Here is a 72,089-nt window from a genome sequence, read left to right on the forward strand (position 1 = left end):
CTTTGGGTTGTCTCTTGAGTTTAGTTTGAGTTTTTTGACCTTTTGTTGATCAGCTCCAAAAGTTAATCATCTGGGGATATCCACCCAAATAATATCCCCATGCATGTGTGGTGAAAATCCATGCATGCATTGTTGGGTTAATGCCTATACACACACACAGAGTAACCAATACTCTGCCTCCTGCCAAGCTGATGTGCAAGCTGTCAAAGAGATCGCAGGATAAAGTGTAGGATACAATGTCAATTCTGCTTCTCTCTATAATTCAATGCACCTTCATCTGGCAACAAACTGCATTGACTAATTGAACACCTGCATACACCTCACACACACTGTTAAATTCCTTGTACATTAGTCCATAGTAATTGGACCATGAGCGTTAAATTGGGTTATAAACCAATGTGCAGTGACATCTCTACCATTAACTAGCCTTGCTGGTTTGAATGTGCTCATCTCCAGGAGCACCTGACACCTGATGCAGCATTTTGTGCATTTACCGCAGCGTTGTTGTCAATGTGATGCAACCTGAAAATAGTCCAAAATGCCAATCAAACACCGCGCCCAGTGTCTACCAGTGTTCTTGGCTCTCAACTTGCTCTGGGCGTTGTTTTTGATTGACATCATGTGAGGAAGTAACAAAAATTGCTTTTCAGTAAATGGTAAATGTCAGTTGGTTGTTTTGATTGATTGAATCTGGCTTCAAATCAAATCGCAGTCTCTGACAATGGGAGCTAGACGCACCTGAAATAACAGTCATGAGATAATCATGATAAGCAAAACATTCACTAAAGCAGCCCCGATCTGTGTTTATTGTTATTAGTCAGTTCATTTTTACCATCAAATTATTACTTACCTGCCAAAATACCATATTCTAAACCAAAACAACATGAAAGCGGGGGCCGCATCCTGTGGAGGACACGGCCTTCGTAGACCACAGGGGCCAAACCTAAATGAGACGGTCTGGTCTACAGAGGATTTCCGAATTGCGTTATCAGCTTTTCCCACTCTTACTGTTGCATCATTACTTTTACTTCAACATTGTATAATGTTGATATGAAACCTGCAGCTCGGCTAATTTATGAACTTTTGTCTCACAGGAAACAGTGATGTTGTGGTTTCGACTGAAGTGTCTTTGTCTTAGAAGTCACCCTTTCTCTTCTCTCCCTCTGTGTTTGTCTTCCTATCTGTATTTCATCTCGCACACTCTCTTCTCTGCCATTTGTCTTGTCCCGTGTGTCTTCTCCGACCACATCACACGAGCCGACCACAGCGTTTGATACCCACATCATCACGGCTGCTCTCGTCCATCTTTAAGTCTTCCGCGGAAAGTTTTTTGAAGGTCCGGCTCCTCAGCGGGGTGTATGGAAACCTATATGGGTTTTCTCACCCACCTCTGCCCTTCGATGACGCACTCCATTTGTGGTTTGACCTTCTTAGGTGTGCTGACACCAGAACCACCTGGTGTGTGGGAGGCCAATTGCCACCGAGCAAAGGTCCTCAAACAAAGTGTTTTTGCAATCTTATATACCATAAAATGTAAGTAATGATGATAAATGACTAAACTAGTAAATAATTGAATCCCCAGGGAGTTCATTATAAGAATAAGAACTCAAACTGTTGGCGCTGTGGTTAAAATTATCTTTACAAAATCATTATGAATTTTATACAGAAAATATTTTTGGGGTTACAATTTTTGTCGTCATTTCTTGTCCCCTCTGGGCCCCCGTACATCGCTTCTAGGCTACTGTAGGTGGTTCTGTGGCCAATAGATTCTTCTCAGGGTTTGTTGACCCAGAAAAAAATTGGGCAGATTTTGATTAGAAAACCACTAACCGTGCAACCAACCAAGTAGAAAATGTTGGCACTGCAGTACCGTCAGTGGAACAAAATGTCGACCCACACCCACAGAAACCACTGCATCATAAAGAGCAAAACAAATAAAAGCCCATACTTGCCAGAACTACTTAAATAAATGCAGCGTGTATTTGCCAGTACACAAGCAAACATATAATTTCATAGCAATATTTTTTTTCTTTTCATCCCAAAACTCCTTGATTAAGCTGAGGCCCGTGTTGTTTGATATGTAAAGTTATATTATATTCATCTGTACAAAGGACTGTGTGTATTTATAGTTGCTGTAGACAGATGAACTTGACCTTAGACTGTGTGAAAGCACAAAAGGGAACACCCACTGTCAATTCCAAAAAGGGGATCTTTTCTACAGGGGTTGATGAACGGTGTTATCACCACTTCACACTGCTGTGGTGTAATTCATTTGTAGTTTTTAGCGTGGTTGTTTTTCTTGTTTTGCACCCACTCCACACAGGACAGACTTGAGGAGGGTGTCAGAGGAGGCGATGGGGGCATGTGGTCTGGACGTGGGGGTTACAGTTGAAGAGTAATGCGAGTGGATGACAATGGTCCTGCTGTGTGAGTGGAGGAGAAAGGTGTGGGTGGGATGGGAGGGTGGTTGGTGGTTGGCGGAGACGTTTGGGAGGATGAGGAAGGTGGGGTGGGGCGAGGAGGAGTGTGTGCGGGGGTGGCAGGCAGGGTCAGGAGGAGGCTATGGAAATGCAGATTGCCCCTTTGAATTCTATTGCCAGGCTCCGCTTTGATGTAAAGTGAAGAAAAAAAAGAGAGGGATTTTCATACGGACTAACTTTCACCATGCCTCCCCCCTCCCCTCCTGCGTCCTCCCGCCTTTAGTCCCCCACTGCTTCTCTCTTCTCTGACCCTCGCTCTGTCTCTCTTCAACTGACAAAACAGACCCTCGGGCTGCCTCCTCCAAACGCATCCAGCTCTTTTTGCTCTTCGCTCTTTCTGCACTCGTCCTGTTTTCTCTATCATCCCCTCTATATCTCAGGGATGATTAATTGGTTTTTGGGAGCCATGCATCCTTTTGGCGCCAAAATGAACTAATATTCACATTTATTAGATATACTGAAGGTTTTCCGTTGGCTTTACTTAGCAATAAAAAAATCACATTTCGGCATTTGGTCAAAAATACTTAGAAGTGCCCTCCTGAGCTCTCACATGTATGTATACGTTCAAGGCTTCAACAAAAACGCTTCATTTTGAATGGGATGACGTATTTCGATTGGGGTTTGGGTTTCTTTGCTTTGCTCGAGCCGTGTGCAGTAAAATTTTGGAAAAGCTCAACTTTTCAAGCACCCTCGCAGACACCAGCCAATCCTGTTAAATCAATATTATGCTGAGTTTGAAGGTTTAGCTGATACCAAAACACTGAATCCTGGTTTATAAATTTTATGAGAAATACTGTGTCAATGTTAGGGTTAGGGTTAGCATGTAGCACGTAACCTTGTGTGGCAATTCCTCAAGCTTTCTCCTCTGAGCGCTCTCATTGAAATAAATGAAGGGACTGTGTATTTTGAATGGTGCTTCAGTTGGTCTGAAGGTGGCCTTAAGGTGAAGTGAAATCAGTTAACTCTATTCACATCACATTTCCTATTAATGTTCAATGTTTATTTTAACCTTGACCACAGTCTCTCCCTGACCTTAAACCAACAGTATAAACTTAAAGGTTCCCTGTGGAGTTTTAAAGCTCGTGAAGTGCTCTGGAGTGAGTCCTACCGTGGTGTCACAGTGTTCCTCTAATCAACAGGTGGCAGTAAAGTGCTAAAATATGCTAAAGGACACAGAAGAAGACTGAAAGTTAGTGAACTATAATTCAAGTTTAGAGTTTGCAAATGTTTTATGAGGAAGGATATGCGCCAGATTACGAAGAGCAGAAAAATATTAAAAAGTTGGTTAGCCCTTGTGCTAACGTTGAAGTCGCGCCAGGTAAACATCAATAATTAGCTACTTCAGTTATGTATTTGTAGCATTTTTGTTACCGTGTGAAATCAGATATTAAGAAACTCCTTTTAAGGGAGGTGTAGACAGATGAACATGACCTTAGACTTACCCTAGAGTGTGAAAGCACATAAGGGAACACATACTGGGGAAGGGGAACTTTTCTACAGGGGTTGATGAACGGTGTTATCACCATCACCATCACTTCACACTGCTGTGGTTTCATTTATAGTTCAATTCATTTATAGTTTGGTGTGGTTGTTTTCTTGCTTTGCAGCCACTCTACACAGGACAGACTTGAGGAGGGTGTCAGAGGAGGCGATGGGGGCATGTGGTGCATTTGGTGCAATAAATAGTTTTTACTTATTTATGAGAAAACACCATATTGCGGTTTGGAGGGTATTGAGAAATGTTTTCCTGCTAATAGGAGCAATCACATCAGAAAACACTCACCCAGGTTGTTTTGTATGTTAAGTTGGGGAACTTACTTAGGTTTCATGCACTTCAGCACAAAGATGCAACCAGAAACCTTGAAAAATGTAAGTGAACACCTAAAAACTCTAGTTCTGGACACATACGAGTCACTGGAACCAGATGTTTTTATAGAAAATCAGATGCATCAGCAGTCTGGTGATCAGACAGTAGCTCAGTGGGGGTGGCTTTGCAAAAACTGATGCATTTTCAAACGTGTGGGTGCACATTTGTGTGTGTCAAAGTACACAAGCTGCAGTGCCTCACTACACACACAAGCATGTGCTTCTTCATGCACTGAAGACCTGTTGATTGAGCACTTAATCTCTGCTGAGTACAAAACCTTGTGTTGTTTTGGATGGACAATATACTGTAACACCCCTCTCCCTCACTGCCAATTCCAAACACTTTCCCCTCCTCACTCGTCTCACCCTTAAGCCTTTCCTTTTCACCACAAACCTGCATTTCTGATTAGGGAAGAGAAAAGGACACACACACGCTCACACACACAAGAAAAACCCCGAAGGAGTTTTGAGGTGGTCTGGAAAATGCAGAGTGGGCATATTGAAATACAGATAAAAGAAGAAAAAGAGAGTGAATAGTGGCCCATGAAGAAACGGTTCGCTAATTAAATCTTTATTCCGTCTTTCTGAGGAGAAGCTAATCTGGTGGGAGGGAGCTGTCCTGAGTTTTGGAAAAAACTTTTCTTTTATTGTTTCATGCACATTACTTCTCAGCCCACCCCTGGTTCTCTTTACTCTAAGTGAAATATATTTTTTTCCCGTCTCTGCGTTTGATGGAAGATTGAGAGCGAGCTGGACAATGCTGAGCCTCATTACTGGAACTAGGTCTGAGCAGAGATGTCGCGAGAGAAAGGGAAAGGAAAAAAATAAATCGCACAGCAAGGAGGAGGATTTAGGGCGGAGAGAGAAATGCGAGGAGTTTTATCTTACATTTGAATGTATGAATGCAGTGGGTGGTAGGTGTGGGGGAGTGGGGTGATGGGTGGAATAACAAAAAAAAAAAAAAAAGGAGAGGAAGTGTGCTGTAAAAGAAGCTGTTAGTGGCCAGTCTCATGTAAGGAGGACACACTGAGACCTAAACTTTTGTCTTCATCCCAAGGAGACAGAGGTGGAGGAGGAGGAGGAGGGGAGCTGATGATCTGCAATCAGATGTTTCCTCCTGATAACAAGCAGCTGTGACAATCACTTCCAGACATTCGCTGTTTTCTTTTGCAGCAGCCGCGAGGCCAGAGGTTGACGTCCACATGCCCTGACCTCCAGATTTCTCCTCCTCTTCTTCCCCCACTCGGGTTCAACCTCTCCAGTAGGCCCTTCTGAATCGGCAAAAGCCAAGTCAGTAGACTGTGAGGCCCAAATGCTACTTGCTAAATTAGATAATGGAGGCTGTCCACAATATGTAATGGTGCTCTGGTTGACAAACAATGTTGTGGCGTCGACATAGAACGGCGTGTTTCACATCACACCTCTAATTCCAGAATGCTGCCATGATGTCTATCACACACAGGGGCAGCAATATACCGGCTTGTCTGGTTTAGTGTAAACAATCGAAGGCAGCATGACAAAGGGTCTGTATGAATGGGTTTAAGCCTCTAGCAGGTGAATGTGTGGAATGATGGTGGAGACCAAAACAGAGGTAAAAAAAGAGTGATTATTGGACTTAGGTTGCATCCATACTATACTACATACTACATTTTTGTTTTTGAGCAATTTAAAATGTAAACAATCTCTGTCCGGATGAGAGAAAATTCATATCACATGACTGTTCACATACAGTGGACATTAGGTGTGCTGGTGTAAACAGGAAGCAGATTGTTTCCTCCGCCGTGGGAGAAAATACAACAAACGGGAAACAGAAAATGGTGAAAAGTAAAAGCAGGGATTTCTTTTCTTGAATCGGTGATGAGGTGGAACTGTTACTGACAGTAAGTGTTAGTAGCTGTTTGCATACAGTGCTGGGGAACAAGAACCAATCAGTGAGCGAATGCGGGTGACTGCCTCCTCCTTTCCAGATGTCTCAATTTCTGCCCATCCAAACGAAAATTCATTGCTAGCGACGTTTCCAAAGTTGGAAACTGCTGCTCAAAAACTCTGGACTAGTGAGAGTGGCAGGAGTAATTGTAGCAACGGTGATGCATTTTCAAACTAAATCATAGCAGTGCGGATGTAGCCTTGGAATAATGAAGTGAATGGACTTGCATTCGTCATCAATCTCCGCTAAAATGTAAAGTGAAGTTACGTGAGTTTCAACAATGTTTGGCCTTTACTACGTGACTCTGTAATGGTTGGCCCCCAGGCAGGTCAGTGAGCACAAAATGAACTTAACTCACAGAAGGTGCACAGGCTGCACAATTCAAGATGACTCGGTACAACAGAGCTCATTAAAACAGTAAAAGAAACCCGGCGAGAGGGAAACCAGAGACAGGTAGAGAGTATAAGGGAATGCAAGGAGAGGAAAGAGTTAAGTCCATTTCCTGAGTATAAATTAAAAGCGTCTTGTAATCACATTGCAGGAATGCAGTCGGTGTACACTGTTAAACACTCCCTAAGCCCTGGCTCCACTTCACTCTCTCAGCGCTGCACACAAAGGAGCCTTTGTTCTCGCTGCTCTTGAAAAGTAATGCTCAGTCACTCCCTCCTTCCTACCCCCCCCCTCCCTGCTCTCTTTCTCTCTCTCTCTCCACTCTCGTGCTGTTTCTGTCATTCTCCTTTCCCTCAGTCCTCTCCTCTCGCTATCCGTCTCTTTCATTCACAGACTCGTTTTTTTTTTTGGACTTCCATCTCTCCACCCTCCCACTCTGTCTATCTCTATCCCTCTTTCTCCTCGGCCTCGCACACAGAGAGAGGTTGACTTCTGGCTGCTGAGCTTGTGTACAGCCAGACGTAACAAGAGAGGCAACATGCGTGTTTTGCCCCCCCCAAAAAACACAAATGCACAAACTCAATCATAATAATCATCACATCCGCGGTCAAGTCATGGGCTCGGCTTAAACAAATCCACAATGCCCTCAACATTACCAAAAAATGGGATTTCTCAAAGTGCCCTTCCCTCAAGATTTGCTCTACCCCCACCAACAGATTTTTCTGGTTAACCACACATTTACGGTAAGGAACTGAAATGGGATGGGGGCGGGGGGTGGGGGGTTGTCCTGGAGTCCTCTCAAAGCCCCTCCATCCTGACTGAGAATAATTAGACCTCAGATAGATACACAACACACACACACACCTCATGTAAAGGGATTTCTTTGGTATGAAAACCGTTATTTTCGTTAAAAAATCAGTTAATGTGTCAAGCTTATAACGTCTCCGAGCTGGAACACGTTTTCTTGGAGTAAACATTGCAGACTCCTCCTTCTCTTTATACCTGGCGGCCTTCACCTGTTGATAGATTTTTCTATTATGTAAAAAAAAAAAAGGAAGCAGACAAAGACATGCATCTGTACTGAAGCAACTTTGTAGTGGATTGAATGATCCTTCCCAAAAGAACAACCCCTTCTCAGAAGTAAAGCAAAGCTCACCCACTTAACTGTCTTGGGGCTACAGCTAATATATTATAACAAAGAGGAGTGAGTCATATACAGTTACTTTATGAGTCAGTCTCAATGAAGATGGGAGATTTTTGTTTTTGCTGTGCAATTTGTCCTTCAATCAAAGTTTATCAGATTGAGGCAATATTTACCTTTGAAACAGTAGAATCTTGGAGGCTATCGTATTACAAATGGTCAAATTCGCTAAACGCCTCCATTCAACAGGGGTTTTCCAATCAAATCTTGGTAAACATAACAAGTCACTGCACGTCTGTCAGGTTCAGGTTTCTCTGTGACGTCCTTACGATTCTAGTAACAGACATGTCAACAAACTGTTGGCAGAACATCTGCAAATTTACCACATGTGACAGTTCCATCAAAACATAATCCAAATTAAACACTTAAACAATCCATTACCAGGGTCGGGTATCACTTGATAACAAACTGCTATAAATATGTTACACAGTGACAGCAGCTAATTTAAGGTATTTACAGTATCTGGTGTGACTACATGGTTGGTGCTAAGATTAAACCCCCTTGAATACTGCACGAACACGTTGGAACAAGGGCTGTTCTTCCTGATCTTACCATTCTGCATTGAATGTAGCATTGTACTCCAACAACATTAGCCAAACCATAGACTGTAAATATAGATGGATGACAAGTCTCTACTTCCTCCTATTGTACAAAACTGAAGCCTGGGGAGGTGTGCCGCCGTCTTGCGCATTTGACTTCATTTGTAGCCGGTAAGTGTCGTAGTGATTGTGATGTGGAGCCGCGATGCACGCACTTGACCAATCTCGAGTCCATCTTCCTGACGTTTCATCCCTGTTTCTGTAGCATCAAATAACTAATTCAAATCAAACTTAGCGGAAAAAACACTTGAACAAAGGAGCAAAACGTTGGAACTGTCACTGCCACTGAGCTGAAAATACAACACATTTTAATGTGTTGTATTTTCTTCTTACATTGAGGAGGCACAGTCTATGGCCTATAGTGCAGCCAGCCACCAAGATTCAATCCAGATGATTACCCCCTGGTGGCTAGAGGATCAGGAGAAGCAATATGTTCATCATTAAGAATTAAATTGGAAGTGTATGACAATAATTACTTAGTTAGCAATAGACAAAAGTTTTGGACTCTGAAATTGGGAGTCATCTTCATTAAGGGTGAGCCCAATGAAAATAGGATACCGGGCTCGATCTCCAGAGTTTAGGTGGTGGTGGTGGAGTAGAGCCACCAGGTGGATGGTGGGAACTTTCCATTGAGATTCTCAAGGTGGAGATAGGGAGAATGTGAGCTGTGCAAAAGGAGGTCTAAAAGACGGACAACCAGAAATGCATATTTACAGAACAAGGGATTTGAGATCATTGGTCAAGTGTGCTGACATTGAAATTGTCAAAGTGGGAAAACAAAGGTTTAAGAGAAAACTAGTAAGCAAGAAATAGCAATTGTTCACATGTAGAGGAATAAACACAGCGCATGAGGCAACCGAACCTACTTATTGACCTTTTACGAAAGCTCCATTGATAAGGACAGGATTTAGCAAATAGTGGTTTATTTTATCTTTATGGTTCGAGTTTGCTCTGTTATTCCTAAAGCTTGGTGCCACCTCTGTGATTCATGTCTCATTTTAGAGATATACACACAGAAGAGTGTCACAAACCTGGCATCAGAAGCAGATTCCTGTAATTTGACCTTTTCTCTGATTGTTGTTAGATAACTTTCATAATAGTAATCCCTTTATTTGTAGAGCACTTTTCAACACAAGTAACAACGTGCTTTACAACAAACAATATGAAATTCGCAAACAGAGTAAAAAATAATAATAATGATGCAGATATTAAAAGTGCAATAAAAGCTTTTTTATAGAGATGTGTCTTAAGGAGAGAGATAACACAGGTAACCGATTCTGCTCGTCTTATCTCTTCTGGCAGATTGTCCTTCAGTGTAGGGACCCTCACAGCAAAGGCTCTATCTCCTTTGGTTTTCAGCCTAGATTTTGGAACAGGTACAAAGACAATCATATCGGATTTCGAGAGGTTCAGTTGCAGAAAGTTGTTTTGCAATCCCGTGTTTTATTTCAACGGGGCACTTGTGGAGAGTTGCAATGTGTGATTAGTCATTAGGACTGATTGGAATGTAGAGCTGTGTGTCATCAGCGTAGCTGGGAAAGTGCACATAATGTTTGCAGATTATGTTGCCAAGAGGGAGCATATAGAAATACAATGGGACCCAGGATTGAACCCTGTGGGACACCATACTGCACATTTAAGGGAACAAAACTGAGCCAGTCATTGTCACTGAGAAACGTCAGTTGGACAAGGTATGACCTGAACCAGTTTAAGGGCATGTGGGTGATTCCTGCCCACTTCTCCAGAACAGACACTGACACACCCAACTGCACGTTGCTTTAATTTTAAATAGTACAAGTAACAGTGTTGAACTTGAGGCACAGTCACTCTTATTAATAATGTATTGTATGGCAGTATAGTGTTAGAACACCTGAGGGGTAGTACTGCAATCACTGATGATTCACATGAACTTGGCATCCAAACTACTCCAAGCAGCTGCAGTGTGACTTGACACAGTTTTTAACTCTTCCTCTCTATAAGTTTATATATATATATACATAATGTGTGCGTATGTGTATAATGGGTCAATAAAGTAATCACAGTGGGGTTTTTTTTTGTGAGTCTCAGCATGTCTTGTCGTGCCTAATTGAGGCCCCGCCACCTTGATGGGACCTGAGGCATGAAATGCAATCACTTCCATCAACTCTTATCAAACATGTCACAGGGTGTCTGCTGTCTGATGCAATGCTACCTTGTGCAATCAGCTCTTGACTGTCGAGTACAGGCTGTGGTAGGAAGCTTTAACTCTGACGGTGTTATTACTATATCCACCGAGATTTGTATCAGTAGCTTCTGAAGATTTTTATATATTGTTGAACTCAAAAGTCGTCATTGCCTCACACTCACGTGAGATCACACACAAGATCATCTGTTCAATCGTGGCTGACCTTCCAATGTTGACATTTACTAACCTTGGGTTCTCGGCCCACAGATCAAACTAAAGACTAAATCAACACCAGGATACCGAGGTTTTATGAACCAGTTTGTCTCTGGGGTTAAATAATGTTCAAATAATTACATTGAAAAAGGAGAAATGCTTTAATAGAATCATGGATGTGTAAATGCCCATGTTTCTCATCTATCTCGATCATGTGATATGATAGAAACTCCAGAGCGGCTTCTACAGTAAACAGACTTTGTGATGAGTGAAATCAAAGTGTTTACTCGCTCTTGTAAGCAGAGGTTACTCTGTGTTGGAACGCTGAGTCATCCTGTGAAAGCTGTGAGGTGTGTGATATCCATTCAATCTTTCGAACCCAGTTGTCCCTGATGTAAATCATCTTGACAGCTGCAATTAAATTGTTTGCACCAAGTTGTCGTGAGCAGATTTGAATAATAATACAAATATTTTATAGGAAAAACATCAAACATTATTTTTCACTTGTCATTACACTGTTGACCCATGTTTTTTAGGAGAGATTTAAAAAATGTTACTGATCACATTCAAAGCAAGCCTGGGCCTGATCATACAGTATTTCCCTTTATGAGCTGAGGTCTTAAAGGCGGTTGTGGCTCAGCAGGTAAAGAGGGCTGTCCACTAACCGGAAGGTTGGTGGTTTGATACCTGGCTCCTCTAGTATGCATTGCATGTCTTTAGGCAAGATTCTGAGCTCCCTGGCGTCTGTGCTAAATGTATGACTAGTGTGTTATTTAAAAAAAGCACAGCAGATAGAAGCATTATAAATTCACCACTTTAGGGCCTGTATGTGTCATTTTCATTTATACTGATGCATTTGTGATGCATTCCACATTGTAGTACTTTTATGCTTTAATAGATGTTATATAAAGATTATTTTACAGTATTACTCACGGTGCAGAGCACTGCAGCATGCAGCAACCCGCCTGCCCTTTTCTCGCAAATCTGTTTTACGCTCTGCAAACATACAATGACACACACACATGCGCACACACACCCTCAGGAAAGCACACACAGGCAGGCAGGAGTCTCTCCATCCTGATCCCAGATGCAGGCCTGTAGCAGCCTGTCGGAAACCAAACCACCTGTACAGGGCAGAAGAAATAGCTCAGGGTGTATATGCACTGCAGGCAGGGCTGGGCCCATCTCGGCCTCAGCCAAACAGCTCTGGTGTCTTTGATGGCAGCTCCAAAGATCAGAAGAGTGAAAGGAGACACTGATCAGAGGCGAGGAGAAAAGCCCACGGGCAAGTTCAACCCATAGGTTCAATCCCACAGTCACTTCCTCCGTTTCAGACGAGAGATCATTGAAATGGTAGAAAACAAGATGTAAGGGAGATGGTCTGAAGAGTGCTAGTGTACGGCAGCATCACTAGTGTCAAGGTTTGAAACACAAGAACCGCCCCCCTCCAACACACACATGTAGCAGCCTTGAATCACTGCCTGTGTGCAAGTTGTGGACATGGTGTTCTTCTGAACTTTCACACAATATACAGACACACACTCCTGCATCTTACAGGGAGGGCGTCAACACCTCGTTCTCGCTCTCTCTGCGAGTCGATCCATCTTGACTCAGGGCTGTTTGCGTCCACTTGTTTACTCCTCCCACTGCATGAGAACAGATGTCAAGTTGAATTGCATTTGTTTATCTTTCCCGGCGTCTTCTTTCGACTCTAGTCTCTACTCTCGCTTTGCTTACGTTCTTCTCTGAGCAGACAAGGGGGGGGGAAGTTAATGGTGAAGAAACGGATGAGAAAAACATCTGGGGCATTAACTGGGGGAGCTGTATTTACTCAGTTATGATTAATTTATGAGTTTCCCAGTCATACTGAGGAGTTTCTTTCAAAGGAGACGTTTAATATGTGGGAGTTGAACTGGGTTATGTGCACTGTGAAAGTTAAAATGAACTCTCAGTTACCAGTTTATTAGGTACGCCTAGCTAAAACTAATGCAGTCTGCCCTCATTAAAATAAACAGAATACAAATCAAGAGCAGAGTGCAGCCTGAAATGAAGGAAACATGACACCCGGGTGAATGCGCTAATTTCTTCTTCTTCTTCTTCTTCTTCATGACGCGTAACACTAGCAATACAGCAAGGTTTCCATAGTGTTGGTGTCTGTCATGTTTGTGATGTTGTGAACTCATCTTCTGGCGATGGGAAAGGAGCCACTCGCCTTTTTCAAGCGGGTTTACCCATGTTTAGAAAAACACCTTATACTTGATAATTTAGGTGTAAAAGAGATATAAACAGTTTCTACAACTGAACCTGAATGTTATACTCTTATATAAACTTCCAACTTGCAATTAAAAGTTTGAGTCATTCACTTGAACCTGGTTGAGATGGGTCACTTGAAATGAGAACTGTCACAACAGATACTCGTGTGGCTCAGCAGGTAGAGCAGGTTGTTCACTAATTACAGGTTTGGTGGTTCAATATCCACCTCCTCACGGCCATGTGTCAAAGTGCCCTTGAGAAAGACACTGAACCCTACATTTCTGCTGAGGCTCAAGTCAGTACTTGCAAAGTTGAGTTAGTGCAGCTGCTGGTTATTGAATCTTTATTGCGGAAATAAAAATTATGTTGATATTTACTAATTTATGACTATATTTATTTATGGCTTGTGATCACAGTATCTATCTGTGCTTCCTTGTTGCTGTTTATGACCGCAGTAACCACATTAGGAACAGTTCAACCTAAGAGGGACTTTTTTTGAGTTCTGACCTCCAAGCTGGAAACCATTAACCATTAACCATTAACCAAACGATTACAACATGAATATATTTCAGATGCAAAAACCCCCCTGATTAACCATTTCAGATACTATTATAAAGAGATATGCATGTGGCAGGTTAGCCAGTACCTGGCCTTGAAACTTCCCACAGATTTCCTTCACTACTTTCAGTAGAAAAACGTGGTCATGCTGTCTCATGACGCCACATGTTTCCATAAACCGCTCCAGGCGAATGATGTGACATATGGTGTGTCTAATCCTAAATCATCTTCCATCATCCAGTTACTCGTCTGATTCCCTTACAGAGTCAGTTATCTTTGTTCTAGTTATTCCATGCCTGTTCAGTCCTGCCCCACCCCAACCCTCTCCACACCCTGCCTTCCTGAGCCGTCCGGTCCGGCCATTACTTCTCACTGGTGCATCAACGTAATCAAAAACATCCTCTGAGCTGAGCTTTCAGTCCTTTTAAGCTATTGTAGTCGTTCCTCAGAGCAGGGACTTGTTTTGTAAAGGGATGCAGTGAAACGAAGGGTGACAAATCTTCAGCAGAGCTCTGCCCCGCTTATTACGTTCCCTTTATTGGCCAATCACTGCACGGCCTCTGACCCCGAGTTCACACTATGAGCCTCTTGGTTGATGGGTTGCTCCTGTTGTGACCACATGTGGATGATGGGTGAGAGGCCCCAGTATTGCTCCTATGAACTCCCCCACACTGAGTGGAACAATGTGGTTATTTTTGCATTTCATAATACTGCGTGATAATGAGGCTCGCACAGATTATGAGAAGCAGATGAAAAACAGAGAGTTGTCTCTTTGTGGTCGTTCTGTGTTGTTTTCTTGAACTGAGCTCTAGGACTTTTAAACTAGAAACTTCATATAGAGGCTCTGGCCAAGGGGCCTCCTGATCACTCCCTCGTGTGATTGGTGCACATCATTTTGGGAGGTTTTTTATTCAGCAATTAATGAATATTTATCATGTGTAGAGAATGAACAAACAAACAAAGATGATGACAATGATAAAACTTAAAGAAAACAATTTCATCTGACTCAACACGGTTAGCTTAGCCTAACATTATGACTGGAAACAGGGACCTAGCAGCACCTTGTAATCAAAATGCCGTTTCTCATTTGTTATATTTGCTATACCTAACTCGCCCAACCCTCAGTGTTCCTGCTTAATTAAGCTAATCATCTCCCAATGCTAGCTCTTAACACACAGCCATGAAAACACATGAAACACGCCCACTCGACATTTTACTAGAGGGCTGAAGGAACAGATCTGGAAATTTTCCCAAACAACTGACTCGGATATTTGCATTCTCACAACCAGCCCCTCTGGAAAGTTGCAGGAACATGTCAGGACTCCAGTGCATGTCTGAAATCTGCTAAAGTTTGTTTGCTCTCTAGGTCTCCAGGTTCCAGTGATGTATTGATGAGGTTACTCCCACTGCAACTGTAAAGTTTCACCAAATGTGAGGATTATGGCGACGCCTGTGTACCTACATACCCGCTGCATGTCTTTGACCAAGTGTCAATATCTACTTACTATGCATACGTTGAATTGGGCACACATGCGGAATAGGATAAACTCAAGATGTGTTCCAGGAAGTCGGGGTGATGGGACACAGACCATATAAAAGCTAATACTCCTGTGTACCCCTCTGGACATCATTGACTCTCAGCACGTCTACAGAACCCCCAGGGCAACGGGTTAAAGGTCATGGGTTGCAGAGGTTATGACTGATCCTCCCCATCTTCCCCTGGAGGGACAGGCTCAACCTGACACTTCTCTATTTATAACTCTCTTTGCAGGGGTATTGTGCATTAATGCACCTCTCTGGAACTGGCTGGCTCGTATAAGCTGACTGTGTTTTCTTATGGGGAATGTGGGGCTGCACAATGTGTTTCTGACACCATGTGTGTGTGTGTGTTTCCCTAATGACAGATAATAGCAGTTTTGAGTTTGGCAGCGCGTTTGTGAGTGATTACACCTTTGTGTGTTTGTTTAATTGTGTTTGTGTGTGTGTGAGTGTGTGTGCATGCGTACGTCTGAGAGAGAAAGAGATGGAAAGAGAGAGGTTTGTAGTGTGATAAAGTGACTGTCTAATTGCAGAGAGCCTCGCTGTGTGGCGTGTCAGATTGTTCTTCCCCTGTGGCCTGAGGTCTCCTGCAGCGAGTGTGCGTGGGTGTGTGTCTTTGTGTGTGTGTGTGTGTGTGTGTGATGAATTTCAACTCCCTCCTTCAAGTCTTGGCAGGCTGCCTGAACACCAGGGACCCAGTCAACCATATTTCATGCTCACTCAAAAAAAAAACACACCATACATTTTTACCTTTATGTGGTTCACCTAACACTGTAGTCTATTACAGCACTTTTGAGTGAGTGTGTTTATTATGTGTGTGTGCGCGTGTGTGTTGAATGAGAACATTTGAGAGAGATGATGGAGAAAACTGTTGAGTCTCTACGCTCACTGCGCCACAATGGCTCGCATTGTTCTGGTGCTATAATCAGAGCGGACATGGAACTTGGCCTAGAGACCAAGAGGTCTCTGCAGCCCTGGTCACAGCTGCTGGAACTCAGATTCACACCGAATCCTGCACTGGAGAGCCAGCACTGGGGGTGTAGGTGCACAGACACAGGCTGGAGCTGTTATTCAAGATTTTGGGATTTTTCTTTTTTGGGTTTCAGATGTTTGGTCTACAACCTCGGGCTGAGTTAACCCAAATAACAAAAAAAACAATTCCCTCGCTTACAAGTGAGCTTTGTTTTATTCTCACCACTTTTCAAAATGTTCTGTCTCCTCCATCCTGATACAGTTGAGGTTAATAACTTAATGTTTTGGTGCCAATAGCAGTGAACATTAGCATTTAACAAACTGATAGCAACATGTGTTTTCACTAACAGTATAGTGTCAGGTCTTGCTTTCTCCTGAACAAACTGTCCCTGTTTTTAAAAAGATTAAAGTCAGTGTGACTCTGTGTGTTAATTAGTTAGCTTTAGAGGACCTGGTTGGCTGTTGGCCCCTGCTACCATTGTTTTTTTTGCTAAGCTAATTTAACTAATTGAGCCAGGCTTTATACCTATATTTTCTGCAAAGATGGTATCAAGCTTTTAAACTAATGAAAACAGTGTATTTCACAAAACATTTAAATCTGCATCTATGTGATTCTGCAAAACCTTTTTTCGAGTGCAAGCTGCAACTGCTAAACTTCCCTTTATCACCGAAATGTAAACATTGACTGAGTGGAAATGCTTAAAGTTCATGGCGGAAGTGATACTTGAGACAAAAGGTAGTCAACAGGCAAACAAACAGTTGAACTCAGATTTTCAGAGCTGCCTCTTTCACCACAGATAGTGCTGCTTCTGCTGTTGTTGTTACTCTGCGACTTCCTTTATCACTGCTGTTTCCTGTTTACCCCCTTTAAGTCAAGAATTATTGCACCAAGAACGTCAGTGCTTGAGTGATTCATTCCTCTTTTGTGGTTTAAGGTAAAACTACCTGGTTAAAATAAAAACCAGCTGGCTGTTGGCCTCCAGCGTTGAGCTGAACAGGACACCTCTGACCTGAAACATAAATACACAAATGATATTAAACCAAAGACTTTACGCACACATTTGTACACCGTGATGTGTTCTGCTTCGGGCAAGTATGATTTCCCTCTAAGTGCTTTTGCGTGTATAGGCTGGGGCCTGTGATTTTGACCTTGCTTGTACCAGGTTTGAGCAAAGCTAGGCTGATGAAAGATTTAGCTTTCAGCAACAGCACAAAACAGAAAAAAAAAAACGGTGTCACTCTAACGACACCTCAACACCTCTTCGTCCTGTGTTTTTCTGCCATAATTCAGATTGGGCATTTTTTTGAACACGTAGCCTGAAGTATAACAAGTCCATTTACCACGCTGAAGCACTAAAAAACAGAGCTGCGACTAATAAGCCGGTGGGAGAGCATGCAGGGAGCGGGTGGGGAGAGTTTTAAAAGATTAGACCACAGGTTCTCTGAGGAGAGTCGTCTAATAAGAGGCTTATGATGGGCCAGCAGTCTCCCAGGGGTCCAACCACATTAATGATACAGCTTTCTGTCTGTCTGTTTTTCTCTCGCTCCTGTTTCTTTTTCTGAGGCTTTCTTGTGTGCAAGTTGTGAAATTTATTCCTCTGGACTGCGGTGAAGCTTTCTTGGTGAAGTTTGTTTTAGCTGTGTTTTGTTTTGTGTGGTAACAATAAAGGTGTTTTAGAAATAAAAATCCACCCTCTCTCACCCCCCCTTCTCCCCTCCATCAGCCAGCTGTGAGGAGGAGGCAGAGCTGAGTTAAGGCCCCTGGCTGGTGAGTCAGTGTTTCCACAGAGCTGTTGCTGGCCCTTCTGGTTCTGAGTAGACCTGGCCACGAGCCGCTCATATACACTAGCCAGGCTGAGCCAGCAGAAGAGCCGCTGCACACTGTGTGTTTGTGCGTGCACTGATTAAAGACAGAGTCGGAAATTTTGCGAATTTGCTTATTGCGTATTTCGTAAAGAGCTTGATGAAAAGATCGATACCACTCCACTCCGTGTATCAGGCTACAGCCAGCAGACGTTCTGCTGAGTGTAGCGTAAAAACAGAGCTAGCCTGGCTCTGTCAAGTCACAAAGTTTTCCTAAAACAACTCACCCGCTATCATGCTACATATTGTTTGTTTAATAACAAGTGTAAAATTGCCAAATTGTGATTGAATGGGAATTTAATCCAGGATTACTGCTAATGTGAGATTTTGCCACACTAAAAATCACCAGGTCATAATCAAGGTGATGGCAGTCTGATACAGAGCCAGACTCGCTGTTTCCCCCTGTTTCCAGTCTTTATGCAAACTGGTTCAGAAAGTGTTTTTCCTAAACTATTATTTTGACCTTTTTTTCACGCCCCACTTGTTGCAATAATGAGCTCCATTACCAGAAGGAAATGTTTGGAAAATTCTCTCTTTAAGCATCGGAAAACACAAGGAAAGACCCTGTAATGACTCGGTATAAAAGATCTGTGTCACGGCATGCTTGATTCCACTGAGCAACTTCCAAGGAATAATCATCAGGATTACTAAGGCATGTTATATAAAGGATGCATGAGGAAGGACTTTGTCATTTCCAAGCAATGTTATGTCTCTTGTGTGTCTGATCATTTGCAGTATAGATGCAACGCCCCTTATTCTTCACTCGCTCATGAGGGTGGACTATGTCATGCAGCTTGTCAGTAGCATGTTAAAGCTGTCGTAGTTGCACCATAACTTCTGGAAATTGATTTGATTCTGGGCTGTGTTTGTCTTGGCTGGAGCCTTGACTTTGCGGTTGTGTTCTCAGGGTGGAAAGCAGAGGGCAAGAGGGGAGGAGTGGAGGCGGGAAAGACTGTGGGGATAGAAGAAGAAGAAGAAGAGGGTGATATTCAGAGCATTATGATGTAAGACTTCAAACAGGTCCAGTCTGGCAAGGAGTGTTGATGTGAGAGTTGTGGGCCCCTTGGGTCAGGTAGCCTCTCACATAGCCTCCCATATGGCCTGCATTTCCCTTCATTGCCTCCACCCTTCCTCTAATTGGCAGGTAATGCATCGTTGCCCTGGCCCATCTTCCCCTCCGTCGCTGTTATTTCTCTCCTTTATTAATGGAAGGCACAGAAGTGCGGTGGTTGTGGAGGTGATAGTGGCTCCAGGGCTGGCACTGTGCCACAGAGAGGCCCAGCACTGATACTTTATACAGCGGCAGGTTTTACCAAGGTGTTCATTTCAGGAGCATCTCCTCTGCTTCGCCTGCTTCTCTTTCTTCTGCCTTCGGCTGTGGAAGGTAAATCAAAGCTGGGGCTGATACCGGAGACCCCATGGCAATCTGATTGTGGTCACAACCTACCCATGCCACAGTTGTTCCATACATATGGACACACACACAGGCATACATACACATACTGTATATGAGGGGTTTCAACCACTCCTCCTCCCACCATGTAATCCTGCAGTGCAGGTCTCTCTTTCCCTCTTCCACTCATAACCAGCCAGGCAGCTTATTTTACAGTGTTTCTGCTCAAGTCACTGTGAAACATAACAATACACCAGCAGACATATGTTTGTCATAAAGTGGAAGGCTCAAAATTACATTGCAATCGTTTACACTTCAAAGTTCAAAAAGAATCATTGTACACCACATTTAATCATGTGCTGTACTTAACGTTCGTAATTCTCTTGTGATTTTCCACTGCTGCCGGACACTGGAAGCCTGACTGCAGCAAAACAACACAGGCCAATCAATCTGTGCAGGCCTTTGAGTTGCAGTAAATGTCAAACCCTGTTTGTTATGCCTCACAGGCCAAGTCTCTCACTGAAGTGATTTCATGTATGAGGCTGGAGCTCGAGTTTACCCAAATCCTGTGTTAGCAAAAGCTGTTACAGACATGACAGTAGCAACATGAGCGCCACTGAGTTTGCAGGCCTACGTGACGGACATAAATGTCCATAGGATTTTTCTAACATCCTGTGCTGCAGATCAAGCCAACAGAACCGTCTGGTGCACATGGAAGAGCTCAATTACATAACTTAAGACTTTCATTAGCCTCTCGGCTCTATTGAGTTCTTTGGTAAAGGTCCAGATGTGACTTCATGAAGGGCCCTCTCTATGCAGAGCCTGTTCGCTCTGTTCCGCTATCCCCCCCTTCACCATCCCTGCAGCTGTAAGCACTCAGAAGAAAAGCAAGGAGAGAGCGGAGCGAGGCTGAGTGCTTTATTAAAAAAAAAAAAATCAGACACCCCCTAGACCCCAAAATCTCCCTTCAAAACAGTCCCAGCCCCACCCAGAGCCTCCAGTCCCCTTCCCTCCCATAGGTCTTCTAAAGTAGGCCAATAAGTCTTATAGCATGTGGTCTCCCTGTCAGCCCTAGGTGGCTGACTAGACAGGCTGCTGCTCCAGGCGCAGGGGCAGGAAGTGGGAGCCGGCCAGGAAACACTCTCTGAGAGGCTGCCCGAGTAAACAACCCTCCCCCTTCAGCACACATGCTCATACACATATGTGTTTGTATGCTCATACACTTTTGGATGTGTTTACATACGCCGCAGACTTGTACATACTGTACACACACACACACACACACTAACACACACACAAAAACGTAATGCATCACCTCCAAAAACACTGACGACCTTTTGCTGGGAAATACTATAAATCTGGATGGCACTGTCTTACTGTTGATGGTTTATGGATGACGTTAATTTACTTCAGGCTTTTGGTTTGGCGGAGACCACAATGCCCTTTAAAGATTGAAAACTGGAAATTGTTCAGAGCCTTCTAATCAAATTAATGGCTGAGTTGTTTGATCGCCCGTGTGCAAAGCCTGGATTCGTGCAGCTGTGTGCGCGCCACTGTGGGACATTATACGAAAAATCCTACGCCAAAGAAACAATATCTCCCTTAAAGGCGTAGTTTGTTCTGTACAAATTGAGATCCAACTGTCCTGACTGTGTGACTGTGTGTCTGAGCATCATGGACGTGATGGTTTTGCAGAGCAGCTGTTTGTGTGACTGTGTGTTTCTGGGAAGACAACGGACACAGGTGGGGAATCGGTTAGCGCTGTGATTTATAGAGATCTCCTCTGTCTTGCATTGTGCTGTGGCCTTCCTCTGGGCCTCCGCCTGCCCTCATACACCACGTCCCCCTTCTCGCCTGTTAGTTCTCGTGCCCTTATAACAATGATGCCTGATTTTCAGAGTGGAAAAGCCAGATGAGTTCCCGTTTGAGAACAAGGTTATTGTTCCCCCGCATAGAGCCATTGTAAAGGTGGTTTAAGATTTCTCGTTAAGAAGATTCAGAAACAAGAAGAGTCTTTTGAGGTCGTTCCAAGTCTTGTCAAAGCATGTCTTGAGTTTCAAATCCTTAACGGGAAGTCCAAATCACTTCTTAGTAAACAAAGCGTTTAAGATCGAAATAATGCCAAATAAGATATCCATTAAAGTTGCATTTGCACTTTGAAAGATGTGTGAAATGTGTGTTAGATGTTTTTCTTTTCGATCCAAAAACCTTTGCCAGGTCGCCACGACCTGGCAAATAGTCTACAGACAATATGTTCCAGGAATTTACCAGGTTTCAAATTTAGACTCAAACATGACTTGTAACAGCGGCTGAACATGAATTTTCCAACAATAAGTTGAGTCAGCGTTAAAGTCACATTTAAACAGCAGCTAGAAAATCGTAAATTGTCATAATCAGACTTATTTCCAAGAGAAACAGAAAATATGAACGGTGTCAGGATTTGTTTGATCAAATGACAGAGGGTGACGGAGAAATCAATACATCAATCAAACAGGTATTTGCCAATTGACATCCAAACACATAACTCCAGGACATCCCATCCAACATTAGTTGCTCTAAATCACATTTAATTAGATAAAGGTATGTATACACACCCTTGTTGGAGATGAATAATCAAAAACGTTTTATCTCTAGACCAAAGACAGTGATATGTGTAGTCGAGTGAGAGAACTAACACATGGACACAGAATTCCAACTTGGAAAATGTGTTTTTAATTCGAACTGCGATGCAACAACAGTACAAGTGCAGTCAGTAACTATGTCAGTTATGCAGTATAATCTATCTGCGTCGTTAGTCATTAGCTGCCATAAGTTAGTTAGCAATTACTGCAGAACAGGCCATACCGAGAAAACTCATATTCAATTACGTTAACCTGAAGCGTATTCATTTAAACAAGTCTTTTATTTAGCTTTGCAACTGTAACTGTATTGTGCTTTAAAGACGACATTAGGCAACATGACAAGCTGCTACAAGAATACGTGACAAGCTGCCGGTACAGTGAGTTTACTTCATGTGTTACTGATATGATAATAGAAGACAATTAGCTTTATTTTGCATCTGTAAAATGCCAAAAACTGTCACACAAATGTCTTTGTCTATTCAGGTATCTAGAAGTCAAACCAGATCAACTAAGGCTGTACCAAGAAATATCATTAGCATTTTGTATCTGATTGAACTAAAGCATATTCAATTAAACTAGAGCTTATACTAAATCAGATTTTCTCTCTGTAACTGTGTTTTGCTAGTTATTGCTTAAAAGACGTCATTAAGCAACATGACTAATGAAAGAGAATATGGGACAACAAGCTGGAGGTATAGTGAGTTTACTTGTTGTTTTACTTATATGATCAACAAAACACAGAGTTTAATTTTTTTATCAGCAAAACGCCGAAACAAAATACAGCAGTAGTAGCGTAAGTTGCAAAAAAGGGACTTAGCAATATCTTTCCAATGTTTGCGAGCTTAAACTAGCTAGAGGTCAAACCAAAAATCTGAGCGTATTCAAGTTTTATTGCTATTATTTAACTTTAACTGTATATTGCTGGTCTTGCTTTAAATACAGCTTTAAGCTACATGACTACTGAACAAGAATATGGGACCACAAGCTGGAAGTAAAGGGAGGTTTTGATTTACTTATATAATCTAAACATACTAAATAACATACTTAAAATGCTGTACGAGTAGCACAAGAGTCACACAGCGGTAAAACTGACTCAGCGATATCTTACAAATTCAGATTTTCAACTGTGATTGTATTGTGCTACCTTTATTTCGCTAGAAGTCAAACCAGAACAAGTAAGGATGTGTGGCAGCAAGAACTGGGAGTATATGGAATTAAACAAGGGTGTGATGTGATTAATTGCTTTTGAATTCAACTTTCCATGGGACTATTACGTTAGTTTGTCTTTCAAAAGTTACCCCACGTTTCAGTTGGAAGAGTAAAGTCCTCATTTTTGTGGTTTATATCTGATTCAAAATCTAAACTCCACCACTCCCAACCCAGTCAAAGCCCCCAGCTAATAGTAATCATCTCAATTTGATCTGTCACCGTCTCATAAACTTTACAAAAAGTCTCAGACAGACACTACACTGTGGGCACGCTGAGTTTGCCATGGTTGTTTTAGTAATATCCTGACACCACCATTACTCAAGGCCTTTGTGTAAAGTTACGCTCTAATCCTTTTTTCCTGCCTACCTGCGTGTTGCAACAGGTTAGCAGGTGAGCCTCCGGGGTGAGTGCGAGACAGGAGTGAGCTTGACATGTTTCAGGCCGGGGCCTTATCTCAATGGAAGACTCGCCTTGAGAAAATCCGAACAGCAGTCAGACACATCCAAACAATCTGTGTCGTGTTTTTACAGCCGAATTCCTCAAATATGACGAGCCCCACGTACGTCCCCGGGGGAACCCAGTGTAAACTCTTAAATGCGCCTTTACTGGGGACTCTGTTCTGTGTGTTCAGGCTTACAACATGTGAACCGGAGCATGAACACACACACACACGCACACACACACACACACACGCACACACACACACACACACACACACACACACACCTTGGTTATGTGTGTGTGCATGCAGGCTCCTGCACATGTTTTCGGTGTGTACGCCTGGGTGTTTCTGTGTGTTCTTTCCTAGTGAGTGGGTGTGAGATCTGCAGTTTCTCACAGTCAGTTCTTATCTTCGTCTCTCTCAGCCTCTGCCAGCAGATCATTGTGAAATACGCACAGGGAGAGAGGGAGAGAGAGGGAGAGAGAGAGAGAGGGAGAGAGAGGGAGAGAGAGAGAGAGAGAGAGAGAGAGAGAGAGAGAGAGAGAGAGAGAGATCACTTTTAACTATTCCCTGACCTCGCAAGGCCAGATTTCAAGGGCTTGTTTACAACTCAAACAACAAAATGATACAGCCATGGTTATATTTGCACGAGTGAGACGCAAGTCCTGTCATCCTCTGTCTCTCACTATCTGTTTTCTTTGTTTTTCAAGCACCCGGTTTCACCTTTTCCACTTTTTTGGCCTTGAAGTCACTTGTAACCACGTTTTTTTTTCCATTTCATATCTTTTTGTCACCTACATCATGTGACTGAGTTGGGAAATCGGTCGAACAAGATGATCACCTGTGCACACAGCTGACTTGGCCTTGATACTAGATGGAGCAAGGACTTCCTGAAAACTATCACTGATGTCATCTTTGTTTGCTTATACTTCTGAAAGGCCCGAGTTACTCAGACCGGCTTGTAAGTCGATTGTTCAGGCCTGTCTTAGGTGGGTTAGGCGAGTAGGAGTGTGTTTACTACTCGGAGTGTGATGTTTGTGTCGTTTGAGGTCGTACAAGTCAGCAGTGAAGTGGTTAGATACTGAAAACTACGCTTAAGAAGTGAGAACGTTTTTTTTCCAGTCCTGCTGCTCACTGGAGGAAACAGATGCTGCAAAACAAACCTGAGAATCATGTGAAGGAGGAAACGTGCCGCTTTTAGCCTTAACATGGTTCAGTGGCTTCGAGCTAACCTCCCTCCCTATCATGCATCACACACACACTGACGGAAATAAGAGAAGAGTTTGCAGGCGGTGTATGTACTGTACTTTGTGTCATGGTGTGTTTGTGAAAGTACACAACTTCACTCGTCAGCATTTACCAATTGTTGAGTTCAGGCAACATAACAAAATATTACCCTGACCTCGACAGATCAATTTATCGTGTTGTGCACACATAGTTTTCTTGTGCAATGATGGATTATTACCAATATTTCAGGTCTGTTCACTTTTGGCTTTACTGATAAAGTGCTTTAGATCTGTACTTCTCAACCTCGGAGTCCTTTCACGATGATTCATTTATTGGGAAATAAGAAAAAACTAAATGATCTTACACAACATTACATTTATTTTTTTTTTGCACATTCTATAATATTTGGCCTTTTTTATATTGAAATGTTGTCGAGTTTATCTCTGCAGGCTTGTAAAATGGTTCAAAAAGGGATATCAGTCTTTCATTTGACCAGTCAAAACTAGATAATCGGGCTAACCTCTAGGTTTGTTGCCATATTCCCAGAAACAAATAATGATGTTGGTGAGCATAGTTTGATCATAATTGATAGAATTTATGGCCAAAACTACAAAATGATAATAAACTTGTAAATGAAAATCCTGAACAGGTGCTGCTCTGCTAACTGAGGCCTCTCCCCTCCCATCAGGCCTCGCTGGTGGGAGTCATGAGACAGGAAGAGCCAAGTGGCTCGACACTCAGAAGAGCTGAAGGAGTGACTCACTCAGTCCAGTGGACCAGAAAACTAAAGCACAACAGTGTCAGGTTCTGGACCGGCTCTCCCATTGGCCAGTTCGTCTCCTGTTTCCAGCGGGCCAGTCAGACTCGTTAGGAAAAAGTCATCGCTTGTCCATTAGCGCGGAGCTCAGAGAGAGTTTGGTGGCTCTGTGTTTGTTTTTCTGTCACACTAAGGAGTGGAAGGGTGTGTTTCCACAACCTGTCAGACGGCCATCACCAGTGCCGTCCGCTGAAGCCTCCTCAGCTCTCGGCTCCTCTGCTCAACACATATGTGTTTTCTCTGCCTTTCTTCAACAGGTCAAGGGTTGCCACTTAGCCCGAGGGAAGAAAAGCACATGTGACACTGGATCCTGCAGGGCTAATGTCATTACTCGGTAAGCAGTGTGTCATAGCCTCAGTCGCCAAGATAATAAGACTGTGGACTGCCTGGGTTAACCCACAGGATCAGGGAGTGGTTGTGACTGTTGACTTTGTTGATCTGCAATCAGTCTCACAATGACACATATAGCCATAGACATACAAAGATAAAGCCTCCATTTTGCTGCAGGCAGTAGAGAAAACTGCATGACTGCGTGAAGTCGAGTGTCACATATACTGAGATTAGAGCAATGTGATTACTAAAGTGCAAACTGTAAAGCTTGAGACTTACTGCTAAAGCATGATCATCTGAGGAGATACTGTATGAAATATTTGATTACCCAGAAACATGTATGAAGGGGAAATTCTCAGCCTGAGAATGGGACAATACTGACGTTATTGATAATGAGGAAGCTACTGTACACATGGTGCAATACGGTAGTTTTAGCTGACATGTTCAATTCTCATCTGTTTGAAGGTAAAATTATGAGTTGGCGAATGAAAGTGGCCACAATTTGACAGTAATCAGTGTTGTTTTGTATTCAGAAGTTTCCCAAACAGTGAAATACACTGTATACGCTGCAGGCTGATAATAGACAGGAAGGGATTAGAGATGGGATGAGAAGGCCCCTTGTTAACACAAATTATAAAACAGATCCCCATAATTAAGTTAAGAATTTCAATATTTGTGAAAACAAGACTCTTAACTCCCCACGATGCCACTTGTGAAGTCTCGGTGCAAATCGACCACAGAGCAGCCCACTTAAAAGCGAGTGCAGACAAAAAGAGTAAAAGTTGTACTTTCACTACTGCATGAGCAAGAGGCGACCTTTAGCAGCAGCGGCAGGTTTACGAGCATCTCCTGTCACATCAAGTTCAAAGGTTCGATCACTGTGACAGACACATGTCTCACTGAGGTATGTTTTAGACACTGAGTCTGTACCTGTGTTGTCATTATGGGCTTTTTTTTTGTTATGTAGAAAAGCCTGAATTCAGGGGAATGTGACTTCATTCTTCAGTGGTGTGTCACAGGTTGACATTTTGCCTCGCCAGGCCACAAATATTCCATTATCGACAACAAGCAGACTGTGCAGACGTCATTCTTTTACTGAGGTCAGAAGAGACGTAAAGACAAAGATTACATTTTACTACAGTACACGTTCAGTTAGTTTGAAAATCTAATTTCCAATGGACAAGAAAACAAATTCGCTTAAATGTAATAGTTTGACCTTTCGAGCAGTTTGTTGTCAGTCTTTGTGGTGAATGTGTTGCTGGAACCAGCAGCTGGTTAGCTTAACCTAGCATGGAAGTAGCCTGCTAGCCTGGATTTGTCAAAACCCTAACAAACTCTACTTCCAACAACTTTAACGCTCACAAAAACCAAAGTGTTAAAATGACAATTTGCTATTTGACAAGGGAACTATTTCTTGGCCAGGACCAGCAGCCAGGTGACCAATGGAAAGTGAAATAATCCAGCACATAACCTCCAAGTTAAAGTGTCAAATTTCAGTTTGTACCCAAGAGTCAGGAGTTAGTGCTTCCCTCTGCTAAGCTATGCTAACCAGGTGGTGTTTATGGCTTCATAAGAGACTTGAGAGTGATATACTGTAAATCAAGAGAGCAGTTATTTCCAAAAATGTCAAACTATTATCATGTGGGATTATGATCTCACCAAGGGTCAGTGTTTGTCACTCGTCAGAGGAACATCTTATCCCGCCTGTGACGTTACGAGTGCAGTCTTTAACTCGGGTGGATGTTTCTGATGCAGGTATGTGGAGACCTGGTATGTGTGTCTGAAGGAGGTTAGTCGTGCATCTCTGTTTTCTCTACAGACAAAGCGGCCTCTGAATAGCCTCTAACCTGTCCCCATCACTCATTGTTGACCTCAGCCCTTGCTTGGTGATTAATTATCCCTCCCACATCACCCGTCACACTGCAGCGGTGCAGACACATGCATGCACGCCGCGCTGCAGCCATACCCCACTCTCAGCTGTGAGCCGAGATAAGGAAAATAGCACAGTTAGCACATCCAGCACTGTTTGCTCACCTCTTTCTCAAACAAAGAGGTAAACTTGCCTCTGATAACACACTTACAAAGTGTACATGCCGCCGCAGTCTCTTGCTCAACTCCGCAGGGTTAAAGGTGAATGGAGATTGGGTTCTGAGAGTGAAACTACACACCTGCTCTATCCTGTTGTGCAGGAAGCAGTAAACGAACCACAAGCTTGATCTGTATCCCTGCACAGTAAAATGTGATGAAGTAATGGAAGATTTTCTGTCTTTATCCACGACATATCAAAGAGGAGACAACCCCACCCCTCGCTCTGCCACCCTCAGACCTGCTGCCGGAGGTTCAGAAACCCACTTCCTTGTTCTTCATGTCAAGGTGACTCTGTGCACACACACACACGCACACACACACACACACACACACACACGCACCACCACAGACAAACAGGAAACAGTCATCTGTTATGTCCCCTCAAACTGCATGCAGCTCAAGTTTTTCTGAAAGGCTGCAGCAAGAAAGGAACATGATGTGCATGAGTTGTGCTCACCTGGTTTGGTTTAGGATTCAGACACATTAGACTTTGAATGTTTATTTTCTCTTATTTCCTTATTAAAACCCAAAATGTAGTAAGTGGAAACCTTTTGCTTTTCCACGAACAAGACACTTAGTATGAAAATGACTTTGTTACATCACAGGAAAGGAAATTGTTCTTCCAGAGACATATAAAGTATTTATGAGAGACATATATGCATGTAAATATTGTGGGTAATGATGTCCCGGTAGACTTGTGAGATTTGTGAAGGGCAGTGCTGTCAAAACCAAACAGTTTAAAAACATGGCATTCAAAGCTCGGGTTGGTAATCCTGGAGAAGCTAGCAAAGGCAGGCTACACTTTTTAAGACATGCAGTGGATACATCCCCCCCCCCTCTCAGCCCTCTTGTCAAAGTTTCGGGTCATCGTCTCTGCATCAGCAGTGTAGGCCTCTCCGGTTTGTGAAGACTCTGGTCATGTGCACTGAGAGCAGGGCCAGGGTGCGTGCAGACATGCAAGTCGGTTAGTGACAGACAGGTACGCCAATGAATCATTTCATTCGGACCAAATTAACTGATCGTGTCACAGGGCCTGGCCTTTTCTATTTTTAGACAAACTTATTTATTGATAGCTACCAGGGTGTGAAGAGAAACAGGACAAGACAGGTAGATGGATAAGAGAAGTGTTTCAGAAACATCTCACCAACCTTTCCCCTGAGACCAAACGAAATCATGCTAAAGATTTGTTAACGTTATAGATCTGATAAAACAGTATTAAGTATGTTTTTCAGCTATTAAAACAGGTCCTGTGGTCTCCAGAGCTTCACACAAAACCTCCAGAACAGGATTTCTGCTGCCAGCCCAGTTGTTGATGCCTGCTTTTAAATTCAGTGGTTTTATTTGTAGTATTAACTGAATATTCATGTTGTGGGATTCTCAATAATGTATGACACAGAATAAAACAATATGAGGTGGTGAGTAATCATCCGAAAACCAGTCATAACCAAAGCAATATTTTGTGTTTCCCCTCTAACTTGATTGGAATGCATGAGAGGTGCTTGCACTTACACTGACTGGGCCCTGCGGTAAAGTCAGACTCTCAGGAGGCAGGCAACTGGTTCAGAGATGTTGCTGGAGGGTTAGTGGGAGCAAAGGAACAAGACAAGAATCTCACTAGGCCCAGGTTCTCTGGAATAAAGCAACAAGGGGGCCTCTATGGGTCAGCTGTGACGGGTCAGCACCCACCATTGTATGGAGGGAAGGGAGTTCCTGTCCTGGATCCTTTTTGCAATCTGAGAGAATATAAACATGGACAGACGGGAAGTGTCCAGAGAGCAAGGAAACACAGAGGCAGTGTGGATGTTGAGTTGAGAGTCTAAAAGGGGAAGTCACATTATGTTGTTAGTGAAAGAAGATACCATTCTGCTTGTGTTATTGCTCAAAAAGATTATCTCCATTTATTTTTATGTAAGAATACACAAAAAACGGACCACACAGGGAGCTGGACAGTCTGATAACTAACGTCTCTTCGCAGGGATGTCCTCACACATATCGATTGGCTCGCTTCAGGATCACCGATCGGGTCATAACCTCAGCATGTCACACTTTTTTTATTCTTGGAAACATTACAGCCCCCTCCTCTTCCCCCGGATCAATACTTCAGCTGAAACCAGGGAGCTTTTTCTCTTTGCGTAACTAAACCTTTCTCGATTTTAGAGTTTGATCATCCGCAGGTCAATAGCCCTGACTGCTCTCTGTGCAGATCACCACCAATCAACTTCCACCACAGTGAAACTCCCATTAGTGCTGGAAGCTGCACAGAAGCACAGACCGCCTCTTGTATCTCCCTTTTTTATTTGATCTTACTTTTAAATTTAACATTTATAAAAAATACATCCTAAAAACAATTGGTGTTCAAAGTTTGACATTGTCGCCATTAGGTCAGTTAGTGTGGTTAACAACTTGAGGCCAATATTTCTTATTATTTAAAGTGTTAACCGAATTAACCACTAGAAGTTCCTGTTTACTTTGTATTTGTGAATGTTCAGACAACTGTCACTGGACTATTTTAATGTTGAAGAAAATGTATAAACATGACATTTTTCAGGCAAGTTCAAAAGGTAAAAGTCATATCTTTTTTAGATTGGGGAGGAATGAGTTGCATTTGTACCTCTGATAAAAAGCTTTGGCACAGCTGAAACAACACAAGTCCCTCATGGCCTGTATTACGCTGATATTAAAATGGCCCGTCTCTTCTTATGCTACCCATATGAGACTAAATTAAAAGTTGGTATCTTATTTAACCCTAATATTGTCTTTTAATAGTCTTAATTAATAAGTGTGCGGCTGTAGTTGTTAGAATCTGCTTCAGGTGTTAAAAGCATCTACATGTGCACCACTTTCCGACACAACCCTTGTACACAGTTCATGACACAGTTCAACTTTTCCAAAAATATGGGGTTTATTGACTTAACTGCAATCAATACTTACAAAAGAGAAAAAAAAAAAAAAAATAACAGTTTCCATATTAACTCACAGAAATTACTGTAGTGAAAAAAAAAAAAACATGGCTGAAAAAATACATTCAACAGTTTTTACTTTCTTTGTGTCAAAATCTGTTCACCTCTTCCAAACACGTGAAGGCAAGACAAGTGACTTAAAAAATTATTTCTCCTCCATTTTTATCAAATATAAAAGGCCACAGAAGCCTTAGCTACCTGGAATGTATTCAATGAGGCACTTCCAATGGTCAAGAGGGGCGGGCCAGGGGGGGGGGGGGGGGGGGCGCCATGCAAGTGCATCAAGCATCCAATCAAATTAAAAGAAAACTAGATAAACTTTCCTCAACCCATTTGGTCACAGCTATTGCTTGTAATAAACAGACTGGGTGTGAGAACATTGCTGATGTTTCAACACCACCAGGCTTCCAAGCTGGAGACTCTCCCCTTAACCAGTGATGTGAGAGGTTGTTCAGAACCCCTTCATTTCCACCATCTACCCAAGTACTGTGAAAATACTTCTGTTTAGAGTTGGGGCAAGATCAGAGAACAAGAAACAGAGGAGTTGAATCAATGTAAAAAACAGTCGACTTCTGTTACTGTCTGGTTATTGGAAGGCACGGGGGGGGAGGGAAACATCAGGAATGAATACAAGCAAATCTAGCTAAGATGGAATTGCAGTCCAATAAGAGGGAGTAGAGGAAAAAAGTACAATAAATAATCAAAACGCAAAACATCTTTTTTTGCATTTTTTTTTGCTTTAAATTAAGTTTCATTTTGACAAAGTGTAGTTGCAGAACAAGTCATTGAAGTACAATATATTAAACTGTGAAAAAAGGAAAACTGACAAAAACGTCTTCACAATCTTTAGATTAATATGGAAGATCATAATTTAACATAAAAGAAAATATATTCTATTGTTCATTATCCAGATAAATACAAAACAAAATTAACAAAAAATGCATATGATCACCAATAAATATGTTCTGATAAGTTAAATAAGCAGTGACAAGAAAACCTTCTGTCTGGAAAGTTTTTTCAAATAATAATAACCGTAATAATAACATTAATAAAAAATAATTATCAAATAAAGAAAGCAAAAAAAGGGATGTAATGAGTACAGAAAGCTCCTCAGAGCAGGCTTTTAAAGGGGTTGGGGGGGCAGGGGTTGGGGGGAGAGTTAAGTAAAATAGCTTGGAGATCCGATCTCGTCAAGTCGCAGGATGTAGAACTGCACCATGGGAATGCTGGAATTCCCCAGATCGGTGAAGATGAAGGGAGGGGAGGCAGGGTTGAGAAGTGGGACTACAGTCCTACAGGTTTAATGATCAGTTTGATATCAAGACTTCCTTCCCAAAGACAAAAAAAACAAAAAAAAGCCAGTGACCAGCAACAGGAGGAGAAAAACTCAAGAGGGAAAAAACATAACCAACTTCCAGTTCAAAGTCCTTCCTGCAGACTCACCCAGTCCACAATTACATAAGACGGGCTCGAGAAGAACCGTGACAGGGGGGTGGGGGGGGCAAATGAGAAAGAACCAAAAATAAACAGTAGTCCATTCACCCTAAACACATGCAAAAACCGCCCCAGGCACTTTTTTCTTTTTTAAAAACTATTCATATCATTTCAGGGTCTGTTATTTTTCTCTCCTTTTGTCTTAACTCAGTCTGTAAAAACGGCTGCGGTAAATCTACACTTACGTTAGTGAGCACCCTCTAGCTAGCTCGGGGGAAGTGGTATCGTCAGGGAGGGAAAGAGGGAGGGGGGGGCTAGGGGGCTAGTGCAATGCACTCCCCTTTCCAAGGCCACTTGTGCTGCTACACATTCAAGAACAAATAAGAAGAAAGAAAAAGAAAAACAAGTGGCACCTGGGAAAAACAGTCAATTCTTGTTCGTGTGTTTTTTTTTTCATTGTTCAATTTCCTCTCCATTTTTGGCACTATGACACATGGCAGGTTACGTTTTTAAAACTTGCGGTGCAGATCAATGGATGAAATGATAATTTGAGTTCCCTTAATTGACTAAATCCTCATGATGCTAACAAGGAACTGACACGGTGTGTTGAGTGAAGAGAAGACGGGGAGGCTTGGGAGAAGGGCAGAGGTAGAGGGGAGTGCCGTGTTCTCTTTGTGTCATCAAACATAAAGTCATTGGTGGGTGCTTGCAGTTTAGTCGTCAGAGATGGAGAGGCGGCTGAAGATGGGAAGACGGCGGGTGGTGTCCAGCGTGGGGGACTCAGAGCCACTCAGGCTGCCTCCAGAGCTGCTCTGGTAGCCATCTTGGTCTGACAGGGAGTCAGGAGGGCTGGATGGAGATTCGAACATCTGAGGGGACTCCAACATGGGCCTGAAATAGTAAGGTTTGCTTGTTGGAGAGGGAGGTGCAGGGTTGTTGGGCTCTGTGCCTAAAGGGCCGACACTGAGGCTGGGTCCAAACAGGTTGGCCAGCTCCTGGCTGGAGTAGGTGAAGGGGTTACTGCTGGGCCAGTCGGAGACTTCGTCAGGGAAGAACATAGGTGGAGGGGTGACTGAGGTGGGGCTGTCTCTCAGCCCAGCTGAGGTGGAGAAGCCTGCGAAGCTGTAGCTGTGCTGCAGTCGAGGCCTCTCTATCTTGTTGGAAGAGTTTAGAGGGGAGGACTGCTGGGGAGGTCCGCGCCGCTCCTCAGCGTTGTGGATGAAATGGCAGCGAGGCCCATATGGGCAGAAACCAATGGTGTGGAAGGTGCGGCACAGCTCAGTTTTGTATTTGGGATGGCGGCTCAGGCTGCGCAGTTCATGGATTCCGTGAGCAAACTGGCATTTGTCGCCGTACTTGCAGGAGCCGTTCTCCTCGAAGGGCCTGCAAAGCTCCGTCTTGTATCGGCTGGAGTTGACTTGGCTGCTGCTGCCGGTGGGACTGGCAGGGCCCAGGCACTTGTTGATGAGCCTCTCACCTGTCTCAGAGAAGGAGCGGTCTCGCATTCGGTTCTCCTTGTTGCTGCTGCCGTTGCCAACCCCTGAGATGAGCGAGCAGTGGTCCCCTGCCTTCAGGCTGTTCAGAAACTGGTTCTGGCAGAACTTTGTGCTGCTGACAGAGTGCCGCCGCTGGTACACACCTCCCACGGAGGGAGATCCCACCGCTTTCCTGTCCAGCAGGGCTCCGGTGGGGCTGGAGATGGGCACATTGGCACCCAGTGCAGGGGACAGACCATGGGATGGGGGGCACCCAGGTTGTTGTTGAAGCCGAGCAATTTGTTGTTCTGTAAAAACACACAAAAGAAAAACGCACCATTAGAAACAAATACATTCCACGGATTCACCAAAACTGACAACGTGGTCTTGAAACGAAAGAGTGTTGGAGGGCCGCAGCGAGAGAGAGAGAGCGAGCGAGGGAGGGAGAAAAAATCCCAGCCTCCACTTGCATGACTGTTCTCTTTGGCTCTGACAACATGAGCGGATACAGGCCTATAGAACAGCAGCTGGTTTGGCAAGTTGCCCCGGTGAGGAATGTGTGCCTGTTTAGTAAATGGAGCAGCAGCAGCAGCACATGAGAGGCCAGTCAGTGGCCACAGAGCGGCTGCATCATTTGAAAGAGAATGAAAGTGGCCGAGCATCCTGCTGAATTACAACAGAAAAAAAAGACTCATCTGCTTTTCAATGCACTGCAGGAAATCACCGGCCAGGCTGCTGCTGCTGCTTTACATGAGAACTACCACCAGCACAGATTCAAATCTCACAAAGTTTGTTAAGAAATCTAACAAACTTGAAAAATAGATGCAAGACTATGAGGCAGTTTGTTTTCCACCCGGAGGGAAGTTATGGTTCTTATGTCCCAACAGGGTTTAGTCTCCATCGTTAAAAAGTTATTGTCTGAAGAGTGTGACAGGGGCAGGAGGAGGTTGAAGCCAGACAAATCTGGTCAATGATTAGCGAGCATGTGGCTGCTTCTGTGAGCAGCATTAAAAAATAAAAAAAAAGTGGCGCAAAACTGCTCCCACTTCCACAGTGAAATGTAGACAGTAGACACAGTGACTGAATCACACCCGTGTTGCACCAAAACCCGGTTTAACAAACCCTCAAATTATAACTTTTTACACACGTGTCACGGGGGGTTGGAAAATAAAAAAAGTTTAAACACAGCAACACACGTTCGAGTCCCCGCCACACTTTAAAAAAAAAGACGTGTACACGAGAGGAGGACACAAACAAACAGCGACAAACAAAAATCAGAACCGCAGAGCAACAGAGCAACAGGCTCCGGGCGGAGGGAGCCGAGGGCCGCGGTCATTCCTCCACAGGCTGCGGCGCACAGCGAACAGGCCCCCCCCCGGGCCCGGTGCCGCTCGGCTCTGGAGACAGGGGAGAAGAGAGAGGAACAGAAGTTTGTGCAGCTCTACCTTGTTCATTATTTCGAAGTCGAAGAAAGGCGACACCACGGCTGTGGTCATCTTTGCAGCGAGCGGACTCGAGTCGGAGCAAGAGAAGAGACTCTTATCAGAAAGTTTGCTTGCAGGTCTCTGCTGAGGTTTCTCTTTTTTTCTGGGGGTAATTTTTTTTGGTTTTTTTTTTTTTGAGGGATTTGCTGCTCCTGTGTATTTAGTGACCCTGCAGAACTCCCCCTCTGCCCTGCACCAGCCCCGACATTTGCTTTTTAATCCGTTGCAGGAGGAGCCTCAAGCGCTGGGCGTCAACTTTCAGTCAACTTTTTCTACCCCCCACCTCCTCCCCTTCCACTCCTCCCTTCCACCCCACCTCCCTCCTCTCTCTTCCTCATGAGCTGGACTAACTTGCATTGCTTTGACAGTTTGTTTGAGATCACTCCACTGCTGCAGGCTGCAGCCTGAGTGCCAGACAAGTTCAATGATTTTAATTCTAAGAAACTCAAAGTGAAACCAAATCTAGTTTTTAGTCCTTTATCTAGATAGATAGATAGACAAATGCACTTTATTGATCCCAAATTGGGAAATTATAGAGCAAAGTAGCAATAAAACACATACGACGAGTTAAAATAGAATCTAATAAACATTACATGTACTAAAAACTCTTTAGTTAATAAAAAGTTTTATTAGTTTAAGAGGAGATTTACACTTTGTTAAAGTTGTTTATTAAAGTTGGTGATACTGTACGTGTTCTGTTTATAACTTTGTTCGAGTGTCTTTACTTTAATCCACAAGTGTAAAAGTATGTAAATAAAACTTTCAGTAGTTTTTTTTCTTTTAAATCCTAGTGGTGAAGTGTAGGCTACAACTTTATGCCCCTTTTCTTCTCTTATGGAAATCTGCTGCTTAAACTGTCTGGAGTTGTTTACTGGGAGGCGCTGCTCTGTGCTCGGGATTTTCAGCTACCATCCACTACTCTGTAATTAATTTACGCTTAATTGCTGGAGTGTAACGTCACTGGTGGGACTTTCCGGTGAATTCAGGCAGCCAGAGATTTTAACTCTTTCCTGTCAACAGTTTAAATTCTTCTCTCGCTCCGCCTGTGTGTGTCTCTCTCTCTTTTCACCACAGTTTCCCTCCCCTTCCTCACCAGCAGGTATAAAGCAGCTGAATGTGTGCATGGACGTACAGTATATGTCATTTCATCAGGCATTCGATAACCTGATACTGCGAGTGATCTCACCGAATTCAACCACAGCCAGTCAACAATGACACCAGCAGCCGCGTATAAAAGAAGCCATGGCTGCGGAGAGTGAGACCTATTGTGGTCCATCTTCCTCCTGCCTCTCAGTCCATGACAGAGCAGCCATCGGCCATGTGCAGAGTCAGTGTCATGGGTTGGGTTGCAATAGTGAGGAGGAGAGAGGAAAGAAAGCTTTGGGGGGGGGGAGAAGAAAAGAAGCTGATAACAAACAAAAAAAAGGGCTGGAGTTGGAGGAGGGGGGATGATGGCGTGAGGGGGAGATTTATGGGAGACGTTTATTACTACACAGCACTGCCCCAGGGAGGTGAGGGAAGAGGGGTGGGGAGAGAGAGGCAAAACATTCCCTTTCCCCTTCCTCTTCTTTGGCTACACAGGAGCCACACGGGGGGTGGAGAGCTTTGTCTCGCTGCGAGCAGCCGCCGAGGAGACAGAGGGAAGTTTGGGTTTTGCACTGAAATGTAGAAGTTTTGTTGAGATAGAACAGAGCAGACACGAGGCCCTGGATGGAGGCGAACTTCTCCTCATCTCCAGCCAAAGTTCTTTCAAGAGCTGACCTTAGAGAACAAGAATGTTATCTGCCACCGTGCATTTTCAAGAAAAGTACAAAGTTACTCTGGACCCAGTCAGACAGACAGACAGAGAGAGAGAGAGAGAGAGAGAGAGAGAGAGAGAGAGAGAGAGGGGCGAGGGTGTGCTTTTCAACATAAAAAGAGTTTTACGAGCCACGGCTGTGTAGAGCAATCTCCCCCTGGATTGTTTTCACAGACGACAGGGTGGGATGACAGACCTGCTGGAAATCACATCTGCAGTTCAAATGGCTTGTCAGTGATTGATTGAGTGGATCAGATCGATTGTGGCCCTCTGAGGAATAAAGGGATCGTTCTGTGTGTTTCAGCGATCCCCCCAAAAAAATCTGTCTAGGTGTGAAAGGACCTAAAGGACTCGTACTTGTCAGACGTTAATCAGAATCAAAGCCAGAGTTTATTTACAGTACAGCCAATGCACAGGGGACCGTGATGTTAGGGCAGGAAACTTCGCAGCAGATTTGAACTCCACAAGGTCAGCGGGGCACCAAACTCAACAACAAGCTGCTGACTAAGATGGAAATGTCCCCTGTGCTGGACCTTGGCCTCAAGAAGCCTCACACGCCGCAGTTGTTTGCTTTAATACTCTCAGATGTATCATGCCTGCTTGATATTGTGCGACTTGCTTATCCTTCCAGGTTTAAGAGGAGGCACCTGTTTCCTGCCAAAGAGAAAATATACAAAAAAAAAAAACCAGGCTTGTCTCTCGGGGGAAATGTCAGGTGTGTTCCTATTTTAAAGATGCGGAGAGTAAACCCCCCACCTACTCTAACTGCGACACAGAAGTTTGCACACTCCACTTGATTTCTAAAAACTTTTTTAACACTTAGTTTTCCAATATTTTAGTATTTATACTCAGGCAGGATTTTTCCACTGGCAGTTGAGAGTCTTTATATCGGAGAATTTGTGTTTGTCGAGGTCAGCGCTGTCCTCCTTTGACTTATAAGGCCTATCAGTCTCTCTCCTCAGTCTCCACTGCACAGTTTGATTTCTGCTTCCTGCGCTGTCGTCTCCGATGACCTCCCCTCAGAAGGGAGGATGGGGATGAGGCTTGAGGTCACTGATAATGTGTAAGTGGGATGACAGGATGTTAAAGTTTTATCTTTTCCAAAGTGGAGATGAAAGAAGTCACGCAGAAGCAACACATTGGCTGGGGTGGTTGTAAAAGCAACAGGCTGCCACAGTTCTCCTCCACAGCCAGGAGAGGGCAGAGTTCTTCCTTTTCTCTTCCCTCCTGGTGCAGCATTGCATATGTACTCCCCTCTCTATGTAAAGTATTTAAAGTATCTACGTGGCTACACCTCAAGTGAGGAATTTCAAATAAAACATTACACAACAAGATCAACACAGTCAAACACAACTTGTTGTTGGGACTCCGTATCCTAGTGTGTGTTCTGTAATCAGCCTTCGCACTGACACACTAACTTACTCGCCCTGAGTGAAGCAAAGAGACTTATCAACTACAAAACACAAATGCCTCACACTGGCAGTGCGGTAATCTCAAGCTGTGCTGCACCACATCGCACTTAGGGCGACCACAGACTCATTAACGACATCTTAAAGCAGGAATAAGTCGTATTTCTACTGCTGCATGCTACATATTATGTATTTGTTGGTCCTTGATGAATACTTGGGACAGTTTGACCCACACTGACATTCATGATATCTTACAGAGTTAATTTTCCAGCTGATGTTTTTGAAACACACACACTTGCATTTTCAGTTCCTTAACACTGAAGGTTATTATGAGATACTGTAAGTGGAACTAAAAGCGCTGAAAAACATGACTAATATCTATAACACTTATATTCACAGGGGCGCTGGAGCCAATCCCAGCTGACAGTGGCCAAGAGGGGGGGGGAGGGGTTCACCCTGGACAGGTCAACAGTCTATCATAGGGCCCAACTCAAGTAATGTCCACGCACTTATTTTAATCCTATAAAAAGGCAGAGATTTCTTAATACTCCTTTAACTTCCCATTTCTTTCCAACATGTGAGTGAATCTTTCGCAACACTGCTAGAACAGCTAATCAGCCTGCTGACTGTTGAGCAATTAGCAGTTTGGAATATACGCAAGTTCAACCTAAATAGGGTTTGACCTCTTGAATATGTTGTCATGTGTCAGCCCACGTTCTCTGTGACAGTGCGTGGGTTTTATTTCTGTCCGTCCCCCCCCCCACTTCCCTGTTTGTGTGATCCCTGTTCTCGTCCGTATATGCTCTGACAGCCAGGACACCGTGATTGCCTCGTTTTCATGTCCCATGGTCTGTTTGCCAAATTCATATGGGAGGAGTGTGGTCATCGTGCAGGGTGAAACTAGCCTCAGAGGAGGAGAGTTGGGGAGAGAGAGAGAGAGAGAAAGAAAGAGAGGCAGGGAAAGAGGAAAATAAGAACTAGCAGCAATTAATTGTCCATAAGAGTAGCCACAGCATTGTTAGTGGTGAACCGCCAACTCCTCTTGCTGATTCTGTTCCCATGAATCGCTCCAACATGCCCATCCGCTGACTTCCACTGCCCTTCATCTCACACTGGGTGGGATGCGGCATCAACGCGAGCCTTGGCTCATTCAGAGCGCTCTGACACGTCACAGCGTTACACGAGCAGAGTTCAACACAAACACCATCATCTTGCAAATGAAAGTCTTTGGCCCTGTCAGTGCCAATTTGAAGCAGAATAGTTCAATAATGATGTTTTGGTTAAATGCGAGGTCACAAAAATAGCAGCAACGCAAGCGAGTGCGGGGGTCAGCATTTAAAGGAGATTTACTATCCAATTCCTCGCTGGCATTCCGGTCTCTAGAGGCGTTTTTTATTTAGAGCGAAAGCCCAGCTTCCTTCTCTGACTTCCTGACCCGGGTTTCCTGAGGGACAATCTTTCTGTCTATCCAAGAGGCTCATGGGAAGGGAGAGTTTTGTTTACCACTCGCACATTAGGGGTCGCAAAGGAAGAAGCTCAGGTCAAAGCCATCAAGCTGATGGTGCCCGCCGCCATATGATACACAGTGAGAGGGCAGATGATGTGAAGAAGAGGTTAGGGACGCAGGGACGAGGATTCTGGTGCTCGTTGTGTCCGCGTCCCCCTGGGCTCAGACCTGACCCGGGTCCAGGTGTCATGACCATGCGGCGGACACTGAAACGGGATAGTCCTCAGCTCTTCACTCGACACAGGAAAAAAAAAAATCAATGGGCTTTGTATAACGTAGGAACAGTGGAAAGCATTCTCTCGCCAAAAAAAATCCTGCCCCTGTCCCATCTGTCTCCATTCTCCTGCACTCCCAGACCTCACAACCGGCCCTGTGTGGTCACTCCTGGACTAGAATTACACAGTCCATGTGTCCAGCTCCGGACAATACACAAAGACAACAGCCCGTGTGACCCTGCCCACTTTTCTCACACTTTATCGCCGCAGATTTATTGACTTGGACGTGTCTCCTCTCTCCAGTTATTGATATCTGTCCAGATGCTTTTGACGAGGACGCGGGCGAACTCTGTGCTTCACGACAGCTCGTCTAACGTAAATGAGATTAGCTCTTGATGATGTGTGGGATTGATGGGAGCGTGGTTTTGATTAAGTGATGTCGAGCTGTGAGAATAGGATCAGTTGTTTGCGAGCCGCCCTCACTCGATCCAGGGCATATGGCGATGTCAAACTCCTGTTTGTTGTAGGCCTGTGATGATTTATTTATAAAATTGTGCTTTTATTGTCGCTGCAACTCTAATTCTGTGCCGGTATTTATTGCTGGTAGAACACTACAAATTATAATCATCTGCAGACGACATGATGAGTACAGCACTGCAGAATTTGACTACTGCGTTCCAAGGACATTTTTGTTTTCCATGTTGGTAGTAAACTTCTGGTTAAGTATTATTGGGACCCTGAGACCTCAACACACTGTAACTGACAAAATCTCAAATAGAAAGACACAAGTTGATTTGAAGACCTATGATGAGCATTTAGAGAAAAATGCTGTAAAGATAAGAAACACAGACGAGATGAGAAACACATCCAATATCATTCAGCAGACGCCACAACCAAAGACAGAAATACGCTGGTTGGGTTTCTGTGTTTATGACATTTTTCTATTTGGTTATTTTTGCCTTTATTTGATAGTGTTGTTTGTTTGTTTTTAGTTTTTTCTACGTGTGCTCTTTGGTTTCTATTTATTTTATTATAGTCTCTATATTTAACCAAGTAGCAGTTCAATGGGAAACGTAGGTTGAGCAGAATAAAAATAGAAACAGAATGCAAAATAACAATATACAAATATATATATATATTACTCTATACCTGTGCAGTATGTCTTTGAAGTACAGACTGTTTAAGCATGTAATTAGTACATTTCTATATTAATGGACCTCGACCAAAGTTGTGGGTGTTGTGGTGATGAAGTCTGTGCTCTCAGACATATTTCTGTCTCGAGAGCTACAGGTGTTTGAACTTCAGCAAAAGATTATTCATCTGTTAAAGTGTTCCTTTGTCCGTCCTCCTGAGATGAAAAGTCCCTGACGTCAGCTCATTTCTTCTCTGTGACCTGAGAGTCACAGAAGCAAGTGAAGTACATCCGGCCTCTCTTTACTGGCAAATGATGAAGAAATGATCAAAACTGAAGGAAAGCTCATGTGGATAAAGATCAAGGAGCCTGTGATAGAAGGATTTCCTCAGAGGAATAAAGTCAAATGCTCCAACAGTATTTTCATGTTCTCAAAGGGGCCAGAATACGTAACCATCTGACTACTTTGATTGTAATTCTCCTAAAGCGTTCACAATCACTCAAAGAAAACAACTCCGGGGCATTTTGTGTGATTGCCCACAGTCCAAACACACCACAACCCAAAATAGAGTCTGATGTCCAAGATGAGTCTAAGCTGCTGCTTCTTTTTTTCAACCTTCTGGGTCTCTAAGGCTGGTCCAGTCCAACTGCCCCGAACGGTGCCCCACTCCTCATGTCTTTCTCTCCCTCTTTCACTCGTCTTCCCTGGCAGGGAAAGAAAGTGCAGCTGCGTGGAGTCCTTTGGGCTGAATGAGAAGAATTAGCCCATTTGGTTGACTTTCCTGGCCAACGCTGTAATTTTCTGCTGCCAGGGCCTAACATCCAGTTCCAGAGCGGCTCCTGGGCTCCGGCCACTTGTATCCAACAGGACACTGGAGATTGCCCTGCAGCCATTTACCACACAGGGTTCCATCGCCTGTCTGCCAAAGTGTGGCTGCATCAACGGGCCCAGACGTAGGTGCACCACTGAACGCCTCCATTTCATCAAGTCTATTAGTCTCTTTTTAAACCTTAAAAATTACCGGGGTCGTTTGCTTCCAATAAAAAGCCACTTATTTCAAGATTTATGCAAAGCAAAAGTAATAATCTTCATGCTGTTACCATATTATGTCTGATTTCAAGATAGTGACCCTTATTTCTTAAAAACACTAAACTTAATTGGGAGCAAGTGGAATTGCTTCACTCCCTTGGCAGAGATTTGCTTTTGACAATGCGATCTGAGGGGCTGGATATCAGACTACATTCCACATGAAGACAGATGTTTGTTTCAATTTGACCATTAGCGTGTGTGTCAGCAAGTTTCCCTGTTGGTGATACAATGATTTAACGAGCAAAAACTGGTATGAATTATGCCCTGAGTTTGGATTTGGCTTTTGTGAGTGGATAATTTCATTAGAATGCCCTAAGAAACATATACAGCATTGCTTGTGTGTGTTTCCAGTAAGCACTAATAGTGTCACATCAGGCCAAAATGGCAGCCCTTGTGACTGCGTCAGCCCAGGGGAGTGCTCGCACTATTGCGGTGTTGTGTGACAGCTGAATATGGAAACACTTTTTGCGCTTGTTAAGTACTTTCTGGTTTGCCCCCTTCTTTTCTTGCCTTGTACTCTTATAGGTTCTACAAAGTCTAGTAAAATGGAATGGCTTTCCCAGAAATGAAAGTTTATTGTCCCCCTCAGCCCACCCGACTCGTAAATAATGGCACATTTACCAAAAATCCAGAGCCAACCGTCCCCACCTTCGTACCATTACCAACGCTGCCCTGTGCCAAAACTGCTGCCAAAGTACACCCAAACAATCCCCCTTTCTACTCATTGAAACCTTCCAACTGTCTGTTAACAGGGTTTACTCCGCTGAAGCCCTCCAACTCCACGCTCACAGGGAAGAACCGTCCAAATGCTGTTGGTGGGAAATGTACATGCGCCCTCTTCGCCATTATTGTTCTCCAATCTTCATGTATAACTCTTGTTTTCACAGTAAACAGCTTAAAGTGTTTTAACAGCCGAACACATGCATCAAACGTTTGAGCCTTTTTCGCTGTTCGACTAAAAGCTGCGTTCAATCCAAAGTTAATAAAACTCATCAGAGGCTTTGGGGCAATAAATTGATTTGGAATAATGTCGCAAAATTAGCTGTTGATGCTAATTATGATTTCTTTTTCCAGCTTGAGAAAAGGCTGTGCTCTGCCTTCATGCTGGCTTATGTTCACACATACACTTAGAGAAGGATGCGGTCAATTTCTTTCGGAGACATAAATTCAGATCTTCTGAAAAATGCCAGCACGGAGTCCGAAACGATCCAAGAGTGAAGATGAAATGGGTTCCACATGAGCACCAGCCCTTTCGGGGGAAGGCCATTAATATTGTTAATACATTGACCTCAATCATTTACTGTATTTTAATAAAACCTCAGTGTTGGGCCTCGCAGACTTGGCCTGCACAGCTGTTTCCAGGCTCCTCGGTGGGAGATCAACTTCATCTGCTCCGGTCGTCCACATTGGCTTGAATCACAAACAATCAATCTCCAGTCTGTGAATGGAGAGACGCGGTGGAACAGAGCTCGCAGGTGAGAAGCTGCTGCATGTGTAGGTGGAAGCCGCGGTGGAGTACAGTGCTGGAGCTTCCACTGTGGGCAACTTTCTCACTGCATGACTCACTGTGTGCACATTTAAAATACCACAGAAAACTCTCCTGATCTTCACATAAACATTCCTACCACCTCTTACTCTGAATGATGACATCAGAGCTGACGTACAGTAAGTGTCTTAGGTGTTTTCATTAGAATATGTGGGATTGGACTAATAGCGCAGGCCGAGTGACGCTCTTGACATCTTTTTAATGATGCTGTGACTTAATCGACTCAAGTCAAAGGTTGTGTTTTTGCCTGAGATTCCTCACAGGCAGGATATGAATCTATGAATCAACAGCTTCCATCAAACTGCTGTCATGTGAGGTTAAAACTTCACTCCGTTATCGTAAGAATTTTCAGGATAAATAAGACTTGAACACTTTGACACGTTTAGAATATGAAGACTTGTGAAATAATGATGTCGAAACACTTCTCTGAGGTCAGAGCGAGACAGAAAGGCAGAGAGTGGGTATTTGTAGAGCTCGGAATTCAGTCATGATTTATCTCAGCTGAGGTAATATCAAGGTCGGCGCCCTGAAAATGTCTTTGCTTCGACAAGATGCCTTGAGCCGGATAAGAGGGCCTGACGCTCCCAGCTCAGCAGTGTGATGGATGAAAATGCTCCGTCTTGTTTATGCAACCTGACACGAGGCATCTGCTGGCCTCTGGAGCGTTCACTTGGTGCTGTAACAACCCTCTCCACCCGGTCCCTGTTAGACTGAATCAAAAGATTATCAAGGCGTTTCAGATGCGGGGGATGAAGAAGAATTAATGCGAAGTCAAGGACGTTCAGTTCATTTGGTGTATCAGAAGTTTTACCTGTACTTAATGGGACCTTTGACTGAGCTCTGAAAAACACACAATTATAACTAACAGCCTGCACAGAAAACTTTGATCTATTCTGGCTGAAACACGGAATTGTTCATATCTGATCCATAGACTCAAAAAAAGGATGGACACTGTGTCTCCTTTTTCATTCACTCTCCAGAAATGTAACCAAATAACTGACTAAAACAAACGTACAGAAAAAATAACACTTGACCATACACCAGGTTTATGACCTATCCCGCAACCAGCCACCAGGGGGTGATTGAGAAGATTTGGCTTCACTTTTGGGGAGCAGTCATGTCGTCCATCTTTATTTTCATGTTTATGGGCTGAATCCTTTCTCTAGCGCTATCATGAGGTCAAAAATATGTATTTGTCCAACAGTTTAATCATGATACAAAACTCTGCTTTGTTTTTAGTGCTAATTAGCAAATGTTAGCCTGCTGAAACTTTACACCTTGACCGTGTTAGCATGCAGGCCTTTGCATTCTGCTTGGCTGTGGTCTCCTTAGGGCAAAAAGTAAAGCCTCTTTTAATCAAAGTATTTCAAATAGGAATTAATGCTTTTAATTTGATCTTTTAAAAAAAAAACATTGACACATTTTATGGCATTTAACTTTGAGCAACAGAAATCTTTAATCTATTTGCAGGCAGAGGTTCAAGCTGATATCAGGTTCTATAGTTACAGTACAAATAGCACTAGTGGCCTCGGGTCCTAAATTTATTACCTGTCTCATGTTGTGGCAAACAAACACTTTGCCAAACGACGTGACATTTTCAGCGATGAGGTAGCTCACTCAACTGCAGATAAACCTGTCATGTACAGCCACATCATCATATCCTGCTCGCAAAGATGTTGTTGAGTTTCATCATAAATTCAGGACTGTGCAAATATAATAAAATGTTTCATTAGATCTCATGGTGCACAGCTGTTATTCAGCTGTAACATTTCAGTTTATTGTTCATTTTCTGAAACCCTACTAATCCCCTGATCATTTTTCTCGATGAGGAAAATCAGTTCCCAGCCAAACTATTTAAAGTTTAATGGCATCAAGATTCTGTGAGGATTTCTGTGAAGTTTCCTATTTTCCACTTGGCTCCATCAAGCAGAAGCGAGTGGACGCAGCTAAGGTGGAAAGTTTGGCAGACGAGCACAGGTGTGGATGGATGTGCTCAAACTGCAGCTTTTTATGGTCTGAATTGCCTCAACGGAGCAAAAATCATGGAGCGAAACCCAACCAGCATTGGCTGTTTGTACTCGTGCCAGCAACAGAGCGTTTTTTTCTCTTATTCAGATTAGACGAATAAATAAAAATCTGCCAAAACAACGCGCTCTCAGACATGCTGTAATCATTATGTAGCCATGTAATGTACCATAAACTTCATAGCACGAGGCAGTGATGGAGTGTGTTTACTCTTGTGTGGGCTCATTGTGTTTTTGAATTGTGCTCCATATGTGAAGAAGCTGTGGAACTGCTGCTTCAGTATCTCCTCCATCTGTCTTTCTCGTATGACTCCCCTAAACATAATATTCAGCTCCGCTTTTGTTTCTTCTTCTCTTTCACCCTCCACCTCCCCGTGCAGCTCCTTTTTAAAACATCAATTACCGCGGGGCACAAATCCCTTCAAACGAACACATGCTTGCACAAACTTTACCTCCTTCTTTACAGTATTTAAAAGGCAAAACAACAAGCAAGTCGGCAAGAAAGACAGTTGAAGAAAGACAGAGGGATGCAGAGGGAGGGAGGGAGGGAGGGGGGAAGGCAGAGAAGGGCCCTGCACCAGTAGGGAGAAAGTGCGGAGTCATGCTGTAGGAATGCTGGAGGGGGGGATTGCTGGCGTGACTGCCCCATTTTTCACAGCCATAATCAGAGCCAGCTGTCAGTGAGAGGGCCCAGAAGATGAAGAGGGGGGGGGGGGGGGGGGGGGGGGGGGGGGAGTTGGGAGGATGGAAGACGAGAAGGGGGGGAAAGGAGTGGGAGTAGAGGGATTTTGGAAGAAGTTAGAAAGAGAGAAGGGAGATAGGAGAAGTTGGTGGAGATTAGGTTTTAGTGAAGTTAATTTATTTCCTCTCCGTGCATCACCGGGCTTTAGAATTGTTTAAAGAAGGCGTCTGAAAAAATGTGAAGAAGAGAAAAAAGACGTGTTGTGTAACGTTGTGTAACGTGCATGCACGATAACACAACATGGCCTTGACTTGGCCTGGCTGCAGTCTGAGCAAGGTTAAAGGAGGATGGAGGAGGTGGAGGGGGGGGTGGGGGTGGCAGGGTGTAGCTTCCTGCCTTCTTGCAGCTCCTGGGATTCCTGTCATAGAGAATGACGAAGCAGAAGCTCTGCATGGACTCAACTATCCCCTGTGTACGTGCATGTAGCAGTGATATTAAGAACAAAGACACAAACCCACATGAAACGTCATAAAATAATATTGTGACTTGTAATTTTCGGATTTTCTGAGCATTATTGAAGATTAGGAACAGATGCGTCTTTGACTTTATAGGATCAGCTTACGGTGCAGTCGTTGTACATCGCACATCTGTGGTTGTGGTAAAGCTGCTGCCACACAGCCATGCCAGCGCTATTAGAGTCCCGGAGCTCCGAATGTAAACTCCCCGGTGTGTTTATGTTTAGTCTACCAGTCGTAAGGTACATCTTCCTTCCACTATATGTGAGGCTCTGTTATGATTTGTGCTGAGACGAGCGTGTTCATCCTCTGGCCTGAAATGTGCCAGCATTTGTAGGTCACGGTCCAAAACATGAAAATTGCATGAATCATGAAAAATATATGATTAAAAAAAGAAGATGAAAAATACTGACGACAATGACGATGATAGATTTTTACTCATAAAACCACCTCGGCTTGAACAAAAAGCAATAACTTAGGGGTGAATTATTACACAGCCGTTTCCCTGAGTAGGTTAAACTATTAAGGTTCATATACCATGGCGAGATATTTTCATGATCTATCTCTTGCAGCGTACGGTGACAGTACCCTGTACTTTATACGACCCTTGGTAGTTTGATGGAAAAAGGCTCTTGTGGGAGCGACTTGGCTTTTGTTGATTCTTGGGTGATTCATGGCTGTTAAAAGAGGTGAGCTCCTCGAAGTTGGAGTGCCGACTTTTAAAGTCAGACCCGAACACCTCAGACTCAGGCCGTACCCTCGAGACTCCCCAGCAATAGTGTCCCTGGCTAATGAACTTTGCAGCCACGACACTGAACTCTTTCTCTCCTAAGTGGGTTAAAGTAAATTACCTCGTCGGTTGCATAAGGCTCTACTTGGACTGGAAAGTTTCTCGGAGAACTGGTTCTTACCTGTGTTTTAAAATAGCTCCTCTTCATGTCATTACAATGAGCAGTTGCTGGAGCACAATAGAGGACGCACCCAAGCAGAAAAAACTTCAGAAACGTACGTCTTGGTGTGCGACAAGCAGAACTCCCCTTTCTGCCCACTTCCCGTGCTCAGGTCTTGATGTAATGCTGTTCAAAGACAAGAGGCTCAATAATCAGTTGATCTCAGAGGGAAAATGCCCAATCAAAGTGCCCACAAACGTGAAGATGCTTGTGAAATGATTAACAGTTAAGGATTAACAACTTATTATGCAACAAATTGATGGTTTGTACTTTCCATTATTATAAGAACAGAGTGATATAAGATCTACTACTTGTCATCAGTTAATCTCCAGTTCCTCCCACAGTGCAGGGTTAATTGAGTTATTCTAGAATGTAGGTTTTTAGTTGCAGGTTAGTGTTTGGTTATATGATTAAACAAAAAGCCTTTTCAATAGCTCAGCAGTGTCCCAGTTGAGGGGTTGCATCCCTCGGAGGACTAAGTCCGTGAAAGCAGCGCCGATTTACCTTTGTCCACCTTTGAGTATAGGGATGGGCTCGGTTGGCCAATGGAAACCCTGATGCACTGTGTGTTTAGAGATAGAGAAGTTATTATTTTAGTTTTGGGCCATCAGCTGTCGTCTAAACTGTTAGAAGTCAGATTGACTTGAAGTTGAAAGCAAGACATCACATAATATTTTCTGGTGCTGAGAGAGGGGCCGTTTGGTTCACAGAGTTATTTTTTTTGAGTGTGTAAGATATGCGCACATTCAGCTCAGCTCCCTCTCAGTCGGCTTATTTCTCTGCCCGGGAGTTGTTTATCAGACTGCGCGAGTGGCCTGTAGCCTCCCTGAGTTCCAGCCAAGTCCAAAGTAGAGCGGGTTCAAACTCCAGACTTTTGACTCTGACTGTGTCTTCATGCGGCCCAGCTGGTCCATTATCAGAACTAGAGGGGCACGCTAACCTTCGCCAACCCTGGTTTTGGGATCAGGGTGAGTCATTGCCCCGTCAAACAAAAGGTGAGACCATGTCTGTGTTGGATGGTTTCTGAAAAATCCCCTCGGATGGTGAAGGGTCATGTTGAATTAAATGGTCGTTTTGTTGACTAATGATGTCACACGGCCTGACAAAATGGACCTCTTTAGTGAAAGTGGATCTGTAGTTTCAGACTCTTTATATAGCTCTCTCATTTCTTTCCTTTTGGTGCTTCACATTCTTTCCTTTTTCCCCTTTTGGTCTTTTTTGGTGCGACACACAAAGACAAAAACACTCCCAGCCTACACACTCCTTTGCTTCAACTCGTGCTCTCTGGTTTCCTCCTCAGCGTTTACAGATTAAGTCTGCGTGTGTCAATTGATTGAGGCCGAAGATGATGATTTTCCCCCCTGTCTGTACAGCGAGGCATCTTGGGTACTTTCCAGGGCACTTTCTCCCGTTTGCCAATCTGTTGCCTTGTTTACCGAGCTGCTAAACTCTGGCGACACCACAGGCTGTGACTCACGCCGTGAATTTGGCAGTCACTAGTTCAGGGTTCAGTTTACAAACAATGTTGCTCAATGTGTCCTGTCTGACCAAGCTCACAACTGATTTCTAATGTGCTTTTTTTTCGAGATCTGACTCAAAAGATCCCCTTCCATCCGTGTGTCTTTAGCCTCGCCAAATAACTGATGTAGATCTCCTCTGGCTGTATCCTTTTGACTTTATGTCCAGCAATCATCTTACTAATCATACTCTCTCATTGGAGCCACTCTGCTGTTTCCCATCATAAACATATAAAAAATAACTAATCTGATTAAATTGAACCAGCAATATTTCCCGAAATGGCCTGAATCATGGCGCTCTGTGAAGGTTATCGGGAGGCTACTGCAGGACACTTTCTTATCTTATCTGTTAGTCACCGGGTCAGATATACTGAGCTGTAACTATGACTCAACCTGGTTTATATTGTCACACAGCTGACAACAAATACCAAGAAATCATTCACCAAACATTAAATTGGAGTTGACGATGATAAACCAGTGATAAACATGACGGTGATGTGTTTCCTCACAGATTTAAATCTCTTCGTGTTTTTGTGTGTGTGTCCGAAAACATTATCAGCCTCGTGCTACCACCTCATAGCTTGATGGAGGAAATGATGTCACTTCCTTCCTTATTTTACAGATGTAGAAAGAGAAAGCCCCTCTTCTTTCCCCTGGACCTAGTTAGCAGGGGACTACAAAAGGTGTGGTTATGCTTCTTCGGAGCTGAAATAACCTGAATTATCCACTAAGAAGAAACCACCGAGCTGCTGATGTTCAAATTAACTGTATTTCCTGGCTCTTAACTGTCACATACAGCAAATGTTTTTTGTGTGCGCTCTGGTGGTGCAGCACCTGTGCACAGACCTATTGAACAGGATGTCGGGGGATGTTCTGCGAGTGTCTCCTTTTTCTATGCGTCAAACCCACCAACCAACACACCAGGCTTTTCTGGGGCTCGTACTGTTTGAGTAAAAGTTGCAGACTGTATGGAACATGCAGAGGAGGCGTGGAGCGCTCCGTTCTTTGATGCCTCTGTGTACATACGAAGGCATGAAGCGTCTCACCGCGCAGCCGTTTAACCCATTCATGCCCACACAAGAATTAATTTGCAGCATGAAGGAGCAAGAACAACAACAACCTCCTCCGTTTGGAAAATCCCCCCATTGTTAACAATTATTAAGCTCCTCTACACGCTTCTCTTGCATTTCCATGATGTCCATGTATCATCGTTCAGACTTGATGATAAAGATCTTGTTATTTAGTTCAGAGTTTGTTCTTTGGAAAGTTGTCGTAGCAATAACTGCTTTTTGTGTGTCTCTCATAAGACGATGCCCTAAGAGCAGGGACCAAACCAAACTTTTGGTAAAGTTAATGCTAACTTATCCAGTACGCATTGAATTGGTAAGATATTGGTCAATAGGTCATGTAGTAGTTCCGATTAAAGGACCAGTGCAAAGTAAATAGTGGTGACGCTGCAGACTCCAACTAACTGAACAGCCCTCACCTCCAGTATGTGGGAGGAATCAGAGCAGCCATGTTTAGTTTGTTCCAACTGGGAAACTACTACAAACACAATGATTCTTAGTTTAAGGATTATATACATGAATTAAAACATAATTATGGATATTATATACAATTTCCAAAACCAACACACTGGCCCTGTAAAACAGCCATAATCAATATATTTCAAATGGAGCAAACTGTATCATGTGACAAATCCGCAGAAAATTGGAACCCAGCTCTGCACTTACCCTCATCTCTCACTGATCTTTTGAGCTCATTGGTTTTCCTGCCCCAACTTTACAGTTTTGTTTCACTCTCACCACCCTTGTATTGTTGTTTTTGTCTGCAGCCGACAGCTGTTTTCAATGAGAAAGCCCTAAAACCCATTTTTTACATGCCCAGCACCAAACAGCAGACAAGGTTAGCAACTAGCAGGCGCACTTACACAAGTATTTAGCAGCTAAAGTGACACATATTTTCTTTAGGAGTTTTGTGTGGTGCAAATTAGAGGTGAATATTGTTTCTATCAAGTTCACAATATCAACTTTATGGGTCATACTATATCAGGGTCACAGCTTTTAGTTCCCCAAGTAAAATCATCCATCATCAACAAATATTATAGCTTTATAACTTGGTTAAATTCAGATTAGACATTGAAACTGTTTATTTCAGAAGAATTTCAACACCAAAATTTCCACTGCTGCTATTTCACTGAGAAATGGGTGAGAATGTCATCAGATTTGCAGCATGAGATCCATTTCCCCTCGCTTGTTTTGACTCATTTCCTAAAACAAACAAATGTAATGTACGCCACCCATATGCGAGGGTACAAGAGACCCGTAAAAGTTATCTGTACTTTACGAGCAACAATTATTTATAATCAGCGTTTGCAAAATACTTGAAATAGGCCCCAGGTTCCAAATACACATTGAAATTGAGTCATTTACATAGTGTTTAAAAAGCAGTTAAATTTAACCTGTGTTTCCAAAACACTTTCTCTTTCGAACCAGCTCCAGCCACTTATACGTCTTTGACCTGCAAGTCATCAAATCAAATTCTATTTTTACCCGCAGAGAGGTTAAAGAGCTCCTGTCTCCTCAGACTTTCTGTATCGTATCAAAAGGGCACGATCGCAGCTTAATTCCAACCATCTTGCCATTTCCACTACGTCCGTCACTTGGCCCCCGTGTTTGTCTAAGGAGGTGATTACGTGAGGGCCGGGGCAGGGCCAGGGCTAAGTAGGTTTAAATAGTTTTGCATTACTTCCTATGGGAACCTGTTAATGGCACAAACGTTCCCCCAAAACAACCTCTGGACAGCAAAACAAGCAACACAGTTAAAGGACACTTGACCTCAGTTCTGTGTTGGAAACTATTTAAAGTATTAAGAGAGTGTGATTTTGATTCTTGCAGAGGCGTTTTTCATACTGTTGATGTATTTATTTTTATTCACGTTAGTAGGAATGTACAGTCACACATTGTAGGGGCCTGGAAGAGGGTTGTGTACAAAGGTTTTGGTCTCACTAAAATGCAAATGCTATGAAAATAATGTCCCCAAATTATAGCAACAAGCCCAGATAATTTCCTGTAGTGGTGCTTAAACTCTGCTATTTCTGCTTGGCCCTGTTTATTTTTAGGGGGAGAGGGCCGGGAAGACGGGGGGGGGGGGGGGCGGCGGACTGTGGACACATAATCCTCCCAGAAAAGTGATTTATTTATGAATTCCAGTGCAGAACCTCCCCTCCTGAGAGCCAGCCAGCCTGCCAGAAGTCATTGGCTGATGTTTACAGGACTGGATTGGCTAATTCCCATGATGCAGTGTGCCTGCGGTGCTATCTTATTTATACAAGGCCTGATATGGGAGAACAGAGGGGTTTATTTTTGGATATTCCCCATAGATGGATCCGATTTCTCCAACTGGAGCGGTTTCCTTCATACGTGCCGCGCTCCAGGTTGTAGCGGCGGGCTGCACGCCTGTGGACACGGCCTGGACGCTGCCGGAGTTTAAAAGGGCTGAACTGTCTCGGTGCAGGAAACCATGTCACGACATCTTGAGTTAGGCTCGAGACAATAGATTGAGTTCAGGGACTAAACAGGAAGTTGAGTATTAGTCTCATAAAGGGTGAATTGTTTTTCTTGTCAAAACAGTTTTCAGGAACAAAAACAAATCTAACATCAAGTTAATTCGTCACTGCGTGTGTAACAAAGAAGAAGGCCTCCACATTTCTTTGAAAAGAATTGTGAGGTAATCTTATACAAATAAATATCTGTCATTAAACTCTGCCAGAGTCATTTCTCAACCTTCTTCAAACTGAAACAGAGCTGTATCTGGTGTGAGTGGAATTAATGATGTGATCAAATAAGTTAATCACAGAATACTAAGAGCAAAACAACCTAACTCGTGTTTGCCTTTTCGAGAACAACACCTACATCCCCTGTTATGCAAACCTTTGAGCGTATCTGTGAATATTTATCTCTGGATGAGTAATTTTTGGAAGGGATGACGCAGAATTATAAGAAACAGCTCTCATTGTCTGTAACTGTTTTAATTATGAGGCACAAACACATGGCGGCGCATGATCATAACAGAGCATATTTGTGATGTTATGGAAACAAGTGCCTTTTAAAAGACCTCACGTCATTACCTGTAAATCCCGCTTGTGCTTACTGACGTACTCCACTAGCGATGCTGGAGAAGAAAGAAAAAAGCCTGCAGGTCCTTGTTTATTTATTTTTCTGTCTACATCTTGCTCTCCTCTCATTCTCAGCCCCCTGCTGTTATTCTCTCACATCCGTCTGTGATTATACAGAGGGATGAGGGCATTATGAGAAGCAGTACAGGACCTCTGGCAGGCCTGACACCTCGGCCCAGATGCGGTTGAGGTGTCTCGATCGTCTTTATCCCTGTGAAAGCTCAAAGCCACACACGGCTGCCGGCGGAGCAGGTCTTCATGACCAAGTTTGGCAAAGGAACGTATAAGAGGAAACTCCCCGCGGAGGGAGCCTCTGACTGCACTTCTGATCCTGGGATATCCTTGATACTTGTGCTGTGAAAGTAACTCAGGTTTTTCCTATCATCCCCTCCTCCCCCCACACCTCTGACATCCTCTCACCCTTTAGCTCCTCAAGTCTGTTGGCAAGGGCAGACCACAGAGAAAAGGCCGCACATTTCCTCTGAACTCCTCAAACAGTCGCCTATTTGTGATAACTGGTGATGTCACAGACGTCTAGTGTTACTGAGAGACTGCGCTGCTCTGAAAAGACATTGGTGATTAAGCAGTTGGAAATCCTCGGCCAAAAACATGACAAGCTTCCTCATGCCCTTTGCTGTTGGGTATTTTTCCACTCTTACGAAAGCCGGATCTGGTTTCAGGTGCACATGCTACCACACACGTGCACCGACAGTGTAGCATGTCACGAGGAGAGGATTCCAATCTTTGTGTTGCTCTGCAGTCGTGTGTGAACAAAAATAGACGCAAAGAAAATTGCTTTGTTTTCCCCTCAAAAAAACATCTGTAATGCGCTACAGACTTTCTAATCAGCTTAAAGAGAGGAAGCCCATTGGAATTGGAACATGACTAGACTCCCACCAAGCTGTGACCACTGTCCCAGGGGCATGACTGGAGGAAACCCAAACACTGTGATCATATTCTTGCAATCATTTGTTAGCTGTGTGTGCTGTGCTGAGGGATCAGTGCATCTCCAGAACTCAGGAATTAAATCTCTTGTTAAACAAGAATGGATGGGAACAACACACGTTTCATTGTAATGTCTTTTGGCACCAGCAACAGATGCATTCACGATTTCTCAAATGAAATGTGGCTTTAGTTTCTGAAAGTGATGCAGTCTTTTACTTTCATTCAGCCGGATTAAGGAGAAAGAAATCAGAGAGAATTATTGACGTTTCAGTCTTTACTAGTAATGCAACACATGCTGTATAAATTTGTACTACTGCTATTCAAGTGGTAGGGTCCACAGACTGAATATAAAGATAGATGACAGGTCTCCACATGTTCCCACTTTCCAGGAATGAGGCATCAATATCCCTGATATGAACGCTTCCATTTTGCTTTGATAACATCATTCGCACACACACGCTTGACCAATCGCGAGTCAGTCTCAATTATAACATTTCACAGTTTTTATTGCATCAAACATTTGATCAAAATCAAACAACAGTGAGATAAGAACAGCCTAAAATGACAGAAATCATATTTTTGAGAAAAATGTATCTAACATGTATTTTGACATTTGTTTTGCTCATGTCCCATCCGCTAACATGGAGGAGATGAGGTTTATGCTCGTGTTTCGAATACTGCAGCCGTCCAACAGGTGGCAATCGAAATGCCTCTGCGGCTTCCAGGATGGTTTTAATGGTTCTAATGGCAGCCCACAGATACCAAGGAGCCCCAGGACCCGATGTAGAGACTGGCTTGCAAAGATCCTACATCCCATGTCCACAAATTGTTTTTCAGCTGATATTTAGATTATAACATATACAATTCTAAGACAGAAAGTTTAACTGTTTGCCTCTAAAGTCTCTAAATTAGCACTGATTAGCATGTGTTATCTTGTTTGTTCGGTACATTACATCTTGCCAGTTATTGTATTTATTCTATTTTTCTACAAATCCAACAGACAAGATATAATATGTCAATTACTGAGCTTAAGATGTGTTGGTAGGCTGATTATGTTACGTCTGTACAGTATCACAGTAACTGTTTCCCCTAGTTTTCAGTCTTTATAATGACCTAAGCTAAGCTAACTTCCTTCCTCAACTTTCATTGGTACCAAACAGACACGAGTGGTTTAAATCTTCTTGTTGAATTCTCAAGAAGAGAGCCGAAAAGCTAATTTCCCCAGACTTTCCTCGTAACACGAATTGTGTGTTTATAGATATTTTAAAACCACAAGCATCCAGTCACATTTGTTATGAAGATTATCACAAAAACAAAATTTGCCGGTGGATTGATTCCATTCCACTGAGTCCCTGCTAAATTTAGGGTTAGTGTATCCAAACACATGCTGTGTCTTTTATCTGTTGCATCTTTAAAGCCAGATGCCAGAATTATGTTGTGTGAACCGATGCGGCACCCAAATCTAAACCATTTGTCATTGTTCCAGATAAGTCTCAAATCTCTAATGGTTTACCATAGAGGACGTTTCAGGATGTGTGCGTGCTCTTGTGTGATATATGAAAATCTTTAGGTAGAGAAGCCATGTTCTTCATCTCCTCCTGTGCAGAAAAAATGAAAACCAGCTGCCTGCGTGGTTGAGGTGCAGGTTAACCAGTAAAAATAGACTTTGCACATTTGGAGACAGTCAAGAAACGAGGAGATCAAGGAGGAAAATGCCTCATGTTGGAGTTTCATAAAGGTGGCTTATTCATGTCGACTCCTTATATCTTCCTCTCATCTTTCTTATTTGGAGATTGAGTTTAAAATCCAGCACCAAAGTCTTTGTTTTTACGTCTGTTTCCCTTCTTGAACGTAAAATGCAGATTTATTCTTGAGAGTGATGATTGTCAGACAAAGGCCTGATGTCATGGGAGAAGATGTTGTGCAGTTTTCGGGTGTTTATGTTGCAATCAAAGAGCTGACTGGATAAAGCTGCATGCTGCTAAGTGTGTTATGTCCCGTTGTGGCGTTGGTTTGAAGTGGTACAGATGGAGGATGTTTGTGTCATGTTTTGTGAAAAACCTCAATGTTTTCAAGCTCGGGCTTTTATAGAGCTGGTGGTCTCTCTGTGTTCCCTCCTTCCCTTCGTCTTACTTGTGTTTTCGTGATTTCAACCTTGGAAATGTCAGAGATAAACTCAGAAAACACTAACGTACACCCACGGATGTCTTGCAGCCATCAAGAATTGAGTATTGAGAAAGTTTCAAAAGCCACTTCCCCCCCTTTTTTTGCAAAAAAATTGCAATAATTCAACACAGGCCTGAGTCGCTCACAGACAACACCAACGTGTGGAGTGACTCAGTGACTCAGATGAGCATAACGTCTTCGTCCTACACGTCTGCAGAGGTGGTTTTTTTTGCTGAGGTAGTTTGATGAAAAATATTACATACAGGTTTTCTGTTTTCATATGACTGGAACTAATAAAGTTGTGTAAACTCCATATGTTCATGAATGACCTTTACATCCAGTTTGGAATAAAATACAAAAACAGTGTTTTTCTTTCAGCTTTTCTTTCGGCCTCTTTCGGGAAAACAGCTGATGATTCATTACTTTAAACGCTGCTCTCTCGCTCTCTCTCTCTCCCAGCGTGAAAATATATGACACATATACATGACACATGTTCTTCTCCCTCGGTTTCTGCTCTTACTGTGGTTGCAAAAAGGGGGGATTCGTGCACACAGGCAGGCCCCCGTGATCTTCTCCAACAAGCCCCCCTCCTCTGTTGCTCACTAATCCCAAACTCCTGTCAATGGGTTCCAGCTGGCCTTGGTGTGGCGGCTCTCCTGGGAGAGGAGCAGCACTCAGCTGGCTCCGGGCTCTGGCTCGTTCACCGTCCAAGAGCCTTGCTCAACGTTCCTCTTCTCCCCTGACACAACCCCACCTTCCTCTTTATTTGTTTCATTTATACAAAATCCTGTAAACATTTGTGTTCGATTTGTGGAAAGCGGCTGATGGGGAATGTGCTAGCAGGAGGGCCAGCGCATGTGTTTGTATTTGCAGTCCAAATTTCACATGCTGATTATGTCCGACGTCTTTAATGATAAGGTGAGGTTATGAGGTAAAAGGCACGAGCGTGTGTAGTTAGCATAGTTAGCGTTGAGTGGTTTGATCTCCTACGTGAGCAGGGTGATGCGTCAGTGGCTGTGACTGGGAATCTGCTGAGAGGGTTTAATTAAAGTCAGTTACGAGAGAAGGGGGGGGGGGCATTGAGGGGGTAAGAAGGCTGATTTAGTCTCTTTCATGTTATTTTGACGAGTGCAGCACTTTGGCCTGGTGCTGAGGATCTGCTAAATATAGCTGAGAGCGGTTCAGTAGCGGGGCACCGCTTGCGTCACCTTGGGTAAATATTTCTCTTCTGGCAACAGTTGTGTTCTGTAAACCTTGCATTTTCCTGAACGTTCAGCAGAAAAATTGAAGAGTCTTGGCTCCGGTCACACTCGCAGGTGGGCTGGCTTTGGGAAATAAAGGCACAGTTGATAAAACCAGAGCACGTGATGATGTAATTAAAATCAGGGGAAAAGGACAAGGCAGAAACAAACCAGAGAAGACAGAACACACGTGGACACACGCAAAAATGGGAGTACATTAACCCTAAGACACACACACACGCACACACACAAATACACACGGCTTCAGTACACCACTCTGTGCGTCGGCAAGTTTTCTGTGTTTACCTTTCAGGAGTGATGGTGATGACAGTTTGTTGTCATCGAGGTCATAGGCCAAATGGGGAGGGGGGGCGGGAGTGTGTGTGCTGCTGATGGAAAGACGTGATGCTTTGTCACTCCTCGTGTCTGAGTGTGTTTGGCTTGGCTAAAGGAGTGTGTGTTTGTGTGTGTTTGTGTGTGTTTGTGTGTGTGTGTGTGTGTGTGTGAGTATCAAGATGTCTTGTGACCATGAGTGTGTATGCTCGTGTTTCTTTGCAGCAAGCCAACACAGTGCTGGGAAATGTGTGTGTGTGTTTGTGTGTGTGTTTGTGTGTGTGTGTATTTATGTAAACACAATATGACTGTACCGTGTGACACACTCTCAGATCTGCAATATCAGCAGCCATGCCTCCATGCTTGATCTATGTATCTATTTTTGAAATTGTTAATTAATTGCAATCTTTTTTAGAGTTTCTGACCATTTATTTCTCACTTCCTAATTCATGACCACATGTAAATTTCACCCTTAAACTATCTCACCACAACAAAGAGTCAGTTTAAAAATAAAAAGCTCTAATTTGATCTTTTCATTTGATTTCTCTTTTATCTGATGAAAAACATCAGAAAGATTTGCTGGCAAGGTTATTTTAAAATTAGTTATTTAACCATACCCAAATATTTTTTTTACCATCTACTGAACATCAGCTGAAAGTCGCTATTTGCTGAGTGGCTGTTTCTGGAGCTCTCCATTAACACTGTGGTGTGATGCTTTTAAACTACTGCTTAGTCAGTTGTCTTGAGACCTGGTTTGGCCTGAAGTGAACCTCTGTGTAAAACCACGGGCTAAACATAAGATCAACCAGAGCGGCTTAGTCAGAGCACTTGTACTTTAAAAAGTGCGAGCGTTGAGGAGGCTGTGTCATCGTGTGTAAGGGTCATGTGCCTCAATGTTTAAAGTCAAATCTTGCAAAGTCAGCGGAAATTACCATTAGTGGTGCAGGACGATGTTTTACTTTTATGATAAAACCACCATCTTTCTAAAATGTAGTGAAACAGTCAAATATTGAAGATTCAAACAGACTAATGTGAATATGATGGCATATCTATATCTCTAATAGCAATCGGGAGACTGACCTGCAGTGTCAAGGTCAGCCCGATGCACACGCTTGACCAATCGTGAGTCAGTGTCAACTGTCAATCATGATGTTTCACCTCCTTTTTATAGCTTTAAATAACAAACCAGTCACTTGGACGTAGATCAGTGTGATAAGAACTACCTAAGATGACTGAAACCATCTTTAAGAAAAACCTATTTAATGCACATTTTGACTGTTCTGTTTGATCCATGTCCCATCCAGTAACATGGAGGAGGTGGGGTTATAACCTATGTAATATATAGAATACCAGTTGCAGAAGCATTGCTAGCACATAAAGACAAACTCTTTATTTTATTAGGACTACAGCCTTTTTTGTAACCTTCACAGACATTTAAAAGGTTACGTGCAGTAATGTACGACAAACTTTTAGCTCACTAACTGTTTAGCTCGACGTCAGTAGCACAGGAAACTGACGTTAAGAGAGACTGACTGTTGCAGATTCTTCAAAGGGACAGAATGTAATACTCCTTGCACGCAGTGGTCAGCCTGGGAAATGGATCAGAAGGCACGTGGAGGGACATAATCAAAAGAAGGAGCAGCGCCGCAGCCTTCACACTGACTCACTGTGAGTTCCGCTCGGTCCCAGAAGCTCGGTCTCCCTGTTGTGTCGAAACCATTAAAAAAACGTCTTTGTTTGTAGACTTAGCGTGTTACAGAGGTGGACTTCTTTGAAGAACCCGTCGAGGGTTCAGAGGATAATATGCTTTGCTTTGTTTCTGATTCAATCTTATTTACTTACAGCGAGGTTCATACTTTCTTTTATTATTCTGGGTTCTTTGGGTTGTTGACATTGCTCCCACTGGTGTCTGGATCTACTCAGTCATCATAGAAGTATCACGGCTCATTTTTCTTCTGCCATAAGAGGCCATTTGTTGCCAGTTGTTCTTCATCAGCAGATACAATCCACACACTTCTATGCTGATTCAATTTTTTGCTGACTTTTTATTTATTTATACCACTCTAACGTTCACACCGCAGCCAGCTAGCATAGCCTAGTTAAGCTTAGTATAAAGACTAGTTAACAGAGGGAAACATAACCTCGCTCTGATCTTAGGTGGCGAAATCGGCCTCCCTTCACCTCCGAGGTCCACAAACTAATGTCTAATCCAAATGTGACATCTTGACGAGGACCGGTTGTCGAGCCACCAGCCCAGTCAAAATACTAACTGTTATTTTAATATTTAACTTCGGCTGCTAGGGGTCTCTCTATCAAAATAACAACAAAAGAACTACTTTGATTACGTCATGAAGCAGCGTGGGATCATGGGAGTTGCTGTCTTCATCACCATTGCCAATGAAATTTTACCTGACGCAACTCAGGTGCAAATCCACAGATGAGGTTCTGTATTAAAGTTCATGTTTTACAGCACATGGAAACAACAATTGATTGATCTGCAGATAATCATCTCAATTGATCCTTTTTTACTTTTAAATGTCACAAAATTGTGAAGAGTCTCAGAACAAGGTGATGTTTTCATATATCTTTCAAATGACGATTAACTGATTAATGAATTAACAGTTTCAGTTCTAATTAAACTCAGAGTAACGTAAATGAGCTGTAGCTCGACATGTCGCCGTCCTCTGAAGTCCAGCTGAGAAACATCTTAGTGCACTGATTGTCTCTGTGTGACAGGAGTCCCGTCTCGGACATCAGACAGGTGTCCAACCGGTTGCTTGAGTCAGTTAACCCCGAGCCCCGGGCCTGGCTCTGGTGCCGTAATGTTGGAGGTCAGAGGTTAATGGAGCAGAGTGGCGCCGGCCAGTCATCCCCCAGGATCCCGGGTGGATTTGGTAAACAGTGAAGCTGTCACTGCAGATTAATACTGAGAGGAGGTAGAAGAGGGCCGAGCACACAGGGGGCTAATGGCTCCTAACTCAGCCATGAAAGTGCCTGTCTTCCCCATTCTCCTCCGTCCCTCACCCCCATAGATAAGCCCTGCAGGCTTAGAGAGAGGGACGAGGAAAGAGGAGGAGGACAGGGGAAGAAAGAGGCAGAATAGGAGTAAACTCAGAAAAGAGGAAATAACAAGAGGGCAATAATCACAAGTGCACTTGAACACTTGCAACGCTGCAAACTAAAGAGGCAGGAGGGTTCGACTAAAAAGCTCTAAAACCGTTTTAAGGCTCTGGGAAGTTTTTGTCTCTTTCTATTGTGTTGCTCTTCCCTGAGGTCATTCCCTGGTTACAGCTGTAGGAGCGAAACGCCAACCGCCAGCTCTCCTCTGTGGGGGATCTTTGGGGACTTTTTTTTTCTTTTTTTTAATGAGGCATATGCGAGCCTTGACACTATGGTTTATCTGTCTTTGCATCTTCGATATGAAGGGGCGGCCCCCACCGCTTCGCTTGCAGCTTGTGTCAAGGCAGGATATTGTATGTCATGTTGCTGCGCTGCTCTAGATTGTGGTTAGGAACACTTTCGCCATAAGTCATGCAGCAGAGAGAAAAAAGATACCAACCTCTGCGTGGGTCTTATCTCAAAAGACCAACTTAAGTTACATCACATAATAATAATGCCTGTGTTTTTCCCATTTACATGATTTTTGATGGTTTGAAACTTTAGATTTTTTTCATGTTCTATTTATTTAATGACAAATAAGCATAATTTCTGAGCTTCAGGTTTACTTTAGCAGACACATTTCACATCTTGGATAAGTTTGACATTCCTCTGAAAATTAGTTGCACATGAAGACACACGCCGCTGGTCTCGCTTCCTGGGAAACTTCTACAATGGCCCTCAGGGAATGGGAATAATGTTCATTCATAAATATTTTTACAACTCTGCCAAAAATAATGTAAAAATCGATTCCTTGTTTTTTTTGCAACTCTTTCTTTGCTTTCCAACTGTTCTTTGATTGGTGATTTGCGTGCGTGTGTGTGTGTGTGTGTGTGTGTGTGTGTGTGTGTGTGTGTGGGTGTGTGTGGCCTATGTGAAATATCTGTACTTTACTGTACACAGTCCCACTCATTCCTCCTATTACCCCTGCTACCCCCTCCTAGCTTTGTTGACAGTTGGCCTGTGTGTGTGTGTGTGTGTGTGTGTGTGTGTGTGTGTGTGTGTGTGTGTGTGTGTGTGTGTGTGTGTGTGTGTGTGTCCAGCGGAGGGAGCGTTTTGTCTGAGTGTATTCCATGCAGCACTCTATTGTACAGTCCTCACAATGGGACCGAGCCTTTGATCTCAGAGGGGTGGACCTCTCTCTCTCTCTCTCTCTCTCTCTCTCTCTCTCTCTCTCCTCTCTCTTTTGCTCCCATCCTCCTCTTCCTCCTCCTCTTCATCTCTCTCTCTCTCGTTCACTCTTTTCTTTCCCAGTATTAGCCTTGACCCTCCGCGTATCGCCAAGAGGGCCGAAAAAAGAGGAGAGAGGAAATGAAACACTGATTGAAATGAATGAAAACGTAATGATGTGAGGAGAGGGGCTGGAGGACGGAGTACAGCGCGAGGAGGGGGAAGCTAAAAATGAGCTGCTGTATTCCCCTTGTCCGTCCTTATTAAAAGGCCCGGGGGACGGACTGAGTCGGCCCTTTCACAGATTGTTCGTGGTATGTTGTTCAGCCCCCTCGTCTCTGCTGTCTGACACAGAGCAGGTGCTGCGAGGGTGAGACTTGAGCTGGGGATATGGAGGCTCAGTGATGGGAGGGTTTCGGTTTTGCTATAAGGACTGAAGGATGGGAGTTTAGTAGGAGGTGGAGGGGGATGGGGGGGGGGTTGTTGGTCACGCAGGACAGCAAAAGCCCTATGCATCCCCTGAATGAGTCTGTCAGGTCAATATTTTCTATACATTGTGACTGTGCTGCAAATTCTGCCGCACCAATTCAACCCCGCTCCCCTACCGGCTTCAGCCACTGCAGTGCCCCATCGTGTCCTCTGTGCTTGGCTTTGGAAGCCTCCCCCCCCCCCCCCGCCTCCTCCCTAACCCTCCCCTCCCAATAGCCCAATGCTCCACTGAGTGTCTATAGATCCCTGGATCTGCACAGCGTTGCATTGTCTCCCTTCCCTGGCCTTTTGCCAAGAACCAAGCCGGCTTTGCAAGAGTTGTACTTCACCAGAGCCTCATCTTTTCTTTGCTTCGCTTCTTTTCTTGCTCCGCTCCCTCCTCCATTCTTTCTTTCTTTCTTTTCTTCTCCCTGCTCGGCTATTTTCTTTATGCCAGAGAGCCATGCGAGTATTTACCGATGCACTGGCATCGGGGGGTTATTGTGTTCAGGACTGGATGGAGTGCAAAAGGCGGAGTGGAGGGGTGGTGCCGTGAGGCCGGTGAATAAACAGGGACATGTGTTTTGTACAGTAGACATCTGAGATATAGGCACTGATACATAGTTAAGTAAGTTTAACGCTGGAAAAACAAAGGTAGAAAAGAACTTACTGTGTCGCTGACTCCAGTTAGTTTGCAATGTCTTTGTCAACGTCTAAAATTTTCTCATCAGCTCAGTACTCTGGAGGTGAATGTTGGTTAAAATGTGGCACTTTAAACTTTAGATATCTTTCCAGGATGCTTGCTAGTTTGGGTATTCCCCTGACCTCACTGTGAAAAAACTTTAATTTGAACTACTTCACTAAATACACGCTCACCGTGACAAAGGTTGTCTCACGGTTAATCAAGCATGAAACCCGAAACTTAACAAATTTTATTTTGAGACTAAACCTGTTCAACCCTAACAATATCAGTGTAAAATCAGAAAGCATGATGAAGACACTGATAAAAATAGTATCTTCTCTTCTGAAGTTGGTTTTATTGTTACGCCGAGCAGATTATGTTTTCATCTATGTTTGTGTGTCTGTCTGTGAGCAGCATTAGTTTAAATGGATGCGTCAAGTTGGGGAAGAATCCATTGTATTTTGAAGCGGGTCCGACTCAGTGGGCGGATCCAGGATTGTTTTTTTTCTCTTTCTTTAACATTGTGAGATGTTTTTCAACATTTTTGTGAATTTCTCAAGGATGTTAATGGTAATTTTGGGAGTGGTTATTTCAAATGCACAAGCAATTCATTATCTCACATGCTGTTGCCTTTATGGAAAAATGAAGTCAGCATGAAACAAAATTATCTCCGTGATGAGAAACCGCAACAGATGGGTAAGAAGTGTTTTCTTTGTAATTTGAACAACCCTTTAAAAGTAGATTTTCCAAACTTACTGGAACTCACTCTCTATCTCTCATTTACTACTTCTACTTCTTTCTCTCAGTGGGACATGATAAGACTTGTGCTTCCTCAGAGGAGCAGGCTTAACTTCTCTGGCCTCCTCCTGCACTCCTCCACCCTAATGTTGACCCCTCCAGCCGGCTCCCAGTGTCGTCTATCCCAGCAGCACCCACCCCCTTGGGGGCAGCACGGGGGTGTGGAGCATCCTCTGCTGACAACATTCGACATCCCAGACGTAAACACGGGTGACAAATGGGCCCCGATATCAGGTATCAGGTGTCGGCGTGGAAGATTTATAAGGTAACAAGACAATGGGAGGCAGACACAAAAAGCTTTTCCACCACAGCAAAAACCCACTTTAGTTTCATCAGCCATGGAGAAAATCATTTCCCCTGTAATCCTCTCAGTTTTCCCATCCATGCGGCACAGATTAGGTGTTCTCACACAGCTGAATCAGAAGTCCAAGGCTCGCTGAGACAACATGTTTCAGAGTGCAGACTGAAGACAGAGCAGTTTAGGCTCAAGAGGACTTGTTGTTACTGTGAAAATGAAGGAAGTCCTCACTCATGGAAAGGGAAGTTCGGGGTCAGGTAGAGCTTGGCCGGGGATGGATGGAGGAGGCAGTTGTCCATGACGTCCTGTTTCGCAATCAGCAGCTGCTCCCCATACACGAGTCTTAGGAGGAAACTCCTCACATGTCTGCGGTTTCAATCAGCTCCAGGGAGATTTGTAAGATTTTCAAACACATGCAAAGTACATGATCGGTTTGTGTTTACGTGGGTTAGAGGCGTGTGCAGGGAAAAAAATTGTTGGAGCGGCGGACCTCACAAGTGCAAACAGTGAAGGAGTGTAAAACAAAGTTATTTAAAACTTCCAGTCTGGAGGCTACGAGCTGCTGGGATGTACAGACAGTGTAAACAGAGCTGCTCTGATAGAATATAGCTGTTATTTTCATGCATCTGGTTCACGGTCTCTCCTGCTTGGTGTGGATTTCGACACAGCAAGGCCTCTCATGGGCCCATACACTGAGCTCATATGTGATGAATTTGGGCTTTTTGATGAATCAAATGAAATAAACCACATTTTACCTCTCACAATAGTTCTTAAAAGTAAAGTGGCATATCTTCCTTGTGGACTTTAAGTCCGTTGGTGATCAGAAACAGAAACGCTACCGATACACTCAGCAGGATCCTCTCATCCATCTGTAAGGCATGGAGGTGGTGACATGTGAAAGAGGAGACGTGTGTGTGTGTGTGTGCGCTGGGGGGCAAGGGGGCGCTGGCGCCGCGTGCCACGAGATCCACACGGATTCTCCAAATGGTGTTCCTGACATGTGAAAATCCTGCATGCACTGCCAAGGGCGAGCGCTACACACACACACACACACACACACACACACACACACACACACACACACACACACACACACACACACACACACACACACACACACCCCGCCGCCCACTCACGAGACACAATTGACCACCACCTCCACCTACGCAGCAGCCCTCAGAGGACATGAAACTGGAGAGGTAGTCGGCAGGAGTGAACCTCCCCACTCCCTGTCCTTTGTCTCCTCACAATGTGCAGCGGTACAGTGAGCTCTGACACCTAACAGATTCCTCACATACACATCAACAGCTTTTAGAGCTGTGTGTGTGTGTGTGTGTGTGTGTGTGTGTGTGTGTGTAGGTGTGTGTGTATAGGTGTGCGTTCGTGTGTGTCAGTGTGTCACTCAGCGCCTGGCCGTGTTTGTTTTTACTTGCATTTAACCCTTTGTTTTGTTTGACTTTATATAACTCAGACCGACTGTGACACAGTTCTTTCTTCTTCAAACACGACCAGGTCAAAACTTAGAACATGACGTACTGTCAGTTTGCAAAACTGAGCACGTAGTTGTTAACTAGCGTAAACATTTACTTTGAATGGAAATTAGCTAAATTCTGCTCAAAAGCTAAATGTCGCTTCATGAAATGATATGATAATTTGCATATTTCTTAAGTGTTAGTGCTCTGTATTTGCATTCACCCTAGTTTGAACCAGTTTGGACCCTTTATCTGTTTGCATCTCTCTCACTGTTTGTACTCACATGAGTATTTTATTACAGCTGAATTCTGTTCACATTTGCATGTTTTTCCATTTCTGTTGACAGATAACAGAACAACTATGAAATATTGACTGAAACGCCAGCAGTTACAAGAAGACACATAATTAGCCTTCTCATAATTTAAAGACAAAGGCTGTGCTGTGTTGTCAACTGCATATTTTACGATTGATAAAAAACACAACTTCAAATCAATGCTAATGTCGCTCCGTGTCAGCTGCATGTCTAAATATATATATCATCCTTATCGGGTAAGAAAAAATCTCCCTATAAATGCCAAATATTTCTGATTTTTTTTAATTACGGACAAAAGAGATGCTAATCAGTTCATTTTTTAGAATGCAGTACAAGTCACTTCATCAACTTCTTAAAATCAAACAGAAAAATACACTTGAACCAGGTTTTTATCTCTAGACTCATCCTGTGAAGAAACAGAACTGATTTGATAAGAAGGAGATGTTGTGGTGACTGTCCAGGATGTTCTTTCGTCGGGTGGGGTTTTCCCAGCGGGTCGCTGGCGCTGGGCCCTGATTGGTTGATAGAGACAGCTGAGTTGAGTGACAGGCTGTCAGAGGGGATCCATCGGGGGACAATGCGCCCACTGAGCGGCTCAGAGGTCATCCTGCTAACAACGGCTCCACTGGCGAAGTTTGTTTTCTCGTGAGGAGCCACCCTTTCATGTGTGCCACTCATTACCAGAGCTCGTGCCCCCCGCTGCCCCAAACAAGGCTGTCTGTGTACTATTGTGTGTGGATGTGTGGATTTTACCAAAAAACCCTCTTCATATCTTCTGGTGACCCTGTTTTGCCAGAACTGGAGCGCATACAATTGGGAATCCGACTCAGGTTGACCTACGCCGGTCGAGGCTGGCCTGTGTTTTGTTTGGCATCAAGGAGGGGCAGGAGCAATGGCAAAATGAATGCCCTCGTCTGTTTCATCTGGACATCCTGTATCACTCGCATTAGTTTTACTCATGCTTTCCCAAGCCGAATAATAAACCCAGCCAGCAACTTTTCAGCTTTTTCCAGCTTTTTGAGCTTTTTATGTAATCAGTGTTGCCAGAAGGACATCTTGAAAAACACTGTGCAGATATGGAATAGTTTCTGGAATGTGGCTTTCCTCCGTGCGATAGCAACAGGGCCGGACTTTTAGCAGTAGTAAAGTCAGTAGAGACAGTGGATCTCCTGTGGAGGAACAGACGAGTGTCGATCAATAGCTTGGAGACAGGAGTGGTATTTTGAGCAGAAGTTAGATAGACACAGGCCTTTTGTGTGACAGATGAGAGAGTGTTCTGGGGCTCTGTGAATTCATGGATTTTGCATGAGATAAAGTGTGTGTCCACTTCTGTGTATGTACGTGCAAGAATGACTGCTTGCAAGCATTGTAAGTGCGTGGGTTCCACTCTGGTATGTGTGCTGATCAGACGTGGCCTTTTCTCGGGAGAAGAAAGCAGCTCACTGTCCTCACGCTGTCCGAAATCTAGCCTGGTCTGAAAACCGGGCCTGCGTGGCTGGATCTCTGTGTCTCTTCATGTTGAAGCCCGGCCTTGTTCCCAGCTGTTTGTTCAGCTGGCCCACCAGCGGGGACACCAGGGACTCAAACCCCCCCCCCCCTCCCAGGCCCAGTCGGACACCTCCACCTCCGCACCCACCCAGGTCACCAACCTCCTGACCTCCTTGCCCCGGGGTTATTTGCTCCGAGGCCATCGCTTAAGAAGGGAGTTTTGTTCGACCATTCATTGGGTCCACAGTCTCCGCTTAGGCTCTTGTCATCAGTGCCATTGATCTGCACCAAATGAGCTGATTAGGGGGCCTGCAGTTTGTCCTGTTGAGTGGGTCGACCTAAGCTTGGCTGAGCTGGGCTGAGCTCGGCAGGACAGGGGGGGGTTATGGGGATGCGGGACGGGGTCAGAGTGCACACAGAACACACAGTTGGGCATTCACGCTCAAAGGTGCAACATGAAATGTGCGGCTGTTTGAAGAGATGTGGATCAAACCCCTTTGGTTGTGTTTGTTATGTCAGATCTAACCCCTGTGGTTCTGGTGATGCTGCAGCTCTTGATCAGTGTTGTCTTTGACAGTGCTCTCTTTGATTTTCACAAAAAGACATACTCTGTCCTGTTGCCTCATCAGTTTTCTTTTTTTTTAACTTATGTGTGTAGATATAAAGGTTATGTGAGGCTTTCACTGTATATGAATGTACATATGCTCGTCGGCACATTGCAGAGCGAAGAATGATGTCTTAGCCGAATACATTTAATAAGAGTCAGATGATTTTTTAAATTTCCATCATAAAGTGCTAATGTCATTTTAAAATCAACCAATTATATCACTGTGATATTATTAATATTATTTCTGCACCAAATACAAATATGGGAGCACACTTTTATAGCTAGTCCAGGTCAGAGCTTGATGCGTTCTGCTGCAAGCTGCAAGCAGTTATTAATTTGGCTTATCCACATCCTGTTATGCAAACGCACCTGTCTGCAGGAGCGACTTAAACTTAGAACTTCAAACTTGCCGGATATGATTTCTTGATCATTCAGAGTTTGATTCGACTGAATGAAACCACACAAACACATTGAACAATGAGGACAGAGCTGCAAGACCTCCGGGGATTTCAGTCACCAAACAAACATTTCCATCTAGTTGAAACCAAACCTACAGGATTGTATATTTGCCTGAGTGCACGCAAGCATGTGTGTGCATGAGCGTGCACATTAATGCACGGATGTTGTGTTAGCATTTGCGTCTATTTATCAGTCAAGGGGCCTTATAATTACAGGCCCAGTGTAATCTAACACTCCCACCACTCCCTGTATAAACTGAGAGTCCTCCCTCCTCTTGGTCAGGGATTAAGAATGAGGCCCTGCTGAATGAGCTGCACATTACTCTGAGATATCCTCACCACTTGTCAAGGGAGACATCAATAATATCAGAGGATTGGGGGTTTGTCTAAGACCCAGAGATAAGGAGAGGGAGCAGCTAATGACAGACAAAGAGGGGTTACCTTCAATTACTCCTGCAATTTGTCCTGGAAGCATAAATAGAGGAGCGGTGATTAGAAATAATGAAGAGTATTATATATCAGTGTAATGCGGACACATTGTGCTCATGCGTGGTCAGAGACCGTCTTCGTATATCTGAACTGAAAGCAGGTTAGCAACAATGAGGCCTTTGTTTTCTTGCTTGTTTACTGCAAGCTGATATTTTCCACAATTTGAGCTGTTTTATGGTGCGAAAACATTTCAGTGGGATGGTGAAACTGCAAATTGTGCTGGACGGGGGTGTCGTTTAATTATCCGCTGCAAATGAAGCTGTACTCTCTTGCCAAAGCTTTCTCCTTGCTTAAGCTATAGGCCTGTGCGCTGTGCTGTGTCACAGGTCAAAGTTGACAGGGTTAGCATGGACACTGCGTCCTCACATCCATCTTCATTAGAGGTCTGGAAGTACTCAGTGACCAGACCTCCTCCTCCTCCTCTTCCTCCTCCTCCTCTTTCTTTTCAAAACTATCTGTCCATTTCTGATAAACAGCCTCATCAGAGGAGAGGTCTCAGGAGTGTTAACACAGAGCTGCCTGACATGATCCACCAGTGGGACGCAGTAAACAACACGTGCTCGCTCCAACCTTCTCCCTCTGCAGCGACAGTAATGTAATGTTACATTATTCTATCTTGGTTTGAAACACACATGCATTGCTTATGTCACTGGAGATAGATGTTGATGACAGCATAATTCAGCCATGTTTAAGACCTGAAGTTAATGCACTGCAACTGCCACATGTCCATCAGCAATAAGGCAGCACACCTAAAATCTGCCTGCTGATGTTATTATAAGATATTTTTGAGAAGAGTTAAATAACAATGACATCCCTAATAAAGGTTAAAAATGCTCTTTAACTGCAGATCTTACATTTCCCATCCGAATTCAACGATAAAGATTTTTTTCCTTCTCTAACTTTTGCCTCTTTTATGTGACAATGTGAATAAGTTTTACTTCTTTCTGCAGAACAGCTCACAGCTGCACTTGGTAACAAGAGGTTCCTGGTGGACTCTGCACCCTGTAGTAAGGAATCCCAATCAAAAAAAGATTAGGAAGCGCTCTGCCTCTCTAAAGGGACGTCGTACTTGTTTGCACATTTGGTGACGCAAGATCGTAAAAAATTCACATGATGCCTGTCAGCAGATCATTACTTTGTTTTCACCATGTGTTCTCATAATAAGAAAAGAAAACATGCATCACTTCCTGCCATAAAGAAGGTTATAGATCAAATGAGGGAAATCTGAAATTAGTAGTAGTTTCCCAAAATATCTAACTTTGGATTCATTTAGCTGGAAATTCTTTATTCTGTTGGAAACAGAAGACAAACAAGACACAGAGCAGTACTTTCACATACGGTAAGTTCAAACCAACTGCTGTGGAAATAAGATCAAAACAGATATAATTTTCATAAATGACAGAGCAAACCCACTAAATGCAAACTTTATTCTCTTGTCCTTGTCTCTGAAACATGTCTCCTGTCATGTGGCTCCCACTACAGACAAACTAATGGCTTTCATTCTGAAGTTCAGGAAACCGAGGCCCATAGTGGTGTTGGGGGCCAAACTAGACTAATTAGATCGAATCAGACACTCGACCAAACCCGAGCAGACACAACACACTGTATGTGAGGGGGACTGTCCCGCTTCCTCTCATGAGGTTATCAGAACAATGACATCACTTTGTCTGTCTGTGACATTACCAGATCTGCGGCGAGGATTTGGGACGGAGAGCGAGGAGTGACACGAAAAGATGGAGATGGAAAGAAGGGTGCATTGACAGAGACAGCAGCAGTTTCAGAAAGAGAGAGAGAGAGAGAGAGGGGGGGGGGATTGGAGAGAGAAGGCCTGGAGCTGTGGCTTGGCTGAACTCACTGTGAACCTCTGCAGATTTATTTTCTCCGGAGCCTGTTGCTTGCTCAAAGGGGGCCAGATTTACATGCCTCTCCCTGGGCTG

At 43.7% G+C, this 72,089-nt stretch overlaps 1 protein-coding gene across 1 annotated transcript; it reads right to left on the reverse strand.

The window, feature by feature from the left end:
- Positions 1–31,032: 31,032 nt before the first annotated feature.
- zfp36l1a (zinc finger protein 36, C3H type-like 1a) lies at positions 31,033–35,646 on the reverse strand. Its single transcript, XM_034576073.1, is given in 3 exon segments — positions 31,033–34,276; positions 34,279–34,329; positions 35,467–35,646. Coding segments are annotated over 3 exon segments (1,119 nt in total). The 5' UTR covers positions 35,518–35,646; the 3' UTR covers positions 31,033–33,259.
- Positions 35,647–72,089: the final 36,443 nt, after the last annotated feature.

The sequence above is a fragment of the Hippoglossus hippoglossus genome, chromosome 22, assembly GCF_009819705.1.
Source record: "Hippoglossus hippoglossus isolate fHipHip1 chromosome 22, fHipHip1.pri, whole genome shotgun sequence".
NCBI lineage: Eukaryota > Metazoa > Chordata > Actinopteri > Pleuronectiformes > Pleuronectidae > Hippoglossus > Hippoglossus hippoglossus.